The sequence below is a fragment of the Notolepis coatsorum genome (assembly GCF_963971535.1).
Source record: "Notolepis coatsorum genome assembly, chromosome: 11".
Classification (NCBI taxonomy): Eukaryota; Metazoa; Chordata; class Actinopteri; order Aulopiformes; family Paralepididae; genus Notolepis; species Notolepis coatsorum.
Genome location: NC_140175.1, coordinates 90,622,484 through 90,694,572, shown reverse-complemented (window position 1 = coordinate 90,694,572; position 72,089 = coordinate 90,622,484). Strand labels below are relative to the sequence as shown.

The window sequence follows — 72,089 nt, the reverse complement described above, 5'->3', positions numbered from 1 at the left end:
AACTGTACATTGGAGGAGGTTGGGTGGGTGGGGTGGGGTTGGGTGGGTGGGTGAGGGCTGTACATTGGAGGTGGGGGGGGGGGGGGGGGGTTTGGTAGGGGACACACACACATTTTACACTGTACATTGGAATACTGACAAAGCCTTACTTGGTCATTTACTGTACAACTAGGTTAGGACATTTGTAGGGGCCAGTTTCGAATTGCAGTCTCACGTAGGTGTTTTTTGAGAGTGTTTTTGAAAGTGGGTAGTGATTCACATTCCTTTACAGCTTTAGGTAGGGCGTTCCACATTGATGTGGCATAATTGCAAAACGTGTTTAGTCCCTTGTTTGAGCCGAATCTGGGTTTTACATGATTTGTGGAGCTCCCTCTGGTGTTGTGATCGTGGTATTCACTGACCTTTGGGAAGTATTTTGACATGTACATGGGTACCTTGGTCGCGTAGTGTATCTTGTAGACCAGGCCCATTGCAAGTTGCTGTACTCTGTCGTCTACTCTAAGCCATCCTAGGTTGTCAAAGTGGGCAGGGGTGAGGTGGGTTCTAGGAGTCAGGTCAAGCAGTAGTCTGACTAGTTTGTTTTGAGATGTTTGTAATTTGTTTTTTAGTGCCTTTGAGGTGCTTTGGTACCATGAGGTGCAAGCATAGTCGTAGTACCCTTGAATGAGTGCTCCTGCTAGAGTCTTCAGGGTATTCTTGTTTACCAGAGAGGAGATCCAGTACAAGAATCGCGTTCGTTGGTTGACTTTTTTTATTACATTGGATGCCATTTTGTCACATGGCACAGGGCAGACGGGGTCAAGCCCGGCCTCAACCCGAGAGTCGACTCTGCTACCAACACACCGGAGAACCAACCACCTCCCTATGTTTAGTTTAACAGGAGGTGGTTGTTCCCTTAACCCACCAAGAAAAACCTAGAAACAAAGTGTTTCAGTTTTCAAAGGGTTAACCCAGGCCAACAGGTCGACGGGAACGAGTCCGGACCTGGGCCTGGCGGACCGGGACCTACACAGGGATGCCTAGAGGGGTTGACAGCAACCACCTCGACAGCCCCCTCCCATCCCTGCCCAGCAGGGGGAGGGAGGAGTGAAACAATGGAGAAGGACCAGGCCCCCTAACACAGCGCAAGCTACAACACAGTATGGACCAAGCACGTCACTGTTATGGGCAAGCCGTAGTGCCATACACATGACACACATATCAATCCCCACGAAGCCCGGACCGACCCGGCATTTTCCCCCCGGAAAAGCACAAAGTCCTTCGGGGTACCAGTACAGCAGATCTGCGCCGCGGTGGACAACGGGTTAACTGACTTGGTCCGGCGTGACCAGAACCAGTCCTGTGTCCTAGTCACACCGCCATCCCCAGTCCTAAGAGGGGGGTAGGTACGCGTGTCGATCTAAAACATCACAGAGGGCGCCACCAAGATGGACAGAACGTAAATGCGCTGCTCCCGGCGGCCCACCTCATGGGCGTGAGACCCCTCCGCCAATGTAATGATCCACTCCGTCATCTCCCCCCGGAGATGCACGTGAGTCATCGAGTCTTGCACTGCCGCTTGGTAGAGATAAAAAATCTCCTTCCTAGTCGCCCGCATAAAAAACGCAGTTTCTATGAATTGGGCAACCAAGGCACGCCGGCCCAAAACGTGGTTCCCCATTGGAAGCACCCAGGGCCAGCGCCATATGCACGTCAAGAACCCGAAACACATCAATGGTGAATTCTAATAAGAAAACACCAGACGACGTTCCCTCCATGCTGTCTGGGACGAACAGCAGGAAGCCGGTCAATAAGACACAGGGCAACCCCGTCAATTCTGCTATTCACATAAGAGGGGAAGACAGAAGTTCCCCCAGAGAGACCTCCACGTGAGTACAATTGAAAAAGATACATGCAATAATAATTGGGGCCAAGTGACCAACGGCCCAATACACACTGTAATAGAGAGCAGAGCAGAAAACAAACAGTTTTCGAAGGCCAACTTTGACAAAGACATCGGTCTGCAGCACAGAGCCTGTAACCTCACGGATGTCTCCTGGCCAATAGGAAACGCACCCAGTGACGTATCCCATGGCTGCGGGGAAATCCTGTGACCCACCCATCCTAACAGGGAGTGGAACCAGGGAACCCCCCCCTTCCCCCTCCCTGTGACGCGCTGCCCCTCAGCCGACAGGGAAAACTGACAGGCAGGAGGTCCCACCTCCCGGCCAATCAGTAAAGGGGGGGGGGGGGGGATTTCATCAGCCCACCCCTCATGACCCCTCACCCCTGATACGATGCAACGACAAAGCAGAGCCATGACACCAGTCATAGCGTGCTACATGAATGCGTATTGTAGCGTGACGCCCCCCTCCTGCAGCCGGTCATGGCGCAGGCCCGACGACATCTTCTGCCAAAGATGACGTCGTAGTCAGAGTGCCAGGGCCTGCTATTCTCACGGCTACGCCAATGGTTGTAGCACAAGCTAAACAGCTAACTCTAAGCTAACTTATAGCATCAAGCTAACGTTCCCAGCCGAGCGCAGCCGGCAGCTAACGTCGTTGCTAAACAGCTAACTGGCTAACAGTTAGCTCATACCGGCTATCGCTAGCCACTAGCTCACGCAGAAGCAAGCTAAGCGGCTACTACTGAAAACTATACAACGTGAGAAAAGCAATACAGGCCAACACTTCAGCCAGCCGCTGTCTTTTCCTCTTCTTATCCAAAGAAAAAAGGGGAAAAGGCAACACACGTCCCTTTTCAGAACGGTGTTTACCAGACAGCGGTGTCAGCAACAAGCCCCTCGCGGGCTATAGCCGACCTGAGCATGGAGATATTCTCATAACGAACACCAAGCTCACCTCCCTCGCGCCGGGTGATTTTCATCTTGAAAAGCGGGGGCCAGCACGGCGACAGTGGGTATCCGTTTGTCCAGAGACTCTGGGAATTGAACCGCAGATTCGGAATCACGGTCCCAGGAAAACAAAGCTACGACTTCACTTGAGGAGGAGCTAATGTTATCGTGGGGCATCAAACTAGAACCCCCTCCACGCCGCTAAGGGGCAGCAAAAAGGATCCTAGCCTGGAGCCGACCTTCGTAGGCTGTGTAGTTGTTCCCCCCACAACCGACACACCTGGCGCCCACGTAAAGTGGGCCCACCCTTTTCATTTTCTTTGAGTGTGATAACGTGTATGTTCTTTAATATTACTTTCCCATCTACTTAACCATTTCTCTCTTGGAGGTAACCGACCTGTTGCTATATAAGTAAAGCCTTAGAGAGGTATTATCACTACTATATAAGTAAAGCCTGAGAGAGGTATTATCCCTGGTACTAACCCAGACGTGGGTGACGAGTCAAGCACATTGAAGTCTATTATATTTGGGTCGGCAATACATCGTTCTATACGGTGTGGGTGTATTATATAAGTGTTGCAAGATATTGAATTACGACTGAAGTAAACATAGAACCACCCATTGCTATTGACTATTTGTAGCTGAACAGTACAAATAACAGTAAAGAATGTAGATGGGAGTCTTGTGTGCGTGTCCATTCCTGAGCCTATTATTAACCCTTTTGGTGCGGGTAACGTTAACACATTTAACCCCTTCCTACCCAACTTCCCCCTTTCAACTATTAAGGTTTCTAATGTCACCGAGAGAGGGTACTGCTTCCGGGAGGAACTAAGTTATTTATTTACAATTCAGTCACTAGGTGTGGGAGGGTTAACGGAGGTATTGGGGGAAGTGAGAGCGAGTTGGGGAGTACTGCTGACCGCCCCGGAAAGGCGAGGAAGACCAGAGTACCAGACCAGGTTGGTAAATCCCGGGCCCCATCCACTCCCACTGCCGGCCCCCAGTTTGACGCTCCAGGCCCAAAGACGAAGGTGCAGTCAGACGGAGCTCTACTGTGTCTCGCTACCCAGTGGCTGTGCACACCCGTTCCCACGAAGCAGAGATAATCCACCCTGCTACATATGTATGTATGTATGTATGTATGTATGTATGTATGTATGGTGTCATACCGATGTCATAACGACATGTTCAATCATTCAATCACCGCGCAGGTGATTGATTGATTGAACATTTTATTAACAAATTGCAGAAGGGGTACAATACAGTACGGCTCAATACACACAATTGTTAAGTTCAAGTTCAAGTTCAAGTTTCTTTATTAGTTGTCATACAGAAATACAGGATACTTTTGTATGAAATGCTTCTTTCTGTTCCTGAGAGTGTTCTAGGTAAAAATTGATAATTATAAAAAGTATAATAAGTATAAAATAGAAAGTCAAGTACTTAAACAAGTGTAAACGAGACAAAATCTTTCAATATACATATGTACAATATACAATGCAGAGTAGTTACAGTACAATATAAATGGGATGAGGTAAATGGGATGAGGTAGCTTGTGGTGGTAAGGTAAGGTGCAAGGCTTGGCTATGTGCAATGAGTTGCCAATAAATATAAATATAAAGTGTGTTAGTGTCTAAAGTGTGTAAAGTGGGTGCTACAGTGAGTTGTCCATTTAAAGTGGGCGTGTACGTGTGGGTGTGTGTGCTGTGAGTGTGTTTGATAGTTTGTTACATAGTGTTAATTGTCATTGAGCATCCTGATGGCCTGGGGATAGAAGCTCTTTCTGAGTCTCTCTGTGCTTGCCATGATTGGGTGGCTAGAGTCTTTTAATATTCTCTTGGCCTTATTCTTACAACGCTTGTTGTAAATGTCTTGGAGAGTGGGAAGCCCACCTCCAATTGTGCGTTCGGCTGAACGGACCACTCTTTGCAGTCTGCTACAGTCTTGTGCGGTGCTATTCCCAAACCAGGAGGTGATATTGCCAGTCAGGATGCTCTCTATTGTTCTTAAGGATCTTCTGACTCACGTTGAACTTCCTTAGGCGCCTAAGGAAGTAGAGGCGTTGTCGTGCTTTCTTGACTACACTGTCAATGTGTGTGGTCCATGTCAAGTCCTCGGATATGTGGACTCCAATGTACTTAAAACTGTTCACTCTCTCGACCGGTGCCCCGTCGATGCTGAGGGCGCTGTAGTCCCTGACCCTCGCAAAATTTGATGATTGTGTTGTTGTTCCGCTGTGCCACACAGTCGTGTGTGTACAGCGAGTAGAGGAGGGGACTCAGAACACAGCCCTGTGGGGCCCCTATGTTGAGGGTGATGGATGAGGAGGTGCAGTTGCCTGCTCTCACCACCTGGGGTCTGCCCGTCAGGAAGTCCAAGACCCACTGGCAGAGGTCATAGTTCAAGCCCAGGTCCCTGAGCTTGGCTATGAGTTTGGAGGGGACTATGGTATTGAATGCTGAGCTGTAGTCGATTAATAGCATTCTCACATAGTTCCCCTACCTCTTGTCCAGCCTGGTGTGATGCTGCTGTGTGCAGCACATGGGCTATGGCGTCCTCCGTGGACCTGTTGGGGCGATATGCAAATTGCAGGGGGTCCAGGTTGATGGGGAGGGAGGAACAGATGTAGCCCTTCACTAGCTTCTCAAAGCACTTCATGGCTATGGAGGGGAGAGCTACAGGGCGGTAGTCGTTGAGGCAAGCAGGCTTGGATTTTTTGGGTACAGGGATAATGGTGGACTTCTTCAGACAGGTGGGGATGACAGCCTGTTCTAAGGACAGGTTAAATATGTCAGTGAATACCGGGGCCAGTTGGTCGGCACAGACTTTTAGGACACGGCCGGGGATACCGTCCGGTCCACTCCTGCTGCCTTCCTGATATTCACTTTCTTAAAGGTCCTCCTCACCTCATGTTCTGTTATCCTGAACACTGAGGGCTAGATCCACAAAGAATGGATTGCACGGAGCAAGTTGCACCCTTACTTACAATTCATTATGAATTGAAAATGGGGGACCCTGATGTAAACAGGACGAAAGTCTTTCTCTGATCTGCATCCCCTTAACAATTGTGTGTATTGAGCTGTACTGTATTGTACCCATTCTGCAATCTGTTAATAAAACTTTCATTCAATCAATCAATCTGCACGGTGATTGATTTAATGAAAATTGTATTGGCATGGCTAATATCTCCACAATGGAAAAGCACAATATTATTGACCAGAGGTCAGAGATACAAAAAAAAAAAAAAAAAAAAAAAAAAAATAATAATAATAATAATACTCAAACATCTTCAGACTTCAATTGTTTTCTAGGGTTCTCCTATCAGGTTGACGTGCAGAAGAACTAATGTCAACATATTTCAACAGAGACTTAATGGAGCGTTCAGATATTCACCTAGTGCTAGGCAGCGGCTATATATCTACAGACAATGAGACAAATAGCCTACCTTCGATGGGCCAATTGTTATATCTAAGTATTAATAGACTGGCATCTCATGTTGTTAGATCTGGCTTGTGACTTTTCAGTAGCTGCATTCTCTGTATGCTCCACTTCAGAACAGTTGAAAAAGCAGAAGTAAGTAGCATTATTTTGTTCTCTACCAGCTGTAATGTGAGAGGACAGCCACTAGATGGCGACAGTAGATACACTGTCAATACTGTACTACAGCGTATACTTTCTTATCTTGACATCCACTTTCACGGTCTGGGAAGGAGATTTTTAAGCGACGGTCACATTACCTCCACCATGCTTGACCAGCATCTTTTCACTTGTTCTGCGTCTCACGAATGTTCTTCTGTGTGATCCAAACGCCTCAAACTTCGATTCGTCTGGCCATAATACCTTTTTACAATCTTCCTCTGTCCAATGTCTGTGTTCTTTTGCCCATATTAATATTTTCCAGTCTCAGATATGGCTTTTTCTTTGCCACTCTGCCTAGAAGGCCAGCATCCCGGAGTCGCCTCTTCACTGTAGACGTTGACACTGGCGTTTTGCGTGGTACCATTTAATGAAGCTGCCAGTTCAGGACCTGTGAGGCGTCTATTTCTCAAAATAGAGACTCTAATGTACTTGTCTTCTTGCTCAGTTGTGCACCGGGGCCTCCCACTTCTCTTTCTATGTTTGTGATGTTCTCTGAAGGGAGTAGTACACACCGTTGTAGGAAATGTTCAGTTTCATGGCAATTTCTCGGAAATGGTACCTTAATTTCTAAGAACAAGAATGGACTGTCGAGTTTCATAATGAAAGTTAAATTCTTCTGGCCATTTTGAGAGTATAGTCGAACCCACAAATGTGATGCTCCAGATACTCAACTAGCTCAAAGGAAGGCCAGTTTTATAGCTTCTCTAACCAGCAAACGCGTTTTCAGCTGTGCTAACGTAATTGCACAAGGGTTTTAAAGGGTTTTCTAAACATCCATTCGCTTTCTAACGCGATTAGCAAACACAATGTACCATTAGAACACTGGGGTGATGGTTGCTGGAAATGGGCCTCTATACACCTATGTAGATATTCCATTAAAAACCAGACGTTTGCAGCTAGAATAGTCATTTGCCACATTAACAATGTATAGAGTGCATTTCTGATTAATTTAATGTTATCTTCATTGAAAAAAAACAGTGATTTTCTTAAAGAAATAAGGAAATTTCTAAGTGACCCCAAACTTTTGACCAGTAGTGTATATATTATTATTAATTATCTAATTATACAGAAGGTAAACACTGTATGTGTTATTAACAGTAGCCAATTAAATATATTGAGCTTTGAAAGCTAAGAATTTAAGTCTTAGAATGGCAAAATGTACGTCTGCAGCCATTTCTTTGCCGCCTTGTGAGCTCAGGCATCGACCGATTAGATGCAGATTATCTCAAAATGTCAACTATCTATCACTATTCTAAAACACTACACTAGGGTGTAACGATGTCCAACACTTTTTTTTAGGAAGGCCGTCAGCAAACCGAGGCCACCCAGACTACGTTCCATCTATCTTCCCAAAAAGAAACCGCACCGAAGGCTCCCAGATGCCCACGTGAGGCAAAACAGACCCCCCCGCGGCCCAGTCCGTGGCGGCATATCCCACGGAGACGGACCCCGCTGACCCAGGAGAAGAGGGCACGGCCTGCGCGGCCACCGCTCCGTCAGTGGAGCGCGTCGACCAACTCCAGGCGGACGACGAGGCGTCGAAAACAGAGGCGGCTTCGCCGGAGGAGACGACCGGGAGTCGAGAGAGACGGCGACGCGATCCGTTTGCAGAGTCGGATCCTGTGCGACGACAGACGTGTGCATTTCTACACCGGCCTCCCCTCCGCCTCTGTGTTCTTCACCCTCCACCACCGGCTGACCGGACCGCGGGGGGGTCTCCTCCTCGGCCACGTGGCTCCCCCTGCCCCAGCAGCTCCTCCTGGTCCTGATGAAGCTGCGGCTGGGCCTGACCCATCGAGACCTGGCCTGCCGCTTCCCGGGTGGGCGCCGGGACCGTGGAGACTCTGTGTCGCGAGTGGCTGGAAGTCATGGCTGTGGAGCTGTAGTTTCTCATCCAGTGGCAAACCAGGAGAGAGGTCAAGAGAAGCCTCCCCGATAACCTTCTGACCGCGGGGTTTGCACGCGTGAGATGCATCGTGGATTGCGTGGAGATTTTTGCCAGGAGGTCAACCGGCGGCTCTGACCCCCATGACAAGGCTCATAACACGGGCAAGTTCCTCGTTGGCGCTAGTCCATCAGGAGACATCACATTCCTGACGAGGGTTTGGGGCGGACACGTAAGCTGTGAAGTCCTAACTCGGAATTCTGGGTTAATAGACCTCCTCGAACGAGGTGACCACGTAATGGTGGCCGATCAGAGCCTAAGCCTCCCCGAATACTTTGCTCATAAAGATGTCCAACTGCAGGCACCGCCGTCCGCCAACAGAAAGGGACAACTCGCGAGGTCAGAGGTCGTCCATTCGAGGAAGATGTCGAGCGTGAGACCAAACGTGGATATGGCAGTTAGTCAAAGGAAATCCTTCAGGATTTTAAGCACACTAGAGCGACGTAAAGAAGCTCAGTTCTGTACCGTGGATGAACTAGTTATTGTTTGTGCTGCGTTGTCAAACTTGGGGAAACCATTTGGTGTCTAAATAAAAAGGTGTGTGAGTTTCTTATTTATTTATTTAGCATTGGTATCTGTTTATCTTTAAGGCCATTGCCAGGAAATGACCACCTTATATCACAATGTTGCTAGATTGGAACTATGGACACTATCTGACACGATCAAATGACTGGCTGAAGATGCTTAAGGTCCCCAGAGTGCAGACTGAGCTTGGAAAGTCAGCCTTTTGTTTTAATGCCCCGGCTTCTTGGGATGATCTTCAACTCAACGCTAAAAATTAATACCCCACTAACCTATGGACAGTTTAAAAACACAATGACAAATCTCCATGCTTCAGTCTCACTGTTTTTGATCATCTTTTGTTTTTGTGTTTTTGTCCTATTTATTCAATGTCAAATCTTCTAAGCTGATTTTTATTTTCCTGATTTTATTTTGTGTTTTTATTTTTATTTCTTTTTAAATCTGTTCTTAATAATGCCTGTAATCTCAACGGCGTTGTAAATTAGGGAAACCACAATTGCCTTCTTCGAGTAAAAATTAAGTTTTGAATGAATGAATGCATTTCTCATTTATATAAACGGAATGAGTTGTCGATACACGTATCTTCACTTCTGGGGATTTAATCAATACAATTAATTTAAATAACTTCTAATTCAAATAAAGTTTCAAATGCTTTTGTCTTTATCTTCTTTCTCTTATACTAGAACACAACAAGAGACGGAATGATCTTTCTAAATATATTAAAAGCCAACCATTGATCATTATTGAATGGCTTGGTAAAACCTGTACTTAAAGCAATTGTATAAAGTAATTAAGAAAAACAAAAAAGTTAAAGGGGCTTTCCCTGAACCAGGATCTTTGCCTGCACTCTGCATATTACTATTAGCACTTCCAGGCTGATGTGAGGGCCTAGAGGAGGGCAGCTCTCGGCTGTGGCTGAGTAGGGAGGATATAGATATTCAAACATGACGACAAACATTCTAAATGGGGCCAAAGCTTGTTTTCCTGTCCCAGTGTTTGTTAAATACAATAGCTGACACTAGGAAATACACTTGGGGCCAAGCTGTTCCCCTAGCTAGCCTATAGCAACGGAATTCTTCTGAAAAAGAAAATAAGGGCTGAAGGCTACCAGCAGGGGGCGACAGACACACGTCTGTGCCACGGCTCCATCACCAGCACGAGATGGATCTTGAGCATTGGCGGTTCCAGAGCAATAATGAATGACCCTTCACCCTATGTCCCTACAGCTGTCCCAAGGCCACTGTCGGCAGGCAGAAATGCCCAGCAGCCGGTAACCTGCCTTCATTATACGATTATTGTAGATTTAATCATTAACTATGTCATCATATTTGCAAGAATCTGCACTGGTTGATAGGAGTGCATTTAAGAACTTTTAAGAATTGTTTTACATCCTCTAACAAGGAAATTTAAGTACGAGTCGGTTCACATGTTGCTATGAACCCTGTTCCACAGACTGGTTTGCAGTGATGCCACAGCTTACTTGTAAAAAATAATCTGATTACTGATTACTCCTTTAAAAAGTAATCTAGTTACTTTACTGATTACTTGAACTTTGAAAGTAACTAGGTTACGAAGTCGTCGTCGTCCCCCCTGCTGCTGCCACAACATAAGAATGACAACAGTTTTTTTTTTAATAATGCTTTATTGAAAGTGCATAATGTCAAAAATCATGATTGGCTGCTCAGACAGGTCATCATGAGACGTCATCAGCCATCAGGCCATATAAGGTCACACCTGGCTCTCTTATCATCAGCATTATGACATAGTAACTAAATAGTAACGCACAGCCACTTGGAAAAGTAACTGTAATCAGATTACTGGCTTGTAAAAAGTAACAAGTTAGATTACTATTTACTGAAAAAAGTTATCAGATTAGAGTAACTAGTTACTTGCATCACTGCTGGTTTGACAATACAGTCCAAATCAGAAGAGTATGTGAAATGACTTGGTGATGTATCACCTGCAAACGTCTGCAATAGCCTATAGACTATTCTTCCTGGGGTCTGGATACAAACATATAAAAATCAAACAAGAATAATCAATAAAACAACATAAAATAAAACAAATATCAATAAAACACTAATAAAATATACAAACAAATATAGAACAATAAACAAATCAAAATCAGACATATACAAACAAATATAGAACAATAACAAATATACAAACAGAACAAATCAAATATCAATAAAACAACAAATATCAATAAAACAAACGGAAACATCTCAGAGAAAACTAAAACTTGTTAAAAAACAGCTTGACATTCCATATACTAATATACTTATACATAACTAGTAGGAGTAGGTAAGGGATATGTACAGATATAGGATTATAATATGCAGGTATGTACATATATATATATCATATACTTCTGAGTGATGTCACTAATCTACTGTTTATCTTAATCCAGTGACACATTTCTATCATAACATCAGCGGTGTGAGACAATGACAATGCCCTTCTCAACCAGGTCCAAGGGGCATCCCAGTGGTCAACAGCATAGTCATAATGCCAAGGCCCTTTCCATAACAAGGGCACACTAGTGTCAGTGAAACTCCTTGTCTTACACAAAGCGCATTGTCTGTAAACCACCACTAGGGACAGAATGGCTAACCGTCAGTGAGAGTGAGAGTGAGTGAGTGAGAGTGAGTGAGTGAGTGAGTGAGTGAGTGAGTGAGTGAGTGAGTGAGTGAGTGGGTGAGTGTTGGTCGTAGAGGGGCTTTGCGTCTAAAACAATCTACATAACATAAAAAAAGCCACCAAAACTGTGTTGTGTTTTAATTATTTTGACCACACCATGTTATCATCACCGTGGAAAGTCCCTTTTGAAAAAGCGATGTCATGTTTTAGATTAGAGTTAGATTAAAATGTATTGTCATCATTATACAGCACAAGTACAGTACAATGAAAATAAGTTTGGCATCCAACCAGAGTGCAAATGTAACAGTAAAGTGCAATAGTAATATACAATGTACAGGTGATTAAAGTACAATAGTAATATACAACGTACAGCTGATTAAACGGTATAAAATATATAAATGAGTACTACTGAGTAATAGTGCTAATCAGATGTATGTACAGAGTTTTAGTATTAGTATGTACAGTGATACAGGTATAAAGACACTATGGTAGTAAGTCATACTGGCCTGCAGCATAACTAGTAAGAGTAGGTAAGGGATATGTACAGATATAGGATTATAATATGCAGGTATCTACAGACAGATATATATATATATATATACACATTAGGCCTGTCCCTGACTAAGGATTTGTATAGTCGACTTTGATTGGCCAAAATTTGCCGATAGTCAACTGGTTAATGCAACAACAAAAAAACTGAAGACTTCTTGTCTTCTGCGAAAGCATGCAATTGGTCCACTGATGGATACATCTTGATATTTGTCTAGTGTGTTCATTAGACGGGTGAAATCCTCTTTCAGTGCCTCTGTGCCCGTTTTCTTAGGCAGTTAGCCTCGCTGGTATGTGCGCCATTAGCGTTAGCCACGCTTCTAGGCCTCTTTGCTTTTGGAAATAATGATACAAAAATGTATTATTATTATTTTGATTTTTCTTTGCATTCGACTAAGAGGTTGGCAGTCGACTACGGCTCCTTTCGATCGATGAGTCGACTATTCGACTAGCCGGGGTCAGCCCTAATATACATACATATATATGCGATACGAATATATATGTATATACAGCATTATTGTACATGCTATCATGCAGAGTTGTCACTGAAACTATGAAGGAGTAGTGTTAGACCAATGTCTGGAGGGGGTAGTGAGCTTCCATGGGACGAGGAGAGGAGAGTCCTTAGCATAGTGATGACATGGTTGTTTATTAGAGCTGAACCTTCACAATGCAGCAGCTTATGGTGAGACCACACCTGTGTGTGTGTGTGTGTGTGCGTGTGCGTGTGTGTGTGCGTGCGTGTGTGTGTGTGTGTGTTGGTAGCCAGTGTACACTGTAAGAAAAAATCTGCAAGAAAACGGTAAATGTCTGGCATCAATGGTTGCCAAATACTTACTGTCAAATTACAGTAAAATCAAATACATTTACAGATTACAACCTTTATTTAATGGTTAATATTTTGATCAAAGGTCATTTACTGTATTTTTATGGCATTTACACTTAAAGTGGAAAAACAAAAGTAATCTGTAAAATAATACAGTGAATTTCCCGTAAAAAAAACATTTATTTTTTACAGTGTAGAGGAACAGTCTGATGATGTGTGTCAGCATGTTGAGGCCTCTCTGTAGTCAGTAAGTCAGTCCAAGTAGTAGTTTATGTTTGGTCCATCTTTTTATGGTGAGCTGCCGCCACCAATGGGTCATTCCGGTTCACGGTTCAATATCACTCCTGTTTCCATCTGTCCCTCAATACTCATCAATGTGTGTCAAGGGGGGGGGGGGGCGTACAGGTAGGATAGGTACATAGGTAATACAACATAGAACACACAGTGCAAGTAATAATGACAATAGTCCGTGCAGTGTTTACTATTAAGGATCAGACAGTCCTAACAGTTTTCAAGTTCACCAGCCATTAGTTCTCCAGCAATTGGCAGCCGTCCATGCCCACGGTTGTGGAGCCTGATGGCTACATGCAGAAGCATGTGTGCTGCATGCACACACACGCACACACACATGAGGAAGCATGCACACACACACACACACACACACACACACACACACACACACACACACACACACACACACACACACACACACACACACACACACACACACACACACACACACACACACACACACACACACACACCTTCTCCTCCTCTCCTCTCAGTATATTCCTTATCAGTATTCCCCTGGTGACGCTTATCAAAGCCGTGGACTCCGTGCCGACAGCAGGACTGCCTCTCGTTCCGGGGTTTTCTGGGGTTGCTTCACAGAAAGACCCAGAGACCAGGCTCAATTAACAACCACTGGAATCTCTTCCCCATTATGACTGTGACCACCAGCCCCCTGTCACTCGTCTGTAACCCCATTCAAACCCCATGTCTGAGGTGAGGGCGGGGAGGGTTTGTACTGGTTCTAGGCCAGTTTCAAATCAGTCCCCAAATTCGCCCCAGATGTTGATTAATATTTGATAAAATGTGTGTTTTGAAGGGGACATATTATGTATCTTTTCGATCATTTTATACGACGTCCTTGTATCTGTGGAACATACTATTCTATATCTTATTTGAATTATTTATTTCAATGTAATTTAATCGTTGAAATCAAAATGGTTGTTACAAGCTGTAATGTGACAACAGTTAAGACTCGACCATTAAACTACGGGGCTTAATTTCTCGAAAATTTTACCCGTTTTGAATCTACACAGCTCTCATTCCAAACAATCAAATATCTTACTGAGCATATATTTTATGGTCGTAACCGACGAAATTCACCCCGTCTCTGATTTTCCTCAAAAGATCAGGATTTCTCTCATCTGAATCCTTGAGACTAGACACTTAAAGAGTGTTTACGTAAATGTGTGTCAAAAATCTATACACCCCTGTCGGGGTGCCACAAGATTACAGTGCTCTGCAGCAGTAAGTGTGGGATACAGTGAGCCGGGTGTGTGTTGTGGGGCGAGGAGGAGGCCTCTCATGATGTGGTCGACCAACATGTGAAACCAGAGTGAAACCAAAAGAACAACTTTAATACAACGACTATATATTTTATCATAATAATCACAACTACCTACCTCATGCTATAGTCTACCCATATAACTGTATAATAGCATGTACAATAGTGCTGTATATACCACATATATATATATATCCATTTATATTTACAGCATATTATATTCCTTCCTAGGGACCCACGTCACGAGGACCTCAAATGGACCACCAACTCTACTGCACTGGTAAAAAAAAAGGCCCAACAGCGGCTTTATTTTTTAAGGACACTTCAACCTGTCTGCTGAGCTGCTTAAGGCCTTCTACCACCGCTCTACTGAGAGCATCTTAACACACTCCATCACAGTTAAGGCCTTCTACAACTGCTCTACTGAGAGCATCTTAACACACTCCATCACAGTTAAGGCCTTCTACCACCGCTCTACTGAGAGCATCTTAACATACTCCATCACAGCACGGTACGCAAACTGCAGAGAAACTGAAAGGAAATCCCTCCAGAGAGTCATAAACACCTCCCAAAAAAATCTTCTGTCTCCCCGTGCCCACACTGGATGACATCTTCAGAACGCGCTGCCTCCGCAGAGCTAGCAGCATCCTGAAGGATGAAACCCCCCCCTCTCACCACCTCTTCTCCCTGCTGCCATCTGGGAGGCGATACAGGGCCTTCATCTGGGAGGAGATACAGAGCCTTCATCTGGGAGGAGATACAGAGCCTTCATCTGGGAGGAGATACAGGGCCTTCATCTGGGAGGAGATACAGGGCCTTCATCTGGGAGGAGATACAAGGCCTTCATCTGGGAGGCGATACAGGGCCTTCATCTGGGAGGCGACACAGGGCCTTCATCTGGGAGGAGATACAGGGCCTTCATCTGGGAGGCGATACAGGGCCTTCATCTGGGAGATATCCACACAGAAAGGCCCGGGAGATATAAAACCCAGGACCTTCTTGCTGTGAGTGTTAACACTTTGAATGCCGTTCACGTAGATCTACGGTTCTGTCATCCGATCGTTGAGTGCCGGAAACGTAGATCTACGTTTCTGTCACGGTATTTCTTTTATTATCTATATCCATTCATAATTCAGCGGGACACCTTGTGCATACTGTGTGTCTAAGCTGGTAGACGGTATTATACCGCCCTCTAACGCTTTCGGCCAGTAATGCACCCGGTTAGAAATGGGTTTGTTTATTTTCTATACCGAGCTGCGGCGTGGGGGCGGGTCCTAAACACTCCGGCAAAACACACGCTTATAGGGATGGCTTGGACAACTGACCCCGCCCGCCCGTTGAAGAGCAATGCCCAATAACGTCGGAGGGACGATCGGATAACTGGAATGGCAATGAGATTATTGGATTCTTTTTTTTGCATTACTTCAGAGACCAGGTACCAGGACACTATATATGAAAGCTTGCGTTGATCTGATATTTATTTCTACTGCGATTGAAGCTATAATATGTGTTTATGTGTCTGGCTGTTCTGCCGTTGGGATGCAGGGGGGGGGGGGGGGGGGCGCGCCTGTCTAAACCACATTGCATGCATGCACCACAAAGGATAATAGTGATGATCTAGCGTTGATTTCAGGAAGATCCGATAATCAGGCGAAAAATGACTGTTTATTGAATTACACAAAAACACTGTTTTCGTGTCTTTTCCCTGGAATTGCTCAGAAGCGGCCGGACTATGTTCATATTCAAAACGGTATCAAACGGAAATGTACGGATGAAAAAAGAATCTGTTTTTTGCACGTTGACCAGAAGTAGCTCAATGAGACTCGACAGCGTTATTAGACCCATAGCGATACTATACAATATAGGTTTAGTTCTACAAACTACAACTACGTTTACATGGGTTTAATGGGCGGCACGGAAGTGCGTGGCACTCAATGTGTTAAAGGGGACATGTCTTGCTATTCCTTTCACTATTTGGGCAACTTTACACAATTCCTGTGAGTCTATGGAACACATCTGTAAAGTTTTTTTCAAAAACATTAATTGTTTTGTATTTCTAATCAAGTACTCTAAAGCAGCATTTTCCACTTCAAGATTTCAAGCTGTTTTGGGCTGGGCTCCGCCCATAAGCGCTTTGAGTGACAGTCACCCACAGTCAGACAGAGGCAGACAGAGAGAGATTGAGGGGGATACTAATTAATTTCGCCACAGGGGGCATAATCCCACGGGACAATGCATTGGTAACTTGTTTCAGATGACAATATATACCCCTGTGAATATTATTGCACGGATCGGAATACGGGTGCGCGCGTGGGAGTCAAAGATATTTTGACAGTGATATGCGAGTGGAGAAGCCCCATCCCTGCGGTCGGGAGGTTGTGTGTGTGTGTTTCGAGAGAAGCTCCTGTCCCTCCCTCTCTATCTCTCTATCTCGCTCGTTCTCTGCCTCTCTCTGTCGGCACCCGCTTGAGGAAGTGTATTTCCACTCGCTCTGTTGTTGAGTGAATGTTTGCGCTACAACCATAGACGGGGCGTTACTGCAGATCAGTTCCTTGCTACATAGGACAGTGAGTCAAATCAGAATAGCTTAGTTCACTGGGGGAGGAGATTGTCTCAACTGAATTGGAGCAATCCGCCAAAATGAGAATTAGAGACACAGACCCCATTGATGCAAACCCCCATTGCTAGGAAACAATGCTAAACACTGGAAAAGGCAATTTATAGGACACGGGACCTTTTAAATAACCACTGCTCCACCGTGCCGCTGATAACTATATGGTCCTTTTCCAAGTAGCACCAGTCCCCATCTAAACAGGTTTATCACTTGAACTCAAGTTTAAACGGAATACTTTTACCTGCCGTTATGAATAGGACACCATGGTGAAAGTTGACTAGTGGCAAGAAGGCATTATTCGGTTGCATATTTCTCTACAACAGTTGAATTGGACTTTTTTTTTTTTTGTATGTTAAAATGAATTTCCTACCACAAGACATCCGTGCAATAGACAATCTCCCCACCTTTGTTTCCCGTCTCAAAACACATGTTTATTCTGGCATATTCACTTTAATTTTAAGTTTATAACTAATTTATAACTGCTCCTCTATGTGTAACTCTGTAATATTGTGTTTTTACTGTGTGTAATTGTATTTGTTTTAACCCTGTATGGCGACCTTGGGTGCTTTGAAAGGGGCCTTTAAATAAAATGCATTATTATTATTTAAATAGTTTTGTGTGCGCCCATGCAGGATTTTTGCGAGACTAGACTGAGACAGCATCTAGCTTGCTTTTGTTCCTGGAAATACACTAGCTTGCATGTTGGATTATCTCATGTTCACTATGAAGTAAAAACAAAACCATACATTAACTATATTCAAATAGTTCCCAGTGAGTATCAAAGAGCAATTCTGACTCATCCCCAGTATTCATAATGGTAATGGCACATCTATACTGTCATGAAAGGGCTACACGGAGATGCACCCCACTGTATGTACTCTGTATATATGTACTGTATGTCCTTCAGGTGTTTGGAGTATGAGCCCTATGAATTATTATCATAAGTTACTACATGCATCCATCATAATCGCCTCCTATGTTTGTTTGTATCTGCAGTTAACAGATCCAGCTCCAGTACCGGGTTCCCTCATATGCGACCAGATGGAACGCTGGAAAAAGATAAGGCAAAAGTATGTTTACTTAAAATATTGGTAATAAATCACGATATATATATTTTGTATATTATATTTTATTTTATATCGTGACTTAACTCATTCAGCGCCGGGGATTAGTCGGGGCCATGTGGTCGCATTGCCACACGTTAAAATATAGGACTGAGTCACCTTGTTTGTAGAGCTAAATCTATATTTTATATTATAGCTATGGATACAATACCATGGTCATTTGACAGTAACTATCTTCCATTCAAGATGCAAAAAAGAAATGTTTCCATCCATACGTTCCCGTTTTATACCGTGGTGAATATAAGTATGGTTTTAGAGCGGTCTAGGGTAATTCATGAAATGCTGAAACGTTGCCATTTCTTCCCTGTATACGCTATTATCCCGAAATCAAATCTAGATCATAGCTATTATGTTCCATCATGAATGTATGGAAGGGGGGGGGGGTCGTTTCTGATTATTTGATTGTCAGTAGCGGCATTCGCATTGAACACTAAAAACGGTTATCAGCCCGATCGGTATGAAAGCATTGTAGGATCAAGCTAAAATGTACGTCAAATCGCCCTTACCTGTGGCCGGGAGTAGGGATGTCCCGATCCGATCACGTGATCGGGATCGGGGGCCGATCACGTGATTTTCAGAAGATCGGGATCAAAGATAAATTCAACAAACATGACCATGTTCACGTCTTAAACTCATACGGAGGCCTTCGTTTTGGTTTTAAATTGCATATCATCATTCATTTATTTATTGTCACACAGAGCAGAAGAATTTTGCCAAAACAAACGCATTTCCTTTGATTTAATTATACATCAAATGATTTATGTCAAGGATGAGGGACATCCACTAGTTGCAGAACTTGCAGTCACCTGATTTTTACAGACGATGGCGCCATTGCTCTCATGAAGCAGCAGGTTGGAGGCAGAGTTTTTAGATTACTCCGGTTGCAATGCCTCGCTTGAATGAAGTTAACTTTTCACCTGGATAACGTCAACATTCAGGGTGAATGTAATGTGAGAAATTGGGATGGGAGAAAAAAATCGGATCGGGAAAGATCGGTATCGGTAAATACTCAAAATCACATGATCGGGAGCAAAAAAAATTGATCGGGACATCCCTAGCCGGGAGTATTCCAAAAATAATATTCCAATTGTTTGATCGCCATCTGGTATATCCAATGTCCATTTAGTCTACGGCATAATTCACCACAACATATGGATCGGATATATTTGATGCGCTTCGATGGGACCGGGAGAACCACTCCCCTTGCCCGACAAGGAAAAGTGAAACCGGAGAACTGGGGCCGTCCCACAGAGAAAGATACAAGGGTAGAAAGGGTGCCCGATACTGCCGTCTAGCGTGATGCGGCCGGTATTGCACTTTTACATTCTCATGAGGATTCCCCATGTTAAACCCGAGTCCATGCGCCTGTAATGAATAGAAATATCGAATAAAGGGGCGGCTAAGTGGTGCAGTGGGCAAGGCGCTCGCCACTAACGCAGGAGATGCTGGGTTCGAGCCCAGCTCTTGGCATTGCTTCCGGCTTGGCTGGTCGTTCATACTAATACAATTGGCAGTATTAGGAGGTGGGAAAGCCGGTGGGTGGGGATCGGACGTTGTGGACAGCGACTCCTACAGGTCGGTTGGTGCGCCTGTACAGCAGAATCAGGAAGCAACGGGGGCAGCGTGAGCCTCCCACGCGTTACTCCTCGCCGCTGAGAGATCGCGCTGTACAGGTGAAAAGATGCGACAGCTGCCTCCTCGTGTACCGGAGGGGACACGTGATGCAAGGCTTGGTCCACATTGCAGCCGACCAGTGGGAGGCATGGTCTAACAACGTTCGAGACAGGGGAGGGTAGAATTGGATAATACGAAATTGGGATGGGAGAAAAATAGAAAATGGGGAGAAAAAGTTAAAAAAAAATATATATATATCGAATAAAAGAAATAGCGATCAAATAACGAGTATACTCGTTGTTGTTGTTCAACGATTGGCGGCCAATAACGAGTATACTCGCTGTTGGCGGGGAATGTTAAGGGGCATTTTGAATATTTTGCACCTAATCTCACACAAAATCCCCCAAAATCTGTTTTGCACACATTGATTTAGTTCGACAGTTATTGAGAATAAATGTGTTTTTAAAAATATGGCTACCATATGAAACGTGAAGTTAGCTCATGCTACTGGAAAACGGACGCACGAGGCAATCTCGTCATTAAATGAACTGAGTTAAAAATGATGACGCCCTTTTTTTTACCACGGTTGTCGCGGTTGTCTGTTCTCCATCCGCGAGTGCCTTGACACACCGCAATGGTGATGCGGTTACCGCGACAGCCCTACTTTCAATCCTTGTGTTACAGGTCAATGATTTCTCCTTATGTAAAGTAGTCCTTGTGGATATTGTGATATTTATTTTCCCCATATATCCTACTTACGCATGCATGTTTAAAAGAGGATAATGTGCTACAAAAATGTTGACATAATCCTTATTTATTTGATCCAAAGCGATTATTTAAGTAGTTTTGGGGTAAAACATTCAGCCAAATGCCTAAATGTAATTTCTCTTGTTTCAGATGGAAGGAGTCCTCCAACAAGAACCAGTTACGATACAGTGAAAGCATCAAGATCCTTAAGGAGATGAAGGAAATGTATGACCGCTAGATGGGTACTTTTTCGGCATTTCACAACGGGGTGGAGTGGATATAACGGGAAAGAAGCCGCGGGGTAGCAGGCTACATTGGAACACACTTGCCATCTGCCGAACACATGCAGAGAGTGTGGGACACTTGATGTTTTGATATTGTAGGAAATGTGAAGTGTAAACTGCATTCTAGTCGTATATACATCCTCTGAATGCTCTGGGTGTCTAGTTTGTGGTCACAATATGTATTTATACAGTGAGGTCAAGTTAAAACATAAATAAATAGATGATCTCACAATGAGTCAAGAATCAGAACATTGTAACAGTGACTTAGCCAGCACCCTATATAAATGTATTTTTCAGTTGTGCAGGGGTAAATCCTAGTAAACTCTTTACTGAATATACAAGTAAATTTTGATAGGATGGATAAAAGTATGGAATTTCATTTGTGACTAGATAGGTTTGGAAAAGTAAGTACTGTAGATACACATGAATACTATATATTTGTTTCTCCATTTTCATAAACTTTTCTTTTGTAGTCACAAATAAATCACTTGGGTCAATCCATCTTACTTTACACATACAATCACTCCCTCTGTCCCAACAACATGCCAAACATTTTCTGGAATGGTGAGTGATTCTACGTGGTGTGGTAGGGGAATAAAGATTACTTTTTGAATATAATCTAGAAGATTAATGGCTATAGAATGTAGATGGGGGGGGGGGGGGGATAAAATAAACAATGAAAATGCGACTAAGCAGTTTTTTTTATTATTTAATTGTAGGTCATACATCTTGGACAGAATCATCAAAGGTAGGGCTTGAAATTAGCAAAATGAAACATTGGGAATTTACATTTCAGTTCTACTTCACTCCAAAACATAACGCATCATGAACAGTAACAATGCATTCAGATAAGATAAAATTATTGTCTGTTCATGTGAAAATGTGTCTTTCATCACATGCTCCCAAGAGTCATCAGAATAATATAATACAACATGAACAGAACATCTGTATGATCGCCCTCCAGCGATCATCAACATTACACAATGCAATATATAAGCTACATCTAAGCTGCAACTCACACTTACTAACATAAACTGAAATAAGACAACTCAGTCAGATTTCGCATCCAGCCCGTATTCAGAAACTCCACCTTTGGACCTCTGTTTTTATTTGCGTTTAAAGGAACACGCCAACATTTGGGGAAACGATGAATGTGCTTGGAAGAGTTTTACTCTAGTATTTACAAACATAAAAAATGTAGACGGCTCTTTTACTAATGGCCTCAAATGTTGTGTAAAACTCACATTTACACACCATTAGTCCTTTTGTCAAAGGCTCAAACAATGAATCTTCGAAGTGGGAAGGAAATGTCTTCAATCCGGGAACCACTATGCAAACAAAGCCAATGAGTCAACAGCGTGTCATTCGATGGATGGATTATGACTTTAACAAGCACAAATTATTACAGAACAAGTTACAGGTTGAAAAAACCCTCAGCTCTGAACTAGGCAGAATCTGCACCTGGCTTGCTGATAACAAACTATCATTACACCTGGGTAAAACAGAGTCTGTTACGAAGGGTCAGATTAAACCGAATATATATATTTATTACTTGAGATATATTGTATAGTATTTGTATATCGTCTGATATCCCTTGTATATTCTTTGTACATATACACGGAATATCCCTTTACCTAGTACAGACCATAATATTTCGTTCTCCTATTGGACAGCGATCCCCTAGGCGCCACGGCCATACCCCCAATGTCTAGTTCAAAGTCACCGCCAAAGACATGCCTGGACATGACCGGCTCTGCGCAAGAATACGAGACAGAAATAAGGCTGGTACTAGATTGTTCACCTAACGTATAAATACGGCGCAGGTGAATACAGCAGTATGTTAACCAATAAGTTGAAGCCTCACACCACGATACAACGTGCTGTGAAGTGGGCCCGTTTTGCCCCGAAATAGAGCCTTGAGACCGCGTGCGAATTGATAGCTGAAGTGTCAGAGTTTAACGCTGTATCGTCGAGTTCGACCTATTCTATTATTAAGTAATAGTCTATTATGTATAGTGTATCGTGCGGCTACCGTTCTACAGTGACCAGCATTACCAACGCTTCCTCGTACCGAGCTAGTGTGCTTATCCAGGCTGGGCGGCTTAACCTGGTGCCGTCATCCGAGGAGCCCTAGACGAGAACCGTGTGGATATGTACACTGGATAACCTACCCCGACGACTATAGAGCCCTTTTCGGCTGGATTATATTTGCTTTGGTCCTGTAGCTGATGGAGCGGAGAATCGTCTACACCCACAATTGTGTGGGATTTACCCTGTGAGGAGCAACGTCGAGCCCGCCTCTAGGACGCCTGAGGCTGGCTAGCTTTCCTCCATGCGGCACTGCATACCGGAGAATAGCTGTTGTTCGTCTGCGGATCAAGAGATTATTGCTCCTGTACCTGGAGTCTCCTTATTCCTCGTTGACCCAGACTTTCGCTACCGACAAATCCTCTCCCCTGCTGGCTTACAACCGGAGGGACCCTATTAGTATCTCCAGCTGCCCTACTAGTGTACCATATATATAATTCTTATGATACAGGTGGTATTAATTATCTCCTGCGTAATATGCTCATGGACTTACGCTCTTGACCTATTCATGCACATTCTTCGCCTTACAAGCGCAACTCTCAATCTTGATAAGTAAAGTAATGTAAGATAATCTTCGTGCTGCTAATAAATATTCTTCTAAACAAGTATTTGTTGTGAAGCCGTGTTTTTGTGGATGTGTTCATCTCATATACCTGTGTACTGTATGGCCAGTAGTAATGTACATAAGTCAGTAGTGGTTTAATGATACCATACTTATTCAATACAGTCAGGGAATTGTACCCCTCAGTTACAATTGGTCCTTCGAGCCGGATGGTAATTAGCGTAATATTAATATAATATTAATATTAACATGGCCAATGATGAACACTCCACAAACGGTTCTCCTAAGCTAGATCGCCCGGAGCGCAGACGGCAGCCACCTCGTTACCTAGAGGACTACGCTGCCAGTCTACTACCTAGCTTTATACAGACGTTAAACGCGGAAAAAGCGGATAGTAAAAGTATGTCAAACCCTACCGAACAGGCGACCCTGCCAGTAGAGACCCTAGTGGGTTCTAACGTAACTGACCAAGCTCACGGGGGGGACCAGGAGGGACCTGACATGACTTTACCCCCCGCCAACGTCGACGAGGCAGTCCCCAGAGAGCTCCAGGATAAAGAAAGCCCTCCAGAGACGGAGCCCGACCCACCACCAGAAGAGACGCGCACCCAGGAGATGGACCTCCTCGGAGCGCGACAGGAGAACGGATCTCCAACGAGCACTGCCAGAAGCTGATCACCTCCATCAGTGTCTTCCCCCAGCGAGGCGGACAAGATGCTGGCGCAGGCCTTTATCGCCACCCTGGCAGCCTCCACTGAACGCGATCGACTCCAAGCACAGACGCTTAGCAAGCGCGAACATTCTTCCATGGAACAAGAGCGCCTCCGCGCGCAACACCAAAGTGAGCGCGAACACTCTACCATGGAAAGAGACCGCCTGCAGGCTCAACAACTAAGTGAGCGCGAACAATCTGCAGACCAAAGAGAACGCTTCCACGCGCAACTCCAAGCGCAAGCCCTTAGTGAACGCGAACACTCTGCGATCGAGCGAGAGCGCTTCCAGGCGCAGCAAAGGAGTGACGACGACCGCATACGCCTAGAGACTAGATGCCTCCAGACGGAAGAGAATATGGAAAGAGACCGCGCCGAAGCCCAGCGCGCCGCCGCCGATGCACAGCGCGGAGCCGCCAATGCACAGCGCGACGCAGCCCAAGCCCAGCGCGAAGCAGAGCGTGACCTTGCTCACATCAAGCGCGAAGCCGAGCGCGACCGATTACAAGCGCAGATAATGGAGCAACTGATTGCCAGGGCAACCCCCCCTCCCTCCGCACGGAGCTCCAGGGCTTCGTCAAGACAAGGGTCTAGGGCACCCTCCCCTACCCGATCAAGCGACCCTGAGCCCGGCCAACCGAAAGAGCCTATACATCTCTCCGAACCCCCTCCCCGACCGGTCCATGCAAGACCCAGCAACAGGGAAGAACCGGCCTACGCCGCTGAGAGACTAAATAGACGATTACAGGATCTAGACGACCTGGCAGAGGAAGAAGAAGAGGGAGAGGAGGAAAGTCAAGCCCAACAGCAGCATCGTACTCCACAGGACCAGGAGGTCCAGTACAGCCCAGACTTTACCCCCGCGGCTCTGCGCTACAGACCCCCGACTCAATTCACGGGTGAGCTTGACGCACGACCAGCCCCGAGGAACAGCACCTGGGTACACGGGCCTTGGTACCCGACAGGTACCAGCCCACCACGACACGTAAGAGGAGACTCGCCTAGGAGGCCTCTCCCCCAACGCTCACCGATGTGCCAGCCATCCATGGCATCGTACCTTGGCACACCGACGTTCCCGGACTTCACACACGAGAACAGAGCACAGTACACAGAGCTACGAATGTGCTTAGAGACAATGATGTCCGATGTACCAGATGAACCGTACAAGTATGCTATCCTACTCAAGCACCTGAAGGTGCCCAGAGCGCACAATATAGCGCTGGCATATTCCAACTCTACTACCCCATACACCGCGGCTCTAGTAGCCCTCGACCAACGTTATGGACGCATATGGGACTACGTAATACAAGAGATAAGGAATATTGACCGTCTACCCCCAGCCACAGACAATCGCTCACTAGATGACCTCTCTATCAAGGTACAATCCCTGGTAGGGATGCTGGGGGCACAAAAGGAAAAGGGTATGCACGAACTGTACGCAAACTCTAATGTTGAGAGAATATTAGAGAAGCTTCCGCCCGCCCGACAAGAGCGCTTCAGGCGGCAAAGGGACCACCGTGATCCTAATGGTCCCGAGCCATCCCTCCTAGACCTAGCCGACTTCCTGGCGAGAGAAGTCAGCAGCCTACGATTGGATACGTTCGTGCGGAGCGCGCCAAGCTCCAGAGAGGGACCTAGGAGATCAAACGATGGCCGCAGGCTGGTGACCGTCATGCACCAAGCCGAGTCAGTACCGCGCAACAAGAACCACAGTACCCCCTCGATGAAAGAGAAGTGGAAGATTGTATGCCCGTACTGCGAAAAGGAACACTGGCTGTCACACTGTGACACGTTCAAGAAGATGACCGCCGACGAGGTGAGTCAATGGATAAAGTCCAACCGCCGCTGTTACCGATGTGCGCGCAGTCACATGGCAGCCGAGTGCCGCTTAAAGAAGAGGTGTAGTCGGTGTGACGGAGCCCACTTGGACATTTTACATGACAGTAACAGAAGAAAGCCTGCACCCTCAAGCAGCACAAAGGCAAGTGTTATGTACATTGACCCCGCCAGCAGCGGGGGCGCCCGGGTGCTCTTGAAGGTGGTCCGCGTAACACTGAGTTACGAGGACAAGGTCATGGACACCTACGCCGTCCTTGACGACGGGTCAGAGAAGACCCTTCTCCTCGCGTCCGCTGCGGCCCAGCTGGGGCTGCGGGGGAGCGAAGAAACGATGACGATTCGGACTATAAGAAGAGACCTGAAGACGATCAAGGGTGAGAACGTCTCCTTCACTATCGCAGCAAGCGGGCAGCCAGAGAGACGGTATAGGATCACTAACGCTTTCACCAGCCAAGACATAGGCCTGTCGCAGTACACCTACCCCATCGCCAAGCTGATGGATAAATACGTGCACCTGCGTCAACTACCTATACCGCTCATAGACGGTGCCACCCCGACCCTGCTGATAGGATCCGACCATGCACACCTCATCGTCCCGATGGACCGGGTCCACACTGGACCCAGAGGCTGTCCAGCAGCAGTCGAGACCCGCTTAGGATGGACACTACAAGGCCCCCTCTCCAGGTCTCCCAACCGAACAGCAGCCACTCGCTGCCTCCACTCCAGAGTGACAGAAGAAGACACCACCCTCCTACAGCACGTTGAGAGGCTATGGACACTAGAGACAATGCCCTTTAAGAACGAAAAGAAACACATTCGTTCCAAGGAAGACATTTATGCTATAGCCCTCCTCGAGCAGGGGACAAAGAGAGTCAAAGTCAACGGAGTGATGAGATACGCAACTCCACTCCTGAGGCGAGAGGGTATGCCTACCTTCCACGCCCCAAAAGAAGCGACGGAGCGGTATCTATCGAACACAGAGCGGCGCCTAGCCAGAGACCCCGCTCAAGCTACTGTGTACCGCGCTGAGATTGACAAGCTAATCACAGCGGGACACATAAAGAGAATTGACATTAAAGAGGCCGATCAGACGACCGAATCATGGTACGTGCCGCACCACAAAGTCCACCACAACGGCAAGGATCGTATTGTGTTTAACTGCAGCTACCAGATCGGATCACAAAATCTGAATAAAGAGCTCTTGCCCGGCCCAACACTCGGCCCCTCTCTACTAGGCGTGTTGCTACGTTTCCGCCAGAACAAGGTGGCCATCAGCGGCGACATCAAAGGGATGTTCCTGCAGGTGCGACTAGTGGAAGAGGACAAGCCCCTGCTGCGGTTCTTATGGAGAGAGAGGATCGGGGATGAGCAACCATCCATCTATCAATGGGAAGTCCTCCCTTTCGGAACCACATCCAGCCCATGCTGTGCTACGTTCGCACTGCAAAAACACGTCGCAGAAGACCCAGCAGCTGATGAAGAGGTCCGACAAAGTGTAGAAAATAGTTTCTACGTGGACAACTGTCTGCAAAGCGTCTCGACGCCAGAAGAAGCCGAGGCCCTCCTACTCAAGCTCCGTGCCTCCCTGATCAAAGGCGGCTTTGATCTCCGGCAGTGGGCCAGCAGCGACCCTCAAGTATTGCGCAGCCTCTCCCCAGAGGACAAGGCAGCAAGCAGCGAGACCTGGATGGCGACCATCCCAGGAGAAGCCCAAGAAATGACATTAGGACTAGTCTGGCGCTTCAAAACAGACTCGCTACATTATAAACACACACCCCTGACCAAGGAGCAGGGAAGGTCGACTTCACTACCGACCACAAGACGGAGTGTATACAGAACACTCGCCAGACAATATGACCCGTTGGGATGTATTCTACCTTACACCACCAGGGCAAAGATGATTGTGCGAGCGCTATGGGACAAGGACCAGGGCTGGGACGATCCCATACCCGAACACCTTGCCTCCACATGGAGAGAGTGGGAGACAGAACTCAGCTCGCTCCCAGGTGTCAACATACGCCGCAGCTACTTCCCACCCACAGTGAGGCCGGAGACGTGTCAGATGGACCTGCACGTCTTCAGCGACGCCTCCGACGTAGCCTACGGTTCGGTGGCCTACTTGCGGGCCCGAGAGGAGGGAGGAGAAATACATACTGCCTTCATCCTGGCTCGCTCAAGAATAGCCCCCCGCAAGCAACAATCTATCCCGCGTCTAGAGCTCTGCGCAGCCCTAGCAGGAGCGCAACTCGCCACGTTAATCCAACGTGAACTCACCATCCCGGTGCAAAGAACAATCCTGTGGTCAGACTCCATGACCGTACTCACATGGATCCAGTCCGATTCGTGCAGATACAAGGTCTTCGTGGGAGTCAGAATCACAGAGATACAAGATTTAACAGAAGCAGCATGCTGGAGGTACGTGGACACAAAACAGAACCCAGCCGACGTCATCACACGGGGAATGTCCCTGGATGACCTCACCCGTCACAACCTAGTTCCTCAAGCTCCCGGAAGAAGAGTGGCCTACACCCACCCCACGGGAGGCGAGTGAAGAGGAGGCAGAGAAGAAGAAATCTATGTTCTGTGGGTTGACACACACACTCGTCCCCACAGATCCCAACATAGACGACTGCCCCACCCTTGAGAGTGCGCAGTTAAAGACATTCCTGTGGCACCACCCAGAGGTTCCGTCCACTACTGACATTACTGCAGCTAACTACGAAGAAGCAGAACTCCTTCTGCTACAGCGAGCCCAAAGAGACTCGTTCCCCGACGAGCTAGACTGTCTGCAGGGATCAAAGCCAGTCCCGTCAGACAGCAGACTGCTCCACTTGGCCCCTGAGAGCGACGCCCATAATCTCATCAGAGTGGGTGGTCGTCTGAGGAGAGCCCCAGACTTAACGGATGACGTCAAGTACCCGATAGTCTTAAACAGCCGACACAAGGTCACAGAGCTCATCATAAAGAAATACGACGAGGACGTGCACCACGCCGGGGCAGAAAGAGTCTTCGCGGAGATAAGACGTCGCTATTGGATACTGCACGGAAGAGAAGCGGTACGACGCTTCCAGCGGACTTGTCTAGACTGTCGCAAATGGCGAGCACAGCCCAGTATACCCAGGATGGCTGACCTACCCCCCTGTCGCCTCCGACTCGGCGACAAGCCCTTTCACTCCACCGGTATGGACTGTTTCGGCCCGCTGTATGTAAAGAAAGGAAGAGGGACGGAGAAGCGGTGGGGTATTGTATTCAAATGCATGACCACCCGAGCGATACACATAGAACTCCTTCCAACCATGAGTACGGACTCATTCCTTATGGCCTTCCGGAGATTCACATAGCGGAAAGGAAAACCGTCTATATTATTGTCTGATCACGGGACAAACTTCAAAGGCGGAGAAAGAGAGCTGAGAGAGAGCTTCCAAGCTATGGGCCCAGAACTCAAGACCCACCTCGCTCCCTCTCAGATTGATTTCCAGTTTAACCCCCCGAATGCACCTCACTTCGGTGGAACTTGGGAATGAGAAGTACGTTCAATAAAGACAGCCCTGTACGCCGTGCTTGGGGCCCAGACCGTGGCGGAAGAAGATCGAGGGAGTATTGAACTCAACGCCCCTCGGTTACGTCTCAAGTGATGTAGCAGATGTCGACCCAGTCACCCCCAACACTCTCTTGATGGGGCGGCTGGACCCCGCGCTCCCACAGACAGTGTACAGACCTGAAGAAGCGAACGGCCGAAGAATGTGGAGGTACAGTCAAGTATTGGCTGACAAGTTTTGGAACAGTTTCCTCCTCCACTATCTACCGTCTCTACAGACCCGCCAGAAATGGGTAAAAGAAAGAGACAATTTGACGGAAGGCACAGTCGTCATGATTATCGACCAGTCACTACCCCGAGCTATGTGGCCGGCCGGCCGCGTAAGCAAAGTGATCACTGGTGCCGACGGAAAGGTCAGAGCGGCAGAAGTGCTCGTCCAAGGGCGGACATACACCCGACCCGTGGCGAGGCTGATAGAGTTGCCAAGGCTCCCCGACTCTCTTGATGACGACCATGACCCCCTGACTTTGTGAACTGCCCTACCCTCACAACGGACATTGAGTAGTGGACAGTGCGGTTAATCTGTCTCTGCTTATCTAATTAGGTGCGGACTAATTAGGAGGCGGCTGTTACGAAGGGTCAGATTAAACCGAATATATATATTTATTACTTGAGATATATTGTATAGTATTTGTATATCGTCTGATATCCCTTGTATATTCTTTGTACATATACACGGAATATCCCTTTACCTAGTACAGACCATAATATTTCGTTCTCCTATTGGACAGCGATCCCCTAGGCGCCATGGCCATACCCCCAATGTCTAGTTCAAAGTCACCGCCAAAGACATGCCTGGACATGACCGGCTCTGCGCAAGAATACGAGACAGAAATAAGGCTGGTACTAGATTGTTCACCTAACGTATAAATACGGCGCAGGTGAATACAGCAGTATGTTAACCAATAAGTTGAAGCCTCACACCACGATACAACGTGCTGTGAAGTGGGCCCGTTTTGCCCCGAAATAGAGCCTTGAGACCGCGTGCGAATTGATAGCTGAAGTGTCAGAGTTTAACGCTGTATCGTCGAGTTCGACCTATTCTATTATTAAGTAATAGTCTATTATGTATAGTGTATCGTGCGGCTACCGTTCTACAGTGACCAGCATTACCAACGCTTCCTCGTACCGAGCTAGTGTGCTTATCCAGGCTGGGCGGCTTAACCTGGTGCCGTCATCCGAGGAGCCCTAGACGAGAACCGTGTGGATATGTACACTGGATAACCTACCCCGACGACTACAGAGCCCTTTTCGGCTGGATTATATTTGCTTTGGTCCTGTAGCTGATGGAGCGGAGAATCGTCTACACCCACAATTGTGTGGGATTTACCCTGTGAGGAGCAACGTCGAGCCCACCTCTAGGACGCCTGAGGCTGGCTAGCTTTCCTCCATGCGGCACTGCATACCGGAGAATAGCTGTTGTTCGTCTGCGGATCAAGAGATTATTGCACTGTCTCCTGTACCTGGAGTCTCCTTATTCCTCGTTGACCCAGACTTTCGCTACCGACAAATCCTCTCCCCTGCTGGCTTACAACCGGAGGGACCCTATTAGTATCTCCAGCTGCCCTACTAGTGTACCATATATATAATTCTTATGATACAGGTGGTATTAATTATCTCCTGCGTAATATGCTCATGGACTTACGCTCTTGACCTATTCATGCACATTCTTCGCCTTACAAGCGCAACTCTCAATCTTGATAAGTAAAGTAATGTAAGATAATCTTCGTGCTGCTAATAAATATTATTCTAAACAAGTATTTGTTGTGAAGCCGTGTTTTTGTGGATGTGTTCATCTCATATACCTGTGTACTGTATGGCCAGTAGTAATGTACATAAGTCAGTAGTGGTTTAATGATACCATACTTATTCAATACAGTCAGGGAATTGTACCCCTCAGTTACAGAGTCCATTCTCTTCGGTTCAAATAACAAACTCGGCAAGACCGACGGCTTCTCAGTTACAGTGGGTGACAATATTGTCACAAGGAAAGATGAAATTACCGTACCTACCTGGGTTTCATCCTAGAGGCAAATCTTTCCTGTGACAAAATGGCATCCAATGTAATCAAAAAAGTCAACCAACAAACTAGATTCTTGTACCGGATCTCCTCACTGGTAAACAAGAATACCCTGAAGACTCTGGCAGGAGCACTCATTCAAGGGTACTACGACTATGCTTACACCTCATGGTACCAAAGCACCTCAAAGGCGCTAAAAACAAAATTACAAACATCACAAAACAAACTGGTCAGACTACTGCTTGACCTTACTCCTAGAACCCACCTCACCCCTGCCCACTTTGACAACCTAGGATGGCTTAGAGTAGACGACAGAGTACAGCAACTTGCAATGGGCCTGGTCTACAAGATACACTACACGACTAAGGTACCCATGTACATGTCAAAATACTTCCCAAAGGTCAGTGAATACCACGACCACAACACCAGAGGGAGCTCCACTAATCATGTTAAACCCAGATTCGGCTCAAACAAGGGACTAAACACGTTTAGCAATTATGCCACATCAATGTGGAACGCCCTACCCAAAGCTGTAAAGGAATGTGAATCACTACCCACTTTCAAAACCACTCTCAAAGAGCACCTACGGGAGACTGCAATTCGAAAATGGCCCCTGTAAATGTCCTAACCCAACCCCCTCCAATGTACAGTTACCCACCTACCCAACCTCCTCCAATGTACAGTTTTTCCCCCCTCAAATGTATATACTCTTTTTTTATACTCTTTTTGTATCACAAACAGTACTGTATTTGTAGATCTGGTATGTCATAAATATCTAGATGTAGCAGTACTGTATCTGTATGTCATATATGTTATGATTAATTGAAAGTGGGGGGACCCTGATGTAAACAAGACGAAAGTCTTTCTCTGGTCTGCATCCCCTTGAGCTGTACTCTGTGTATTGTACGCATTCTGCAATCTGTTAATAAGATTTTCAAACAATCACAGTGGCTGTTGGATCTAGTGGTCTTGTTTAGAGTACAGTGCCTTTTGCTCCTCCACAATATCCGTGCTCGTCGTTAAGGATGTGGCAGTGTTTTTCCTGCATTCGAGGAAGCCAGAGTTGGATTTCCGGGAAATCCTCTGAAGATGGGAAGCCATGGAGCGAGACGACGTAAACGACTGGCCGTCTTCCGCCAGGGCGCTCTCCAGGACGTGGCACACGGACTGCTTCAGCTTCTTCTGGAAGAGAGATGCTTCCACCTGCAGAACCACATCGTCCCGCAGGCTGAGCTCCCGCAGGCTGAGGTCCCGGACGCTTCCATTGGCTGATTTGGGTCACGTGACCGTCCCACCCAATGGCTGAATTGGAGTGTTGCACTGCGGGCATTGGCTTATTTGCAATGTAACAAACACTATGGTCCGTGAGGAACCATGATCTCCAACACATAGTTATTAGCTAACGTCAGCATAATAACGTTAATGTAAGGAGTAAGCCGGCCACTAAAAAGAAAACACACGCAGTGTTCTCAGACGAAAAGGATGAGCGGCACCACTCAACAAAAGAAAGTTTCGAGAGGAATGGAAGTTTGAAGATAGCAGTGTTTCAAGAGACTGGCTAGGCTTTTGATTGATTGATTGATTGAAAAGTGTATTAACAGATTGCAGAATGGGTACAGTACAGTACAGCTCAATACATACAATTGTTAAGGGGATGCAGACCAGAGAAAGACTTTCGTCTTGTTTACATCAGGGTCCCCCATTTTCAATTCATCATAACATATATGACATACATGACATACAGATAGACAGTACTGCTACATCTATACATTTATGACATATCAGATTTGCAAATACAGTACTGTTTGTGATACAAAAGTGTCCAGAAAAAGAGTGTATATACATTTGGCGTAGAAACTGTACATTGGAGGAGGTTGGGTGGGTGGGGTGTGGTTGGGTGGGTGGGTGAGGGCTGTACATTGGCGGTGGGGGGGGGGGGGGGGGGGGTTGGGTAGGGGACACACACATTTTACACTGTACATTGGAATACTGACAAAGCCTTACTTGGTAATTTACTGTACAACTAGGTTAGGACATTTGTAGGGGCCAGTTTCGAATTGCAGTCTCACGTAGGTGTTTTTTGAGAGTGTTTTTGAAAGTGGGTAGTGATTCACATTCCTTTACAGCTTTAGGTAGGGCGTTCCACATTGATGTGGCATAATTGCGAAACGTGTTTAGTCCTTTGTTTGAGCCGAATCTGGGTTTTACATGATTTGTGGAGCTCCCTCTGGTGTTGTGATCGTGGTATTCACTGACCTTTGGGAAGTATTTTGACATGTACATGGGTACCTTGGTCGCGTAGTGTATCTTGTAGACCAGGCCCATTGCAAGTTGCTGTACTCTGTCGTCTACTCTAAGCCATCCTAGGTTGACAAAGTGGGCAGGGGTGAGGTGGGTTCTAGGAGTCAGGTCAAGCAGTAGTCTGACTAGCTTGTTTTGAGATGTTTGTAATTTGTTTTTTAGTGCCTTTGAGGTGCTTTGGTACCATGAGGTGCAAGCATAGTCGTAGTACCCTTGAATGAGTGCTCCTGCTAGAGTCTTCAGGGTATTCTTGTTTACCAGAGAGGAGATCCGGTACAAGAATCGCGTTCGTTGGTTGACTTTTTTTATTACATTGGATGCCATTTTGTCACAGGAAAGATTAGCCTCTAGGATGGAACCCAGGTAGGTAATTTCATCTTTCCTTGTGATAATATTGTCACCCACTGTAACCGAGAAGCCGTCGGTCTTGCTGAGTTTGTTATTTGAACCGAAGAGAATGGACTCTGTTTTGCCCATGTGTAATGATAGTTTGTTGTCGGCGAGCCATATGCAGATTTTGCCTAGTTCCGAGCTGAGGGCTTTTTCAACCTGTAACTTGTTCTTGTCAGAGACCAGCAGGGCTGAGTCGTCCGCAAACAGGAACAAGTTGCTACAGTATGATGCGGGGGCTGTAGACTGTGGTGAGTTGTTAACTTGTTCCGTGTTCCGCAACTATGTCAAAAAGAAAAACAGAAACAACACATTTGTCATTGTCGTGTTACTTCACAGTACAAATATGTGAGTCCTCTGCTGTGGTTGTGAGCAGGGCCGCCTCAGGGGGTGTGCGAGCAGTGCGGTCGCACAGGGCCTCGCGGGAAGGGGGGCCTCGCAAAAAAAAAAAAAAAAAAAAAAAAAAAAAAAAAAATTATTAATTTTTTTTATTATTATTTTTTTTTATTATTATTTTTTATTATTTTTTTTTTTTTTTGCGAGGCCCCCCTTCCCGCGAGGCCCTTTTTCATCACAGACCTAAAATCTAGTTTTGCTTATATGCTTATATATTTCACATTAGACACGTTTGTAGAATGTGTCTGACTTGTTCCTGGGTCTGCAGTCCTGCAGCTGCAGACATACTCACTATTGGAGCTCAGCCTCTGGGGTTCTGCAGCAGCATTGGTTTCAACGAAGGGAGTGGTTTTACTTACATCATGTGTAGACAGTACGCCGGCAGCGTGAGTCGGCTGCGTTTGACATTTTTGCGCGTGCAGCTTTTGACTATGCTTAGTTATGCCCAATAGCCAAGACGAAGAAAGAGGTCGGTCATTATCAGTCGGTCGGTCACCAACCAAGGAACGTTGACGAAAGGCCTCTCGCTAGCGGGACAAATGGCCGGAGCCTTTCGGTATAGCCATGTCGGCTAGTAGCTAGCTTAGCTAAATGCTAACTAGCGTTAGCTAACCAGGCGAGGCGAGTGGATGTCTTTTCAAAAGAAGGAGAAGAGAACTTGTGAGCAGATAAATCTGTTAGGCAGCAATACGCCGAAATTACACCGTGGGGCCAAGAAAGTATCCTTCCACGTTGATACTGCGTTATGGTGAGTCAACTTATGATTATGTACCCGCCGTGGATCTGAGTCACCTGACCCTATCTCTCTTTCTCTCTTGGAGCCAAACTGGTCTAGCTAATACTACTAGTAGCTAACTGTGTGAGCTAACTGTTAGCCAGTTAGCTGTTTAGCGTCAGCTGGGAACGTTCGTTTGATGCTATCAGTTAGCCTTGAGAATAGCAGGCCCTTTGACAGAAGATGTAGTCGGGCCTGCACCATGACAAGGCTCTGGCCAGTGGCCATAGCTTCTTTTTGTCCCGCCAGCGAGAGGCCTTTCGTCAACGTGGAGACCTTGCGGCCTTTCGCCCAGCGTTCATCGTGCAGGTAACTTGGATTAATGAAAATGTCATGATGACATTACCCCACTCTTCCTTCCTTCCCCTCCCGAATGTTTTGTTAATAACGATGTTTTTTTCCAGGCAAAACATATGCTACTTCACAACATTTGGAGATACGACATGTGCTGTGTGTGAATGGTCGTTTGTGTAGCCACGTTGTGTGTGTCACGTGGCCTGGTGTCACAGTACCTGGCTAGCCTATTTAGCTGATGTCGGCCATTGGCTCCTTGCTGCTTTGGTTTCTCTGTTGACCCTCTTCTTGTTGGATTTAAGTGTTGATCTTTGTCCTTTTGAATCTCTCATACATGCTATAGTCTCTCTCTAACACACACACACACATGACAAACACACATGTTCTCTCTCTCTCTCTCTCTCTCTCTTTCTAACACACACAGTCTGCCTATGGCGGCCTTTCTCGATGGCTAGGCTGTGCTCAAGGATCTTCAGTCACAGTGCTCAGGTATTCTGCCACTGTGTACTCTCTGTTTAGGGCCAAATAGCATTTCAATTTCTTTCCAATGTGTCTCTCTCTCTCTCTCTCTCTGTACACTGTATATTGACTGTAGAACGGGAGCTCTCTCTCGCTCTCTCTTTTGCTATATGTTGACTGTATCATGCCCCGCCTCGGGCAGCGCTATTATTTAAGAATATGTTGACTGTATAAAAAAAAAAAAAAAAAAAAAAAAATATATATATATATATATATATATATATATATAATTTTTTTTTTTTTTTTTTTTTACCTTGGGGGGGGGGGGGGGGGGGGGGGCCTCGCGTTAAATCTCGCACAGGGCCTCGCATTTCTCCCAGGCGGCCCTGGTTGTGAGTATCCTTTATTAGCTTAACTTCGTAGCAACATCACACAGGTGTATCTGTAGACGGTCTCCTCCCCACTGTATATTCTCTCCCCACCGTATGTATCTTTTTTCTCCCACCCACCCTAATGTACAGTCTCCTCCCCATCATAATGTATATAATCTCTGTTAGGATCTATGGGTAACAGTACTGTATATTTGCATATCGTATATGTCACAAATGTAACATTACTATATACCTGTACGTATGTCATGTATGTCCCTATGCCATAAATGTTGTGTATGTCATAAATGTCACTATGAATTGAAAATGGGGGACCCTGATGTAAACAAGACAAACGTCTTTCTCTGGTCTGCATCCCCTTAACAATTGTGTGTATTGAGCCGTACTGTATTGTACCCATTCTGCAATCTGTTAAATATTGATTGATTGTTATAACAGATTGCAGAATGGGTACAATACAGTACAGCTCAATACACACAATTGTTAAGGGGTTGCAGACCAGAGAAAGACTTTCCTCTTGTTTACATCAGGGTCCCCCATTTTCAATTCATAACATATATGACATACATGACATACAGATAGATAATACTGCTACATCTATACATTTATGACACCAGATTTACAAATACAGTATTGTTTGTGATACAATAGAGTCTAAAAAAGAGTATATACATTTGACGAAGAAACTGTACATTGGAGGAGGTTGGGTAGGTTGGGTGGAGGGGGGGGGGACTGTACATTGGAGGTGGTTGGGCGGGGAAGGGTTGGGTAGGCGGGGTGGGGGGGTAACTGTACATTGGATTATCGACGAAACCGAAACAAGTAGGCTCCCTTAAAACGCCAACGCTATTCAAAATAAATACAGTGGAGGTTAAAATAAGAATATGACTTGGCCTGAAAAAAAGTTCAGTCAGGAGATTTTTTTTTGCTTTAATCCCTGCATATATGCTTACCACTTGTATCTATTGCTATGTCCGCCCACTACAATCACACGAGCTGTCTAACGCCTGTCCCGTCTCCCTGTCCCCCTGTGAGTTGCTGTCCTGGAGTGCTGACCGGAGTGTCGGACGTCCCATGATGAAGGCCGGGAAGATGCGACCCTCTCTGCGTGCCCTCCTGTCTCCGGAGGTCTCGTAGTGGTGACTGGAGTGCTGGACGTCCCGCGATGATGTCGGGGAGGTCGCGACCCTCTCTGCCTGTCTCCGACTGTCTCTGAGCAATGACCGGAGTGTTGAATGTCCCGTGATTAAGACGGGGAGGACGCGACCCTCTTTGCACCGCCCCTGTGCCTCAAATAGATTCGCTATCAGCTCTATCTTCAATCTTTCAAAATGTTCAGTTGCTATCGCTATCAGCTCTATCTTTAATCTTTCAAAATGTTCAGTTGCTATTGCATGCACTCATCTGTGTTCACTAACAGTTGGTAAGCATGCCCTCAAGTGTGTAGTCTGCAACACTACTATTACCGACATCTAAGAAGGGAGATCCCCCCCCTTGAATGGCCCTTCTAAGGTCTGCCTGTGGAGCATTTTTCCCTATTGTTAGGTTTTAGTGAGTTTTTCCTTACCTTCGCGTGGGGTATGTCTGGGAGTGCTTGCATTCTTTCATTTATTTGCATTTATTTTAAATTTGTTGGACCTTATGGTGTTCTTGTTCTGTTCTTGACTTATTATGTTTTCTTCTTGACTTGTTTAAAGAAGACATGTACATCCCTTCACGCCCTGGCACCTCAGTACCTCACTGACCTCCTCCACCCCTACACTCAGTCACGGTCCCTGCGATCCACGGACACTGGTCAGCTCTCCATCCCCCGAACCAGACTACGGACGTTCGGGGACAGAGCTTTCAGTGTGGCAGCTCCCACCCTCTGGAACTCCCTCCCCGCAGAACTCCGCACCGCCCCAACTCTGGACTCATTTCAAAATCTGCTCAAAACCCACCTCTTCAACCTGGCCTTCAACCCCTAACTTTCTCACTTTATATGTATATGTTGTGTCTGTCCACTATGTTTGTTAATTTGTTATCTCCCCCCCCCCACCCCCCCTTATGTAAAGCGACCTTGGGTCCTTTGAAAGGCGCTATATAAAACGTAAAAAGTATTATTATTATTATTATTATTATTATTATGTACGGCCCATGGGGACATTAACGTGTGTTGTCGGGCCTTATAAATAATTTGATTTGATTTGCTATTGCATGCACTCATCTGTGTTTCACTACACACATGAGTGCATGCTTACCAACTGTCCGTCTGCAACACTACTATCACTGACATCTAAGAAGGGAGATCCCCCCTTGAATGGCCCTTCTAAGGTTTCTCACCTCCACACTGCCTGTGGAGCATTTTCTTTCCTATTGCTAGGTTTTAGTGAGTTTTTCCTTACCTTCGCGTGGGGTATGTCTGGGAGTGTTGCATTCATTTATTTTGCAAATAATTTACTATTTCATCTTCTCATTTTATATTTAAAATTACTGCTACTACTTATTGTTATCATTCTTGTTTTCATTGTTGTGCACTGTTGAGTCTGAGCTCGAAATACAAAAATGTCATTACATGCGTTGTGTATTTGACAAGTAAAGAACTTGAACTCATTTTATGCCTGTCTTTTTATAAAACATTTTACTGCTGTTTTTATGTTTTTTTAAATGTTTTTATTAAGGATCTCCATTAGCTGGTGCCATGTGTTAGATGTTCCGATGATCCCAGTGAGTGATGGCTATACGATAGTGTCCTGCGTTGTGTACTTTTTTAATGATCCCTCTGGTGTGCTCCCGGAAACATCTGATAATCCCAGGCAGAATGAACACCTCACACGATTCAGTTGACAATCATCAAGGAGAACATTTATTCAACCAGACAGGGTAGTTTTACAGGAATAATGTGGTCTTCCTTGACATACGCAGCAGCTTGTGATAAGGTCCGGTGATTTAAAGTTCATTTGATAAAGTCCGTTAATAAAAGTCCAATTGATCAGCTCCTCATAATCCTCTCTCTCTCTCTCTCGTTCCGTTATTCCTCAACTGAAGATGAATCACCCCCCCCCCCACCTCCTCCTGCTCTCCATCCTTATCTTAGGAATGCTGTTGTGACTGCTAGGCACCGTCGCCTAGCGACCTGCTCCAGTCTTGCCCTACTTACACTATCTGAGGAGAGGGGTCACACCTCTTCTCTGCCATGCAGAGAGTGACTGTTTTGCCCATCAACATTAATTCATATTATAATCACAGACGAATCACCACAATTCTTCAGTCCCTCCTTTTGATTCGACAGAACATATGTTCACTTGATTATACAGGATTAATTATTCCCCTAAATTATACCAGGGTTAATCAATAGATTCCCCAGGAAAACCCTCATGTTAACTCCCTGTGGCTGACGTGTAGATTGATTGGTGGACCCCGGAACGACCTCACCTCTCTAAATGGAGAACCCTGTCCCGTCCCCCCGTTTTGTGGAAAGACCGGATAGCACTCTAGAGCCTAACTGCACTCTCACGGTCTGGACCTTGATTGTCACTAAAGGGTTTATCAATCAACACACACAACACTCCACATGGTCGTTGACTCTGGTTATCTTCCCGCTCGATCTCCGGATGATCCCTGGATTGTCTCTGGATCGTGCCCTCCTGTGCCCCACCCCTCCGGTCGCCGCCGTCTTCCACTTGGCCCAACCCGTCCACCGTCCGTAGGTCTCCGGACTCGTCTCCTCCAATGGTCTCGGCCCCCGCCCGTCCACGGTCCGTAGGTCTGCCTGGACTCGTCTTCTTCAATGGTCCTGTGGACACAGAATGGAGGAACAGGGAGTCTCTTTCCGATGGGGAAAACCGGGAATTCCCACTCCCCCCCCCCCCCCCCCCGTCTCTCTCCGAGACCGTCTGATTGTCACATTGATCTTATATAGGTTTCTTAACTAATCATCTCATTTTAAACTCAAAACATTTCATTTCATTTCATTTCATTTTTTTTTTTTTTTTTAATAATCACCCAAAGATTTTTTTTTTTTTTTTTTTTTTTGACAATAAAAATTGAAAATCACACCAAACAATAATCACACCAAACACACCATCATTCTACACTCCCCACTCTTTCCCCCTCCCCCTCCTTTTTCTCAACACCTTTACCTGTCCTACCTCGGGGTCACCCCCGTCCTTCCCGGCGTGACACGACTGCAGCTCCCGATACCCACTCCGCGCAACTCTATCTTCGTCCCACGGTTGACCCCCAGCGCGCGCCAGTTCTTTCTGGTGACCGTGTCTTCTCCTAACCACGCCCTCTATTGAGGTGTTGAAAAAAAAGGGGGGACCCAACCCCCTGACTCCACCCCTCCCATCTCCTAAAACTACATGTCGATGGTCGGTGTGTCAACTAGCTTACAATGACTCCCATGGATCCAATTGGGCCTCCCCGCCACCTTCACCGCACTCCCGGTGATCAACAGAAACTGATACGGCCCCTCCCATTTAGCCTCCAGCAACACGTCTCGATCCGCCAGGGGGAGGGACGTCAACCTCTGACAATCCTGTAAGTCCCGGAGGGTCAGCCCGGTCCCCAGAGGGAGGGACGTGGCCCCTGTGGCCGCTGCTGGCTGTGCCCTGGCTGCTGCGGGTTGTACTCGTGGTCTGGGGCGGCGGCCGTCTACGTCACACTCGCGTGCTATATGGCCCATCCTCCCACAGCTGTAGCACGACCCCCACTCCCAGTGGAACCCCTCTGGGCCCGCCCTCCCACCCCCCGGCCAATCATCAGGATAGGTTGCGGCGTCCGGCTTTCCGGTCAACACTCGAACCTTTGGCTCTGCGGCCTCCTTCATGATCTGCAGATCTCTGTCTAACCTACTCAGCGCATCCACTATGGCTCCATCGCCTGCCCGCCCCCAGGTGGGAGTGGACATAATTAAGCCGTTTCGCAGCCGAGGTGCCACGGCTGGCACAAACGTTTGAGTCGACCCTGGGCACTGTTTTTCCCTGATATTAGCTTCTGGAATATCATCCCTGACCGCATCCCAACCTGCGTCGAGGTCCTGCCCCTCCCCTCCCAGTGCAGTGGTGATAACCCTGGTCAGATCCTGTCTCTCTCTCGTGGAGAGACGATGACTGAGAATGGCCAGGGCATCCCATGGGTGAAGGGAATAAATCCCTTTTAATTTATTAAATTCATCCCATGTCCCCAAGCCAGCGGTGCGGGGATGACGCACCTTCTCACACCACCTCTCAATATATTCTGGTTTGGCCGGAACATAAGAGGTGTGCACTACTCGCTCTCCAGCTACCGTCTTGGGCCGATGTATCTTCAATGGCCGCAAACTTTTGGGTTGTGAAGAGGAAGGTCCCTCTCCTTCCTCTGATTCATCACTACTATCCTCAAAGATATTCAAATTGAGGGCCTCGAGAGGCTTAGAGTCCCCTGCTCCCTTTTGCTCCCCTTCCACGCCCCCAGAGGGAGCCAGATCTCTCCCCTGCCTCCCATCAGCCCCCTGCACCATCCCGCTTTCACCACTGGAGGGAGCCGGAGATCCACCCCGTGCCCCTCCTTCACCCGGCTCTACCGTCTGGGGAGGCACGCCTGTCCTCCCAGCCCCATTATTGTGGTGACGAATGGTTTCCGCCTGTCTCTCAAACTCCTGCTGTAATCTCAGCAGATTTCCAGCCTGCGTTTGCCTGATGTCGTCCAGGGCACGAACCTTCAAAAACCCCTCTGATTCAAGACGCGCAATCTCGACCATATGGCGTCGCACCTGGCCCAAAATCTCTCGCATAGTTCTCTTTTTTTGGTTCTGCATGACTTCAAAAGTGCGATCCAAGTCTATGTCTAGAGTGGGAAATAAAATTAAAAGAAGAATACTCTTATCCAAAAAAAGAAAACCACACTGCACCAGCAAAAACCGCAGTTGCCGATGACTTATTAGAAAAACTCTTACACACAACAGAGCTGTCCGTCGCCCTATACCCTACGGGGCTGTCTCCGTCGCCCTGGAGCTGTACGTTGCTCTATACCCTACGGGGCTGTCCGTCGCCCTGGAGCTGTCACGTCGCTCTATACCCTACGGGGCTGTCTACCGTCGCCCTGGAGCTGTCACCGTCGCTCTATACCCTACGGGGCTGTCTACCGTCGCCCTGGAGCTGTCCACGTCGCTCTATACTACACACGGGGCTGTCTACGTCGCCTCCCGTCTCGTTAAACTCAACCAAAAATAACAAGGAAAACCTCTGTCTTCACAAACTTCAACATTCATCAAGTCTTATGATCACAATGGGTTATTTATTTTACGTGTGCTTGTTCACAATGCTTATCTTTGTGTTGGCATGTGAGATTAAGCCCATAAATCAGCTTACGTTTAGAATTCTGGCTTCCTCCCACGCAGCAACATCCGGGTCACGGCACCAAGTTTGTTAGATGTTCCGATGATCCCAGTGAGTGATGGCTATACGATAGTGTCCTGCGTTGTGTACTTTTTTAATGATCCCTCTGGTGTGCTCCCGGAAACATCTGATAATCCCAGGCAGAATGAACACCTCACACGATTCAGTTGACAATCATCAAGGAGAACATTTATTCAACCAGACAGGGTAGTTTTACAGGAATAATGTGGTCTTCCTTGACATACGCAGCAGCTTGTGATAAGGTCCGGTGATTTAAAGTTCATTTGATAAAGTCCGTTAATAAAAGTCCAATTGATCAGCTCCTCATAATCCTCTCTCTCTCTCTCTCGTTCCGTTATTCCTCAACTGAAGATGAATCACCCCCCCCCCCCACCTCCTCCTGCTCTCCATCCTTATCTTAGGAATGCTGTTGTGACTGCTAGGCACCGTCGCCTAGCGACCTGCTCCAGTCTTGCCCTACTTACACTATCTGAGGAGAGGGGTCACACCTCTTCTCTGCCATGCAGAGAGTGACTGTTTTGCCCATCAACATTAATTCATATTATAATCACAGACGAATCACCACAATTCTTCACATGGCTCCCAGCTAGTCTTCCTGTGGTCCACACAACACAATACATAAAACAGTTAATGCATAGATCAATACAAAAGTTAAAAACAAGGATTTAGTAGCAAATAAGATACTTTCACAGATGCTATAGATAGAAATAAAAAACTAAACAATTAACAAAACATACAATAAATATCCATTTTTAAAGATACAAAATGAGAACTTGTAGGCTAGCAAAAACCCATACACAAATGCAATACACATTAAGGCAACAGCTGTAATTGAGTTTTTAGTTTTGTTTTTAAAAATCGATTTACTAAAAGTGTATAGATAACTAGGTAGGTTGTTCCAGAGTGTTATGCACCTATAAATAAAAGACCGCTTTAAAGCATTGGTTCTAGGACGAGGGAGTACAAACTGACCATTTCTGGCCCCTCTTGTATTATGGTCTTGTATAGAGCTTCTGTAAACAAGTTGCTCAAACACAAAATATGGAGTCTTGCTGTTAATGAATGATTTACACAATACAAATGAGTTAGACGATAACCTTTTTTCAACTGTGAGCCAGGAGAGACCAGCATGCATACGGTTGACATTGGACCTTAGTGAGCAACCCAAAGCCAACCGTGCTGCCCTGTTCTGTAGTCTCCTCACCTTTGGTGGCAGATGACCAGATCACAGAACAATAATCAACATGACACAGGACTAGACTCTGGATAATCTGACGTAGAAGAGGACGATCAACAAAAGAAGCACATTTTCTAACAATGCCTACAGCTCTTCCCATCTTTGAGACAATGTTAGTGATGTGGTTTGACCAAAATAGAGTACTATCCAGTGTCACTCCAAGGAGCTTAATGCTTTCAACTTGCTTAACTATGGAGTTGCATGAATTTCAAATAAGCTTTGGGTTACAAGACAACCCATGCCTCGATCCAAACACCATACTTTTTGTCTTAGAGATGTTCAGTACAAGCCTGTTAGCTACTATCCAATCATTCACATCATTAAGTTCTCTGCTCAGGACTTCATTAAGCATACCATTTGATGGACAAGCATAATACAAGGTGGAATCATCTGCATATTGGACCAATTTGGCATTCTTAGTAGCCCACGGTAGGTCATTGGTGAACACTGAGTAGAGCAGAGACCCTAGGGAGCTCCCCTGTGGAACACCACACTCCAAACTTCTACTACTAGATAGGCTGCCATTCACATAAACCTGCTGAGATCTGGAGGACAGATAACTGCATCCACATCAAAGCCAGGGGATTAAAACCATAGTTTATCAATCAAGAGAGAATGGTCAAGCACATCAAATGCAGCACTGAAATCTAAAAACACAGCTCCCACTATCATGGAGTTATCAATAGCTCTGAGCCAGTCGTCAGTCATCTGAACTAGAGCAGTCGATGTGGAGTGACCAGTTCTGTATGCATGTTGAGACTCTGTAGCCAGACTGTTAAACTGAAAATATTCTTGGATTTGTGCAAAAACACACTTTTCCATGATTTTGCTTAAAACTGGTAAAATGCTTATAGGTCTGGAGTTGCCCTCATTAAAAAATGATTTGGAGTCTTTGGGTAAAGGAGTAACCTTAGCCTCCTTCCATCTCTTTGGACATAGTCCCACTTGTATACATCTATTAATAATATGACACACTGGACTTAAAAGCTGTTCTTAAATCTTGAACTCTTGGCATGTATGGACCGGTATCTCCTCCCTGGGGGAAGGAGCTGAAAGAGGTGATGTGCTGGGTGAGACTGGTCCTTGATGATACACTTGGAGCAGTGGAGGCAGCGGGAGGTGAAGACGGAGGTGATGTTTGGTAGAGGAGTCCCGACGATCCTGCCTGCCGCCTTCACCACCCTCTGTAGAGCCTCTTGCTCTGCCTTTGTGCAGCTGGAGAACCACACAGACACACCGTAGGTCAGCACACTCTCTATAGTTACTGTCTGTACAATACTGCTGTAGGCCTATAATACTTATGTAAATAAGTAAGGCAATTGAAATATATCTGCAGTACAGCTCAATACACACAATTGTTAAGGGGATGCAGACCAGAGAAAGACTTCCGTCTTGTTTACATCAGGGTCCCCCATTTTCAATTCATCATAAATGTACAGTTCCCTCCCCCTTGTATATATTTACTGTATGTCACAAATGTAACAGTACTGCATGGTCTGCATCCCCTTAACAATTGTGTGTATTGAGCTGTACTGCATTCTGCAATCTGTTAATAAAGTTTTCAATCAATCAATCAATCAATCAATCAATCAATCAATCAATCAATCAATCAATCAATCAATCCGGGCCTGTGACGTCACTGTACCCATTCTGCAATCTGTTAATCAATCAATCAATCAATCCCGCAGTGCAACGTGACCCAAATCAGCCAATGCCTGCAGTGAAACACTCCAATTCAGCCATTGGGTGGGACGGTCACGTGACCCAAATCAGCCAATGGAAGCGTCCGGGACCTCAGCCTGCAGGAGCTCAGCCTGCGGGACCCCAGCCTGCTGGGCGATGTGGTTCTGCAGGTGGATACTATTGCTGGAAGACTGGAACTCGTCACACATGAAGACGTAGAGGACAGGGTTGATGCAGCTGTTGAAGAAGGCCAGGGCTGTGGACAGGGGAATACCCGCCATGCAGAGACCCCGAAGGGCCGGCTTGAACTGCATGAACTGAAACACGTGAAAGGGCATCCAGCAGACGAAGAAGGCGAGTATGAGGGAAATGATGATGCGGAGAGGCCTCTGGCTCTGCTTCTTGCCTTTCTGGAGGCGCCTGACGCGCACACCGATGGCAACATAAGAGGCTATTATTACTAAGAAGGGAATAGCAAAGCCTGCAACAAAGCGAAAGACTACGAGTATTGTCTTTAATTCTTGTGGATATGAGTCTGAAAATCCGCAATAGAACGTGCCGTTATGTGACGTAACTTCACGAGGAATGGCGTAAGGGAGATGCAAACGCACATGCAGTGGTGCAGTCCTAATATGGGAACTGGTAACACGCCACGCCACGCGCACGCGCGGGTACGTGCATGCGCACAGAACTGATTTATACACACACACACACGCAGGGGCGTAGCTGGGGGGGTAGCTTAGGATGATTCCAAGGGCCCAGCACTGGGGGGGGGGCCCAAAAAAAAAAAAAAAATCTTTTTTAATTTTTTTACTAGACATCACTCAGGTGTATTATTGATGCTCTCATTGATACTATGTTTGTTTCTTTGGCAATTTTTTTATTGATGAAAACGCATAATATGGTTTTGACCTATACATTCGGATCAGCAGTTCAGCACCTGCATTGTTGGTGGGTGAGCCTAGTAAAGGATGTCGCATTGCGTTCATCTTCAATGAATGGACCAATGCAATAGTCTACCAAAGCCCCCCCTCTCTCTCTATATATCTCACACACACACACACACACACACACACAGACACACACACACACACACACACACACACACACACACACACACACACACACACACACACACACACACACACACACTTCAGAAACAAACATAGTATCAATGAGAGCATCAATAATACACCTGAGTGATGTCTAGTAAAAAAAAAATACATCACTCAGGTGTATTATTGATGCTCTCATTGATACTATCTTTGTTTCTGAAGTGTGTGTGTGTGTGTGTGTGTGTGTGTGTGTGTGTGTGTGTGTGTGTGTGTGTGTGTGTGTGTGTGTGTGTGTGTGTGTGTGTGTGTGTGTGTGTGTGTGTGTGTGTGTGTGTGTGTGTGTGTGTGTGTGTGTGTGTGTGAGATATATAGAGAGAGAGGGGGGGCTTTGGTAGACTATTGCATTGGTCCATTCATTGAAGATGAACGCAATGCGACATCCTTTACTAGGCTCACCCACCAACAGTGCAGGTGCTGAACTGCTGATCCGAATGTATAGGTCAAAACCATATTATGCGTTTTCAATAAAAAAATGGCAAAAAAAAATTCCGCTTGCGCGCGCTCGCATTCACTGTGGGCCTACAAATACATTCTTTCATGGGGCCCAGAATCTGGAGCTACACCCCTGCACACACGCACGCACACACACACACAAGCGCATATGCAAGTGCAATCTTTCTATCATACAAGCTCTTCTTGCTCTCTATTTGTGTGAATGTGCGTGTGGAAAGCTGGCGCGCAGCACAGACGCTTGATTCAATATCATAAGCAGGTAGATGAATTGAAAATGGGGGACCCTGATGGAAACAAGACGAAAGTCTTTCTCAGGTCTGCATCCTCTTAACAATTGTATGTATTGAGCTGTACTGTACTGTACCCATTCTGCAATCTGTTAATAAACTTTTCAATCAATCAATCAATCAACCCCCATCACGAATTCCGAGCCACATTAGTATTCACCTCCACTGCCTGTGTCACACAGAATGAAGGGGGAGATGCATTCAGATAGCCAACACCCAGACACTTAGTCTACCTGTGCTTTTTGTTATGTAAAATGGTGGCCGCAGGGGCGGACCTAGCCCATTTGGCGCCCTAGACGAGATTCACCACTGCGCATAATGTAAAAATAATGGTTGCAGATATAGAGGTGGGCGCCAAAACTGCACAGAAAAAAAAAAAAAAAAAAAAAAAAAAAAAAAAAATTTAATATTTTTTTTTTTGGCGCCCCCCTCTGGGGGGCGCTCTAGGCGACCGCCTATATCGCCTGTAGGAAGGTCCGCCCCACCGTGGCCGGGTACTAGTCACAACGAATGGATACAGCGCATTTTTGTGCGCGCGTACACACGAGTACACATCCGTGCGCGATCGCGCGTACTTCTGCCTCAGTGATCTGGTAACACGGCGTGTAACCGGGTGTGACCGCGACTGCACCACTGCGCACATGCACTCGACTTCGCGAGGGGTTCGCTTGTTCTGTGCCACTGCCCACACCACCACCCATGTGGTCAGGAGGAATTTGCTGGCGAACATGTTAATCACAAGGATTAACCTCAAGTCTCCGAAAAGCCACTTGTAACCCTGGGACACGGAAACAATAGTGAAAATCAAGAAGGCTGTGAAGATGAAGTCAGCCAGGGCCAAGTTGAGAAACCAAATCGAGTTGACCGTTTTCTTCATCCGGCACCCCGTCACGTAGATGACAAGGCCATTGCCTAAATTGCCGGCCAACAATACCACACAGTAGATGACCAAACTGACGACATGCGCGGCGGGGAGAGAGGACGATCTGTTACTGCTGCCGTTGACGTCACCGGGATCGTTATATGAATCTACAAAAGAAAACAACATTCTTTTAGTTTAACAGTGTGAAGGTGGTATGCAAACCTGCTCTGCAGGGGTGTAAAAAGTACCCAGAAATTATACTTAAGTGAAAGTATGGGTACCGTCTCAAAATCGTACTCAAGTAAAAGTCAGAGTATCTGGCTCACACAGTAAAAACTTGTTTTTATTGCAAGGGATAGACCCGGGGTCTCAAACTCATTCCATCATGGGCCAAGTTTTTATTTTAAACTACACATTGCACCAGGTGAGTTAGTTGAAGAGGTGAGCCAATTAGTGAAATCATCAGCTGGTGTTTAGGCAAGGCTGTAATGAAACCAAGCATCACTTGGCCCACAATGGAATGTGTTCTGCAATAGACAATGCTGAAATTAAAGAACGGAGGACACTTTTTTTTACATTAAAATGATTTAATGCACTTCTCCATCTAATTTGGAATTCCTGCGTCCTCTTCATCACTTCATCACTCGTTTGTAGCTCGATTTGGTTTCTAAACACGTTTCGCAATTATGCCACATCAATGTGGAACGCCCTACCCACAGCCGTACATTTTTTTTAATCCCTACCCACCTTCAAAACCGCTCTCAAAGCACCTACGGGAGGCTGCAATTCTAAACTGGCCCCCGTAAATGTCCAAAAACCCACCCACCCACCCCTAATGTACAGTTTCCTCCCCCTCGTATGTATATATTTTCTGTTATAAGATCTCTGTTTAACAGTACTGTATATTTGCATATCTTGTATGTCACAAATGTAACAGTACTGTATACCTGTATGTCATGTATGTCATGATATATATCTGTATGTCATTATGAATTGAAAATAGGGGACCCTGATGTAAACAAGACGAAAGTCTTTCTCTGGTCTGCATCCCCTTAACAATTGTGTGTATTGAGCCGTACTGTATTGTACCCATTCTGCAAGCTTAAAGTTTTCAATCACTCAATCAATTGTCACTCTGACTGTCTATTCTTCTGATAGCAGGTGTTTAATCAAAGATCCCCACTTTCTAGTCTTGCACAAGGACCAATCAGCATGGGTATGGGTGGGTTAATTTCCCAATGATGGGGATTGAGTAAAAGTACAAGTATACAAACCTAATACTACTTGAGTAAAGTACAAATCCCCCAAAACAATACTTAAGTATTGTAACGAAGTACAATTACTCAAGTACTACCCCTGCTGCTAGTGGTTCATGATAATTTGTTGTTTGTTGACAACTGTAATGTAACGGTTTGGATTTGAGATTTTACCTCTCAAAGCAGTGAGCTATCTGAATTGCTGACAAATCCCTTTTTCCCTTGTCGGAGCTACTCTTTTTTTTTTTTTTAAGCATGTCGATTTGTCTATAATATCTTTTACATGGCAGTATAAACAGTTAAATGGTAGTAATCTCCAAATCCGATATTTATAATTACAATGCATACAGTCTGCAATTAAATGTTTTAAGAAGACTAAAAGCAGCAAGTAACAAAATGTAACAGTACTGTATACCTGTATGTCATGTCTAGGATAAGTCCTATTCTTTCAACTAAGCACTTTTATCAGAGTTAAATCATTCATTTTCAGATCAATTCTCCACAAATGAATTACACATTATTGTCATTTAGGCTGCAGTGACATATTTTAGATAACCACATCATATTCTCTTAATGTAAAGTTAGACAGGGGAAAAAAAATATAACTTTATCTCACCGTTCCCCATCTCTTTGTTTGTGTTGCAACACTCCTAAATGAGTTCAGTTGACCCGGTTATTATGATGAGCGCGGTGAATGCAAATGGCTAGGCAGGGTTGATGGAACTGATTGTAACCGCATCTCTTGCAATGATGACACAACTCGTCTTTGATGTTTACTGATTGGCTTTATTTCCGTTCGAAGAGAACATCTTTATTCCGAACCGTAAAACTGTGAAAACATACATGAAATACAATCAATCACGGATCAAACCATAACACCATACATACAATTTATCGGTCGTTGTAAGGGTGGTTGTTAACCCAATGAACTTAACTACAAGCGCATTACGGCCCCAAACGTACCTTGTTGACTGCATGCAATATGAGAGGACAGTTAAGAGCTCTGGTGTCGATGTGGCTTGTCTGAAGATGGTGGAGAAGTGAAGGAACAAACCTTATAGGGTCTCCCTATTTATACACTATGGCCGGGTCTACTATGACATCACAATGTTCCAGAGCGTTCTAGCCTGTTCTAACCGGTTCTATTATGAATATGTTTATTTTGCAGTAAGTAGTCTCGTGACGTCGTTGCCACCGTCGTAGTGTTATGGATTTCCCCATTCAAAACTACCACAGTGATCCGTCTCATATAGTAGACTCCTATAGTCTCTGGATGCTGGCAGTTATCTGTACATGTAATGGAGGAGTGCACTGTACAGTTGCAATTCAAGTGAATTCACATTAAAGATGCTCTAAGTGGTATTTATTTTTGTTAGATTAAGTGTTAAATTGCACTATATTCCAACAGCCATCACTGATATAGTGTGTTTGGCCAGTCCCTCCACTCTGCAGTAAACAGAAAATACATTTTCTGGTATCCTTTCCCACTTTATTCAAACAGGAGAGAGAACCCTATATATTTGTACTTATTTCAGGAAATCTTGCCAAGCTAAATTTGCATACTGCACTGGTAGATTATTTTACTTAATAATTTTGCTTAAAAGCAAGGGAGGGACTGAGAGACCCATACAAGATTATTATTTTATTATATAAGAAAGTTACTGACCAAACACTATATCAGTGATGGAATGTAGAGCTATTATTTTAACATATAGACCAGTTATTTTAACAAACAAAGATACCACTTACAGCACCTTTTAAATGGGGATATTTGAACTAAAACATGCCTAGTATTGCATTATTATATGTATCAGGCAAGTTCACTATTATAAACGTTATTTATTGAAATTAGCAAAAGATTCCCCAGATTCCCATGGAAGATTTCCATAAATTTACCGGAACTTTTCCGACCCTTTGCAACCATAGTCCCTACTCTATGAATGAACTGAAATGTACTTAAAAACTATAAGATTTTTTTTTTTCTTTTTTTTACTATTTTCCAAATATTGCACATTTGTGTACATTTGAGTGGTGGCGTGCACAGATAGGGCAGAAGCGGGGCTTGAGCCCCTGCCCTTTTGCCCCAAGTGCCCCTCCAAAAAAAAAATAAGACGGAAATATACTATATACCGGTACTACTATCTATACTACTATCCACGAAAACATATACCTTATCAACTCAGGAATAGAAATTCATATATGATCAACACGATATATAAAAAATTATATTTCCTAATCAAGCTCATAAATGTACATTTGCCAAAACCTCACTTTCATGTTTTCAAGAAAGAAATGGAGCCAGTGGTGTGCACAGATAGGGCCGAAGGGGGGCCCAAATCCCCCCCCAAATATGAAAATGTAAATGTATACTACTACTATCCAAGAAAACATAGTACTGTACCTTATCAACTTAGAAAGTACCCCCCCCCCCCCCCCCCTTGAGCCCCTGCCCCCCAAATTGTCTGTGCACGCCCCTGCATTTGAGATCATTCAAATGAAAAATCCTCAGCTACACACGGAAACACAACACCGGTGGTTTTGACACTTTTACTTTGAATTATTTGTTACAATTGGACCACCCATAACAGCGCCATAACAGTTCACCTTCAGAAGTCCATTGAACAACAGCAGGAGTGTGTGTGTGTGTGTGCACATGCACACGGCACACAGGGACAGGTATGGATATTACAGGTTATGTGTGTTGATGACACTTCAGTTGTTGGCAACGGTCTGGTCGATCCAGCCGCGCAGGTAGGACACGCGGGCGTACACCGCCGGGGTCCGCACGTTGCAATTGCTAGTGCCCCAGGACACGATTCCTACCTGGGACCACACTCCTCCGTTCTCACACACCAGAGGGCCACCGGAGTCGCCCTAGAAGAGACGAAATACAATGGGATAATTAGAACATACTGCTAAGTGTAAATATACTGTAAATACCGTCTTCTCCAGAGAGAGACAAGAAGACAGATACCAGTTTCCTCTCTGTGCGTTCAGTAGAAAGCTATCTGGCTGCACGTTAGCCTAGCTTAGCACAATGAATGGAAGCGGACATGGCCGGTTAGCCTAGGCATTGTCCAACTAACACCTCTCCCGAAGGCTAACCGGTCATGTCCGCTTCCATTCATTGTGCTAAGCTAGGCTAACATGCAGCCTTTCTACTGAACGCACAGAGAGGAAACTGGTATCTATCTTCTAGTCTAGTCTCTCTCTGGAGAAGACAGTAAGCTAATTTCCCAAAATGTTGGCGTGTTCCTTTAACTACCCTACAACAGTGCTGTATATACCACATGTTTATATTTGCTGCATATATATATATACATATTTGCCTGAATATACCTGCATATAATCCTTCTATATATACTTACCCACCTGCATATAACCCACAACTCTGTTACAATAATGCTGTATATTTATTCTCACCGTATATATCTGTCCACACCTGTCTGTACTTACCTGCACATAATCCTTTTACATATCTGTAGATACTATATAATAATAATAGGGCTGTCCCCGAGATGGATGTTGAGGTATATCTGTGCATATCCCTTACCTACTCTTACTAGTTACACTGCTGGCCAGTATGACTATTACCATACAGTATTTATACCTCTATCACTGTACATTTTATATTACAACTCTGTACATACACCTGATTAGCACTACACTCGGTAGTACTAATTTATATATTTTATACCCAGTTTAGTCACCTGTACATGTATGTGTAACTAGGAGGGATATGAGGACTGTGTGTAACTAGGAGGGATATGAGGACTGTGTGTAACTAGGAGGGATATGAGGACTGTGTGTAACTAGGAGGGATATGAGGACTGTGTGTAACTAGGAGGGATATGAGGACTGTGTGTAACTAGGAGGGATATGAGGACTGTGTGTAACTAGGAGGGATATGAGGACTGTGTGTATATAACCAGGAAGGATATGAGGACTGTGTGTAACTAGGAGGGATATGAGGACTGTGTGTAACTAGGAGGGATATGAGGACTGTGTGTAACTAGGAGGGATATGAGGACTGTGTGTAACCAGGAGGGATATGAGGACTGTGTGTATGTAACCAGGAAGGATATGAGGACTGTGTGTATCTAGGAGGGATATGAGGACTGTGTGTAACTAGGAGGGATATGAGGACTGTGTGTAACTAGGAGGGATATGAGGACTGTGTGTAACCAGGAGGGATATGAGGACTGTGTGTAACTAGGAGGGATATGAGGACTGTGTGTAACTAGGAGGGATATGAGGACTGTGTGTAACCAGGAGGGATATGAGGACTGTGTGTAACTAGGAGGGATATGAGGACTGTGTGTAACTAGGAGGGATATGAGGACTGTGTGTAACTAGGAGGGATATGAGGACTGTGTGTAACTAGGAGGGATACGCGAAATTTTAATTACCTTGTGTACATTGACAATAAAGTAATATTCTAAGAATCAAATCCTATTGTTTTGTGTAAGAATTGCGTTACCTGGCAGGAGGACACTCCAGATGCCCCAGCACAGATCATGGCATCGGTGATCTTCTGACCCCAGTATTGCTTGCACTGAGCGGGGCTCAGCAGGGGCAGGGCGACCTGCTGGAGGTAGCGAGGGCTCGCTGAGAACACAAGGAGAGAGAGGGTAACTATACACAAACACGTCCTGTAGATATGTCCCATATAGGACATTCTTGTTTTCCTTGGTGAAAAAAGAATCTGATGCGACTATACTTGCATGTGCACCACCATGCATATGTCTGTGACTTTGTGTGTGTGTGTGTGTGTGTGTGTGTGTGTGTGTGTGTGTGTGTGTGTGTGTGTGTGTGTGTGTGTGTGTGTGTGTGTGCACGTATCCCAGTGAGCACGACCCGATTTCAATGATGATGAGGTTATAGCCCCCATGTAGCCCAGAATATGTCAGGCTTAAAGGGACATGGCAACACTTTGGGACATTGGCTTACCGTCTTCTCCAGAGAAAGACAAGAAGATAGATACCAGTTTCCTCTCTGTGCGCTCAGTAGAAATCTATCTGGCTGGATGTTAGCCTAGCTTAGCACAATGAATGGAATCAGACATGGCCGGTTAGCCTAGGCATTGTCCAACTAACACCTCTCCCGAATAATGCCTAGGCTAACCGGCCATGTACTAAGCTAGGCTAACATGCAACCAGATAGCTTTCTACTGAACGCACAGAGAGGAAACTGGTATCTATCTTCTTGTCTCTCTCTGGAGAAGACGGTAAGCTAATTTCCCAAAATGTTGGCGTGTTCCTTTTAATATAGACCACCTTTAGGCCAAGCTGTTTAATTCATTATTAGTACATATTTATAATATCACACAGATGACTGTAAATGTGTAAGATGCACAACTGAAGTCCATATATTGTGCTAAAATAATTTGAATTGCAATTTCTCAATGTCCAGCTATGTCAAGGCTAGATATAGCCCACTTCTAGCCCAAACATTATTACATATTTAGTATATTTAGGTGTCACCTAGACGTCTACTAAACTTTCACTTTTAAACCTAATTTAACCAGATTCTAGCCTAAGACAGCTATGTACCATATAGATGTCTTTTTGTCTTCTTTTAAATGAACCTATATGGAAAAGATATATACAAAAGAGTTTTATAGGGTCTACCAAAAACTGGACAACCAGTAATCCATCATATAATAGCATAAAAAACATGAAATGAGTAAGGTAATGATATCTGAGGGCAGAAACGATATTTTCCCTATAAAACTTTTTACGAAGGCATATTTTTCTTATAATCCATTTCCGGATTGGATCAAACCAAAGCGGTCGTCCTCTTACAGCTCTGGCCGGTCTTGCCCCAGCCGGTGGTCACACAGCTGGCTCCCGAGGGGATGCTGGTGCTGGACGAGGCCAGGCACACGGAGGACACGCGGGATGTCATCTGTGCGGGGGAGGACAGCTTCAGCAGGGTGACGTCATTGTTGAAGTTTTGCCTGTTGTAGTAGGGGTGGGTGATGGCCTGTGCAGAGAGCAAGGGGATGAGACACAGGTTACACGAGTTGACGGAACTAACCCAGCAAACCATGTTAGCCATATTATTGGCTGTCGGGCCAGGATATCCAAACATAGGCCCAAAAAGGGGGTCAAAATGAATTGAAATGTTGAACTTGAAATGTTTCACGTTCAAGTTTTGTTTCGAGTGTGCTTCATACAGTAAAAAAAAAAAAGTAAAAGGATAAAGATCAAACACTATACAAAATATACAATATATAAAGCTAGAAATGTACAAAATGCAAAAAATGAAATGCAAAATGGGGTAGAAGAGGTAGTGCAATTATATAATGTGTAAATTTGCACTACTTGTTTTTCTAATGTCTTTAGACGTGGCTTCTACGTTGTTTGAATTTCAGTATTGAGATTAGATGTGGATTTAAAATGCTGGCTAAGAATACAACTGCTTCACAAATCAGTATTGATTGACAGTCCTGCAGTGTCTTCAGGGTTTCTATAGGAAAGTCTTCCTTAGCCCCTTTTGTGACTGTGACGCACGCCAACAAGGTTTGGCTGAGTGAATCCACAGTCCCTTGCTCCTCAATAGGAAACCACCCTATTTTAACTCTGAAGAACTGGTCCGACGCGAAACGTTCGTTATACAAGTATCGCAAAGATATTTCAATGGTACACTACTCACAGTTGCACGAGGGTCTTGGACAGAGAACGGCAATGGTTTGAAAGCTCGGCGTTGCTAATAAACATTTTAAATAATTTTTATAAACTGGTCAACACAGCTTTATTTCCGGCATCCGGTGATCACAGCGCAGGCGCATCAGGCAGCTAAAGCCATTTTGAGCGGTGTTGACCAGTTTATAAAAATTATTTTAAATGTTTATTAGCAACGCCGAGCTTTCAAACCATTGCCGTTCTCTGTCCAAGACCCTTGTGCAACTGTGAGTACCTTTGAAATGTCTCTGTGATACTTGTATAACGAACGGTTCGCGTCGGACCAGTTCTTCAGAGTTAAAATAGGGTGGTTTCCTATTGAGGAGCAAGGGACTGTGGATTCACTCAGCCAAACCTTGTTGGCGTGCGTCACAGTCACAAAAGGGGCTAAGTCTTCCCTATGTCAGAATTTACATTTGGGTTGAATAGAAATTCATGTATAGCTGTACCGCAATCGCAATGTCACTTGGCCTGGAAATTTCCTGAGAAGAAATCATCATAATTAATGATTTGCATTTATTGAATTGCATTGCCTAATGAATGGTATTATCTAATACTTTGAATGCTTATTATTATAATATTATTAATAATAATAATAATAATAATAATAATAATAATAATAATAATAATAATAATAATAATAATTAATAATAATAATAATAATAATAATAATAATAATAATAATAATAATAATAATAATAATAATAATAATAATAATAATAATAATAATAATAATAATAATAATAATAATAATAATAATAATAATAATAATAATAATAATAATAATAATAATAATAATAATAATAATAATAATAATAATAATACTAATACTAATAATAATAATAATAATAATAATAATAATAATAATAATAATAATAATAATAATAATAATAATAATAATAATAATAATAATATAATAATAATAATAATAATAATAATAATAATAATAATAATAATAATAATAATAATAATAATAATAATAATAATAATAATAATAATAATAATAATAATAATAATAATAATAATATTATAATAATAATATTATAATAATAATAATAATAATAATAATAATAATAATAATAATAATAATAATAATAATAATAATAATAATAATAATAATAATAATAATAATAATAATAATAATAATAATAATAATAATAATAATAATAATAATAATAATAATAATAATAATAATAATAATAATAATAATAATAATAATAATAATAATAATAATAATAATAATAATAATAATAATAATAATAATAATAATAATAATAATAATAATAATAATAATAATAATAATAATCAAATGTATTTATATTAAATTTGGCATCTCTACAGTGTGCTACTGGTTAAAAACATTTAATACAACAGATCTTTTAAAGGCATCCACAGTCTGTGGTGTCCTCAGATGGGAGAGCACCCCACAGACTGGAGCAGCCGAGCAGAAGGCCCCAATCACGGAGCTTTGGTCCTGGGAGGTTTCAAAGAATTGGCTATTCTCTTACCCTGGAGATGGATTTGACCTGAAGCTGTTCACCGTTGGACTGGCGATCATGCTCTCCCAGGATGACACGATGGCGGCCAGGACTGGGGGGGTGGAACAGAAGAGGGGTGGGGGAAAAGCCACAGAGATTGTTAGTAGTCGGGGATCCATAAGACTCCTCCTATCTGAATACAATATTATAGTGGAGGTCAGGTAGAGGGATTACTCACGTCACGCGGCAGTGAGCAGCTGTGACGACCCAGTACTGGTTGATCAGAGATCCTCCGCAGAAGTGGAACCCACTGCCGTCCTGTGGGGAGAGGGTCGGGGGCAAAGGAATCATGCTCATTTATTAGCTTAGACTTCTACGACTTAGGCTTCAGACTTCTTAATTTACTGTAGCCGAGCGTTAACCTCTGTGTGTGTGTGTGTGTGTGTGTGTGTGTGTGTGTGTGTGTGTGTGTGTGTGTGTGTGTGTGTGTGTGTGTGTGTGTGTGTGTGTGTGTGTGTGGGGGTGTGGGGGTGTGGAGATATGTAGAAGTGGGAGTCGGGACCAAATTAGGATACTGGGTAGCACTTTATAATAACACCCTGTTATAATACATTTATAAGGTATTTGTAGATAATGAACTAATCATGAACAAACCATTTATATACATTCATAAATGATTATTAAATAATTTATAACTATATTTGTATAACATTTACAAAGTATTTATAACGCATTAGTGGATAATGGACTAATCATGAACAAACTATTTATAAACATTCATAAATGAGTATTAAATCATTTATAACTATATTTGTATAACATTTACAGATTAGTTCTACATTATTTATAACTCATTATCAACATTGTTTGTACTTGATTTGTTCATCATTAAATAATGTTGTTTAATGTGTAGTAACACATTTGTAGATGCTTTGAAAAATGGATATGAAAAAACGACTATACTGTATCTCCATTTATTTTTCATGTTCAACAAAAGATTTGTTAAGACATTCATAAAGCATCTATAAATCATTTGCATATGCTATTTACAAATGTGTTACTACACATTAAACAACATTATTTAATGATGAACAAATCAAGTACAAACAATGTTGATAAATAATGTAGAACTAATTTGTAAATGTAAAGTGCTACCCTTATTGGTAAAATCACACTGATCAGTGGAAAATACTATTCTGAGAATGTTCTGCGTGCTTGCGTGCGTGCGTGCGTGCGTGTGTGTGTGTTGGGTAGTTTACCTGGAGGGACACCTGCCAGGGCCAGGACCCAGAGACGGCGTTCTCACCGCTCACAATCTTGTTGTAGCCGCTCACTTGGGGCCTAATGGCTGGCACTCCGCACCCTGAGACCAAGCCATGAGACACTTCATAGGTTAGATTATCTTTGGCCCAACTGCACAGTTAAAACGGTAAATGGTGCATTTATATAGAGCTTTTATCCAAAGCGCTTTACAATTTTCTTCCTCACATTTTTACCCATTCACTCACACACCGACGGCCTAGGCAACCATGCAAGGTGCTGACCTGCTCATCGGGTTTGAAAGCTCGGCGTTGCTAATAAACATTTAAAATCATTTTTATAAACAAGTAAAAAAAAATCACTGAGCTAGCCTTGGCTAAAATGGCTGCTTCCGCATTTTGACGCAGGAGTGCTGTGATTGCTGGCTGCTTTGTCACATGCCTGGTGCGCCCAGCAATCACAACGCTCCTGCGTCAAAATGCGGAAGCAGCCATTTTAGCCAAGGCTAGCTCAGTGATTTTTTAACTCATTTATAAAAATGATTTAAAATGTTTATTAGCAACGCCGAGCTTTCAAACCCCCCCCCCCCCCCCCCCCCGCTGTTGTGTGTGAAACCCTAATGCAACGGTGAGTACCTTTGAAATTTATATCTGATATATTTTGGACCAACCGCTCGTTTTTAACCAGTGCTTGATGGTGCACATTAACCTGGCTACTACCGTCAAATCAGTGACTGCGTATTCAAGCAAGGCTTGCATCACAGTCACGAAAGGGGCTAGTGTCTACGGATGAATGTGAACGTTAGCTAGTCTTTCTTTTGCCTTAAGGTACAGTTTAGCTATAGCGGGTACCTGAATGTTCCTTTATGTAAATAAAGACATTTCCACCATAAATTGTTGCAGGAAAGGCACAAATTGGTGCAGAAAAGTACACCAGAATGCAGGTATCGAAGCAAAACATTTCTTGGGGGAGGACCCCCCCCTCCCCCGCTTAAAGTGCCCCCCCTTCCCCCCATGTTGAAACCAAACATACCATGCAGCGTGCCACTCACTTACCCAGCACTGAGGCCACCAGAGCAAGACAACTGACTATCCAGAGCATGATGTAGACTGTGCTTCACCTTCTTGTGTCCCAGCCTCTCCGGGCACCCAGCTATTATACCTGTGCGCCACACGTGACCCTGAGCTACATCTGTCCTTCACCTTTGAGTCGCCACCCAGGTCTGATATGGGCTGGGAATCGAGTGGTCAAATGTCCGCTGTCGAGCAGCTGAGACCTTTCTCCAGTGCCCAGACATATCTACGAAGCAACTCTCACTCAGGGCTAATTGCAAACAAGTCAACACAACTCGGTTTCTGAGTCAACAAGATGCAATGACCCCAGATATCTGCTCCATCTGTTCTGTAGACATGGCCTTCATCATAGTACGTATTATGTTCATGTACACCACATCTGCAATTTTTTTTTATTTTTGATCAACATAGAGAGTGAAAAAGACATGGGACGATACCTGCCATAGTTTACATGCCAATAACTAAAGTTCATATTGTATATAATTTTTTTGGAAAAAAATGCTTAGTTTTTTTCAGATATTAAAGAAACACTCCACCAAAAAATAAAGCTAATTTATTAGGAAGATTTATTCCAGGAAATATACAATACAGCTCAGTGAAATACTGCCTGTTGATATTATTTCATGACACTAACAGAGGGTCAACTCAGGCTTTACATAACCGTTCTGACCACAGGAAGAAAACCTTTTTCAGTTTTTCAGCCTACTAATTTAGTATGTTTAGGCAGGGGAATGATTCATCATCATCTTTGTTTTTACAAACAGAATTATAATTTTAACTTTTAGTGGTCACTGACCACTCGTGATAAACACAGTTCATGAGCAGAAACCAGCAACATCACTTTAAATGTGATTTTTCTGACATGATTGTTATTTTCCTGTAGTTTTGAGCTTTTTTCAATTTTCATATCTCCAAGCAAACATCACAATTTCAAATAGCAATGTTCTCTCATAAAGCACTCAGATACTGATCACCATTGCCACTCAATAGCAGTAGCCCACTAATATTGGTTTCAAGTGGAGATGTACCTGAACCCACAATTCATTCACCATAAATGGCAATCAATATTCTATTTCATTATTATCTGTATAAATTTCAGTTGTCAGTGGGATAATATTCTATACCAAGGGGTTTTAGTTGATTATGAATTTCCTTTGGCCTTTAGTCCATACCTCATACCTCTCTGTTTTTCACGTGCGAGCAGGGCCTAGTAGGGGAAGCTGCGGCTGCCACAAAACTACCGTCACTTTTTGCACGTGATGGATTTGACAGCGGAACATCCTGTGTTAACCTCATCCACAAAACAGTAACAAATGACTAATCTTCACACTTCGTCAGACCCAGGTTCTCACAACAGGAAAGGGTTTAGGAGATAAAGATGGTTTTAATGCTCTGCCTGAAAGGGGTGAAACAAAATTATAGTGCAAAGCAACAAGGGGGGGGGGGGGGGGGGGGGATGCAATAGAGAAATCAAGAATCCCATTAGTGTTTTTATTGATTCAATGCTGAGAGAAGAAGAAAGATGCACTGTTAATCATGAAGAAACGAGTGGGATCTCAACACTAAAGAGAGGCCTTGTACTTGTCTGATGTGGTTGCACATTGGGGTTGTGTGTGTGTGGTGTGTGTGTGACAGGTTTTCAACATTTCACAGTCCATACGCCAATGGTTTAAAGCCTAGATTGTTGCTGATGGTTACGGTTGGGATCTGAGACGATGATGTCAGCGGAGCGCTTAGTCGACCTCCTCGATGGTTGGACCAGAGGAGGAGCCACCTCCCGCTCCACCGGGCATGCCTCCTGGCATTCCTCCCGGCATGCCTCCTGGCATTCCTCCCGGCATGCCTCCTGGCATGCCCTCACCCCCCTGGTACAGCTTGGTGATGATGGGGTTGCACACCTTCTCCAGCTCCTTTTGCTGGTGCTCGTACTCTTCCTTCTCCGCCGTCTACGTGGATGGAGATAAGAGGAAGTGTGTAAAGGAAGAGTTGTAATTGGTACGTGTGGAAGACAGAAAGGGGAAGTAGAGGACCTTGTTTTCACAATATTAAAAATTGGAATTGGCCGTCTCTAGTTTCTTTCACCTGGTTCTTGTCCAGCCAGCCGATGACCTCATTGCACTTCTCGACGATGGTCTTCTTGTCCTCAGGGCTGATCTTGTCCTGGAGCTTCTCGTCGTCCACGGTGCTCTTCATGTTGAAGGCCAGGGATTCCAGCGCGTTCTTGGCCGTGACCTTCTCTCTCTGGGCCTCGTCCTCCACCTTGTACTGGTCCGCCTCCTGCACCATGCGCTCAATGTCCTCCTTGGACAGGCGTCCTGTAAGAGGTCGACATTACTTTCACTCATGTGTGCAGTTTTGTATAATTTTAAGCCTTTCTATTTAACTAATGGCAACTAATAACACTACAAAAACATTATCATTTTAACTTTAATCAAATGATAATCATTCAAATCAAATGAGCAATCATTTAATGGTGTACTGTGCCTACCATTTTAATGGGTTTCACCTCTGTGCTTGTAAAATCTCCATTAAGAAAATCCACAGAACAAGAGGCATAAACAACCAAATCTTAAAAACCTTCAGATTGAAAATGCACAACACTACGTAGCCTACCTTTGTCATTGGTGATGGTGATCTTGTTCTCCTTGCCAGTGCTCTTGTCCACTGCAGAAACATTGAGGATGCCATTGGCATCAATGTCAAAGGTCACCTCAATCTGAGGGACGCCCCTGGGGGAAGGTGGAATACCAACCAGCTCAAACTTGCCCAGGAGGTTATTGTCTTTGGTCATGGCTCTCTCACCCTCATACACCTGAGAAAAATACACAAAACACAGATCAAAACATCTGTGAGAAGACCAAAACAGTGCAAGCTACCATCATGTGTACATAGCTTTGGATGTACGAGCACTAAGTGTCATATGCATTCATTCATATATATGTTGGGAATGAAAGATACTATTTCTCAGTTTTGCCTGGCTTATTGCCCTATATACCTGAATGAGCACACCAGGCTGGTTGTCTGAATAGGTGGTGAAGGTCTGCGTCTGCTTGGTAGGAATGGTGGTGTTCCTCTTGATGAGGGTAGTCATAACTCCTCCAGCCGTCTCGATACCCAGGGACAGGGGGGGTGACGTCCAGCAGCAGCAAGTCCTGCACGTTCTCGGACTTATCACCAGCCAAAATGGCTGCCTGCACAGCTGTAGAAGATAGTTGATCATTTAAAAACCTTGATATAAAACTTGTAAATGGTAAATGGTGCATTTATATAGCGCTTTTATCCAAATTTCTTCCTCCCATTTTACCCAGTCACTCACACATTCACACACCGAAGGCGGAGGCAACCATGCAAGGTGCCAACCTGCTCATCGGGAGCAATTAGGGATTAAGCGTCTTGCCCAAGGACACTTCGACACGCTGCCCGGGAGGAGTGGGAATCGAAACGGGAAACTCTGGGTTACCAGATGACTGCTCTACCTCCTGAGCCACTGTCGCCCCGGTAAAGATTTAACTTGTGTTTTAATCATTCTGATTGAGAAATCGTCAGAAGATGGGAAATACCCACCAGCACCATAAGCCACAGCTTCATCAGGGTTGATGCTCTTGTTGAGGTCACGGCCGTTGAAGAAGTCTTGCAGCAACTTCTGAATCTTGGGGATACGTGTGGAGCCGCCCACCAGGACGATGTCATGGACCTGAGCCTTATCCATCTTAGCATCTCTCAGGGATTTCTCCACAGGCTCCAAGGTTCCACGGAACAGTTCCGCATTGAGTTCCTCAAAGCGGGCTCTGGTGATGGAAGTGTAGAAGTCGGTACCCTCGTAGAGAGAGTCGATCTCGATGCTGGCCTGGGTGCTGCTGGAGAGGGTGCGCTTGGCGCGCTCGCAGGCTGTGCGCAGGCGACGCACGGCACGCTTGTTGCTGATGATGTCCTTCTTGAACTTGCGCTTGAACTCGGCAATGAAGTGGCTGACCATGCGGTTGTCAAAGTCCTCGCCGCCCAGGTGAGTGTCACCAGCTGTGGACTTGACCTCGAATATGCCGTCCTCAATGGTCAGAATAGACACATCAAAGGTACCGCCGCCAAGGTCAAATATAAGGACATTGCGCTCACCACCAACCTGGATAAATTAAGCAGACCATTATTAACAGGTGAAGAAAATAGAATACAATAAGTTGGACTCTGTATTGCAAAGGTTGGTCTCATACCTTCTTGTCCAAGCCATATGCAATGGCTGCAGCTGTGGGCTCATTGATGATACGCAACACATTAAGTCCAGAAATGATTCCGGCGTCTTTGGTGGCTTGGCGCTGGGAGTCGTTGAAGTAAGCAGGAACTGTGACGACTGCATTTGACACTGTCTGGAGAGATCACAAGACCCTTTGGATTAAACTAGTGGTATCAACTAAAACAAAGGAATGTGAAGAAACATAGGGATAGGAATATGCTCTTTCCGTTGGCGGTGGGACCCTACCTTGCCGAGATAGGCTTCAGAGATCTCCTTCATCTTGGTAAGGACCATGGAGGACACCTCCTCGGGGAAGAAGCTCTTAAGCTCAACCTTGTACTCCACCTCCATCTTGGGTTTGCCTCCGTCACTTATAACCGTGAAGGGCCAGTGCTTCATGTCCGACTGCACCACAGCATCATCAAACTTACGACCAATCAGACGCTTAGCATCTGGAGTATAGCGTTAAGGAAAAGAAAAGAGAAGAAATAAGAGTGTAAAGTTAATAGTTTTGCCTGGAAGAGATGCAAAGTGATTTGAAGTTGGTAACAGACCCCGCTCCGCCTTAATCACATTAATGCAAAAGTGCACTTTTCATGTTTTTCATGTTTTCATGTTTTTTAATATATTTTAATAACAGAAATCTATTGAAGAAAATCGAGAGCTTTTAATGTCAATTATCTGCTAATGTTATGCCTGTCTATAATTATGCCAATTTTATGCTCATTTTGTTTTATATTACTGCTGTTAAGCACTTCTTGTATGAAAGGTGCTATACAAATCAAGTTTATCATTATCATTATTATTATTATTATTATTATTATTATTATTATTATTATTATTATTATTATTATTATTATTATTATTATTATTATTATTATTATTATTATTATTATTATTATTATTATTATTATTATTATTATTATTATTATTATTATTATTATTATTATTATTATTATTATTATTATTATTATTATTATTATTATTATTATTATTAATAATAATAAAACTGCATTCACTGAAATGGTGCCTCAAATCCTCTCACAGGTCTACTACTATTGATTGCGGTAGACAGTATGCTGCCAGGGCTTACCGAACACAGTGTTGGTGGGGTTCATTGCCACTTGGTTCTTGGCAGCATCTCCAATCAGCCTCTCGGTGTCGGTGAAGGCCACATAGCTGGGAGTGGTCCTATAGCCCTGGTCATTGGCAATGATCTCCACTTTGCCATGCTGGAAAATGCCAACACAGGAATATGTGGTGCCCAGGTCTATGCCTACTGCTGGTTCTTTCGACATGCTACATGAACAAAAGGAACAAATCAATACTTGAAATCCAGATCAGTGCATCCAACAGATATATATAATTTATTGCTCATAGTAACCATATTTATTGTAATGTATAATATAACTGATAGGGCATACAGACCCTCATATGCACCTTTGATCACACTGCCTACTCGCTCTGATGCGTATATTCAGAGTTAATTATATTGTTTACACTGCCTGTTTTTACTTTTCTACTGTACTATAATTGTATTGCCTGTATTTATGTCTTCTACTATTACCTGTACCCCTCCTCCCCCATGCTACTATGATGCCTGAATTTCCCCAAGGGGATCAATGAAGGAATATATTATATTATCTTATTTATGTTTCTTAGAGTTGTTGTTCCAACATTGTTGAAATGATGGAATTCTAGAACATATGTGACCGGTACTAGTTGCTGCGTCGATGCTAGATAGGGCGCTGTTGTCATGAGATTAGTCTCATTCAGCAAGTCCCAACAGGGACGCTAGGGGAGCTATCTGTAAAACGCTCATGTCATTTGAAGAAATGTTCAGAGCGCCCGGTCTTGAAAAATTATTCTACCCAGGAATACACAGCTGCAGCGTGCATTTGGAAACGCCAATGTAAGTAGTGTTTTTAATAAATTATAGGCAGTTGTTCAGTTTCCGATTTATTTGTAAACATTTTTGATCCACTTATTTTTCTATTTTTCTCCCATCCCAATTTCGTATAGCTAATTCTGATTGATTGATTGAATTGATTGAAAAGTTTATTAACAGATTGCAGAATGGGTACAGTACAGTACAGCTCAATACATACAATTGTTAAGGGGATGCAGACCAGAGAAAGACTTTCGTCTTGTTTACATCAGGGTCCCCCATTTTCAATTCATCATAACATATATGACATACATGACATACAGATAGACAGTACTGCTACATCTATACATTTATGACATATCAGATTTGCAAATACAGTACTGTTTGTGATACAAAAGTGTCCAGAAAAAGAGTGTATATACATTTGGCGTAGAAACTGTACATTGGAGGAGGTTGGGTGGGTGGGGTGGGGTTGGGTGGGTTGGGTGAGGGCTGTACATTGGAGGTGGGGGGGGGGGGGGGTTGGGTAGGGGACACACACACATTTTACACTGTACATTGGAATACTGACAAAGCCTTACTTGGTCATTTACTGTACAACTAGATTAGGACATTTGTAGGGGCCAGTTTCGAATTGCAGTCTCACGTAGGTGTTTTTTGAGAGTGTTTTTGAAAGTGGGTAGTGATTCACATTCCTTTACAGCTTTGGGTAGGGCGTTCCACATTGATGTGGCATAATTGCGAAACGTGTTTAGTCCCTTGTTTGAGCCGAATCTGGGTTTTACATGATTTGTGGAGCTCCCTCTGGTGTTGTGATCGTGGTATTCACTGACCTTTGGGAAGTATTTTGACATGTACATGGGTACCTTGGTCGCGTAGTGTATCTTGTAGACCAGGCCCATTGCAAGTTGCTGTACTCTGTCGTCTACTCTAAGCCACCCTAGGTTGTCAAAGTGGGCAGGGGTGAGGTGGGTTCTAGGAGTCAGGTCAAGCAGTAGTCTGACTAGCTTGTTTTGAGATGTTTGTAATTTGTTTTTTAGTGCCTTTGAGGTGCTTTGGTACCATGAGGTGCAAGCATAGTCGTAGTACCCTTGAATGAGTGCTCCTGCTAGAGTCTTCAGGGTATTCTTGTTTACCAGAGAGGAGATCCGGTACAAGAATCGCGTTCGTTGGTTGACTTTTTTTATTACATTGGATGCCATTTTGTCACAGGAAAGATTCTCCCCTCCCCTGTCTTGAACGTTGCTAGACTATGCCTCCCACTGGTCGGCTGTAGTGAAGATAGAAGCCTTGCATCACGTGGGAGGCTCACGCTGCCCCCGATACTTCCTGTCTCTGCTGTACAGGCGTCACCCAACCGACCTGTAGGAGTCGCTGTCCACAACGTCCAATCCCCACCCATCGACTTTCCACCCGCTACCTCTGTCAATTGAGATAGTATGACGACTGGCCCAAGCCGCAGGCAATGCCGACTCGGGGAGTCGAGACCGGAGTCTCTTGCATTGGTGACGAGCGCAATCTCCGCTACGCCACCCAGCCACAGTTTCTGGTAGTTTATAGTGTTTGTGAGATGTTTTTGCTGAGATTTTGGTAATATTTTTCGCTCCAAAAGCATGTTTCTAAAGCAGCGAGGCAAGTGGAAAAATAGCCAGGAAAAAAGGCTCATCTATGTCGTGTGGGCTAGTCCCCTGCTCGCCAACGCTCGTGCCCGAGGGATCATTGCCGTATTTTATTTAGCGTATGCAATGTTTTCAAATAGCCACATTGCTGTTATTAGTTTATTCATTACTGGGTCATATTATATTCTATATATAATACATTTCATTTCATTTCATCAGCCCAGACCGGACGATGAGTGGGACCGGGTCGGTGCGGCCCACATGCCCAGAGATTAAGCTTTCAGCCGGCAAGCATTCATTAGCCCAGCTAGCTCAGAGGCTAGCTGCGGCCTCCTCGTAGCTGGCTCGTAGCTAACGTTGAGCTAGCCCATGAACCATAGCCCCCTCCCACCCTTGTTTACCCAGAGAAGAGGCTTGTAGAGAGGCAGAGAGGCATGGTGGAAGAAAAGGCTCGAGGAAGAGAACGGGGTCATTTTGAATAAAATTTTTAACACACACATAAAATTATTACATAAATAATATGTAACCGTAAAAAAAGAATTAAAAATAAATCTGGGTCTAAAGAATTATCAATTATTTGTGTGATATTTAGTTTCATTCATTCATAACTTTTGAACAATAGATGCTATTTCTAATCTGTCAGCTGTTCTATATTTCCCCCAAGAGTGTCTACATTCCATCCACTATAATTCTTCTAATCCAATGTGAGTAAAGGGGTTGAAAATTCATTTTTATCTTCAAGTTCAAGTTCAACTACATATGAATAATAATGCAATAATAATGATGATAATCATACACATAATTTATATCATTGAAAAGCCATAGTTGTTAGCTTCAAGATGGTACCAAATATGAAGTACTTTGAAATACCCAGTAACTAATAATCTATCACAAACCGATGAAGTTCAAGTTCAAGAATTTACTTGAAGGAGGGTAACATTAACTTTAGACACTTTAAAAACGTTTTAACATTATACCATATTTTATCTATTTATTACTAAAAGATGTTGAACTTGAACTCAACATCCCCCAAGTTTGCTCAGAACTTGTCAAAGCTGCATTTTCATTTATGTTGATGTTTATTAGGATCTCCATTAGTCATCATCAACATGTTGACTATTCTTCCTGGGGTCCTCACAGATATACACATACAAATATGAAACATTCAGTGTAAATCAGTCATATATCACATACATAATCAATAGAAAATAAAACAAAATGTCCATCCATTTCACCATACCATAAAAAAAAAGGGTAAACAGAAGACGTTTGGATAACACTCATGCATGACATATATTGATTTCCTTCCAGATTATGGCTCCTTTAAGTTTCTTTTTGAAACTGTCCTTGTTTTCCGTCCGTATGATATGTAATGGGATCCTATTCCAATATGTTATGGTTCTATTGCAGTTTTCTTTAGAGCATTCTAGGCAGAGGTAGGGTAAAGCGACTACTTGAAGCATGTCCTAACCCAATAATACACGAGACCCTCTTCTTGGGACCAAGTAAGGTTTCGTCAATATTCCAATGTACATGGTGCTCTGACACTGTAGCAGGGCAGAGAGCAATTTTATTTAAATTAAAAAGTAAATGAATACAGTCTGTTATTTCTCTCTTTAGCAGGTCATAGACGTGTAGATAATGTTGTTCACATGCTCTCTATTTTAGGCTGTGTGATAAGTGGTAGGCAGACTGTAGATAACTATTTACACATGGATCAGAGAAGGCACATACCAGCCAGATATGCATAACCAATTACGTTAAATAGTTAACCTTTCTGTTCCATAGTGATACGTTAAATAGTTAACCGTTCTGTTCCATAGTGATACGTTAAATAGTTAACCGTTCTATATATATATATATAAAACTAAAAGTAGAATACCTTCAAAAGAAAGAAGGGACCGCACACTCCTCAGGACTGGTTTTATTTATTATTTATTGCACAAGGCGTTTCGCTTCTGCTTCCTCAGAAAGGCCAAATAATGAACTCAATATAACACTTGCCTGGGATGAAAAGAGAATGCCAGCTAGTTAATGTGTATGTCGCAGAGCAACTGTGCAGTGCAGGCAGCCAGGAGGGTTGCCTGCATTTTATTTGGACTAATACAAACTAGTGTGTCTTACTTTCATATTGCTATAGCCTACTTGGTAACCATTTTATAAATGCAATAGCTCACTTCAGGCCGTGGCATATGATTATCATATCATAGTGTCTAAGGGGCTGTCAGCCCTCCGCTTTGCATCTACCGAAATACGCCCCTTAGCTGTGATAGAATAACCATACACCATGGCCTGTCATGAGCTATATTGCTTATAATTGCTTAGTATAATAGAGGCCATCATCTTTAAAAGTGTGTTAAATTTAGTTTAATGTATTTCATTGTACTGAGTGTGTGTGTGTGTGTGTGTGTGTGTGTGTGTGTGTGTGTGTGTGTGTGTGTGTGTGTGTGTGTGTGTGTGTGTGTGTGTGTGTGTGTGTGTGTGTGTGTGTGTGTGTGTGTGTGTGTGTGTGTGCGTGTGTGCGTGCGTGCGTGCGTGTGTGTGTGTGTGTGATGGGTGTGTGCGTGCGCGTGCATGCCTGTGTGTGTCATGCACGGGTATATTCCACATAAACAAAGCCATGGGTAATAATTATACCCATATAATTGTTACCCTTATTGTTAGCAGCACTGAACCTGAGATAATATACCCCTTTGACTTGTGCAGTGAAGACCCCTGTGTGTCGGTTGTAAGCCTGGTCAATGTTGGTGTGGACACTTGAGTTGAATGTGGTGTCATAATTAGTGCTGTCAGGCGATTAAAAAAATGAATCAAATTAATTACAGGATTTGTAATGAATTAATCTAATTAATCGCATTTTAATCACATAACCATTTTAGGCCTGATATTCTATATTCTATAATCATATTTCAAATGGCATGTGTCCGGATGGCAGAATTCAGTACTGTATCTACAAAACCTTCTGTTTAATCATCTTCCATTTATTAATTTGCTTAGATTTTCCAGGTCTGGTCAATTTTAGCATGGTGTTATTCACAGTCAAAGATAATGTAATTTATATTCTCATTTGGTTCATTACAATTTACTCAAGCCTAGTAACAGACACAGTTTTTCTGACACTGGGAATACATTCCCTGAGATCCATAGATGTCCCTAGAATCAGATACCTTAAAAAAAAAATCTGTAAATGTGTATTCTACGTTCTTATGGAATGAATGAGATTAAAAAATATTTAAATTTAAAAGAATACTTTTTTTTATTTATTTTTTATTAATTTTGGGTTAATTTTCATAATTTGCTGTGTAATTAATTAATCTAATTAACGCGATAAACTGACAGCCCTAGTCATAATGGTAGGGTCCTACATACCCATCATCCATCAGACAAACAGAGAAGGCTACGTTTCCATTATCCATTATCCAAAAAATCTAACCCTAACTAACCTTATAATCATGAACTTGTCCTAATACTAACCTACACTGTAGCACTCAACACTTTGATGAACATTGTTACTCAGCTGATAGAGTTGTGCCCTTCCTGATGACTTATCGTACAGAACTTGTAAGTCGCTTTGGATAAAAGCGTCAGCTAAATGACTAAATGTAAATGTTTCCTTTCTGGCCTTTCTGTGTGGAGTTTGCATGTTCTCCCCGTGCTCGCAAGGGTTTCCCCCTTAAAAAAAAAAGATGAAAAAACATGCAGAACTAGGGGTGTAACAATGCATCGATGCATCGATCCTAAGGTGACGATTCAACTGCATCGATTTGAAAATGTTAGAATCTATTATAATTTCTTTTAAAATTGTATTATTATTATTATATTATTTATTTATAATTGTTTACCTATAGTCCAA

The 72,089-nt window shown here is 44.1% G+C and overlaps 2 protein-coding genes and 1 pseudogene across 3 annotated transcripts; all 3 read right to left on the bottom strand.

Moving 5' to 3' along the window:
• Nucleotides 1-32,687: 32,687 nt before the first annotated feature.
• Nucleotides 32,688-50,630, bottom strand: LOC311237185 (C3a anaphylatoxin chemotactic receptor-like; the record flags this gene model as incomplete). The annotated part of the gene is made up of 4 exons (XM_084324994.1): nucleotides 32,688-32,909; nucleotides 46,223-46,566; nucleotides 48,664-48,915; nucleotides 50,621-50,630. The coding sequence occupies 4 exons, from the start codon at nucleotides 50,628-50,630 to the stop codon at nucleotides 32,688-32,690; spliced, it is 828 nt and encodes a 275-aa protein (XP_084181120.1).
• Nucleotides 50,631-52,716: 2,086 nt separating this feature from the next.
• On the bottom strand, nucleotides 52,717-60,529 carry LOC311236971 (chymotrypsin-like protease CTRL-1; the record flags this gene model as incomplete). The annotated part of the gene is made up of 7 exons (XM_084324774.1): nucleotides 52,717-52,878; nucleotides 54,485-54,612; nucleotides 55,809-55,989; nucleotides 58,199-58,280; nucleotides 58,407-58,486; nucleotides 59,428-59,531; nucleotides 60,484-60,529. The coding sequence occupies 7 exons, from the start codon at nucleotides 60,527-60,529 to the stop codon at nucleotides 52,717-52,719; spliced, it is 783 nt and encodes a 260-aa protein (XP_084180900.1).
• Nucleotides 60,530-62,153: 1,624 nt separating this feature from the next.
• LOC311236969 (heat shock cognate 70 kDa protein-like) lies at nucleotides 62,154-65,053 on the bottom strand (annotated as a pseudogene). Its single transcript has 7 exons — nucleotides 64,976-65,053; nucleotides 64,710-64,862; nucleotides 64,066-64,621; nucleotides 63,497-63,700; nucleotides 63,115-63,313; nucleotides 62,584-62,816; nucleotides 62,154-62,447 (listed from the first exon to the last, which is right to left on the bottom strand). The product of its transcript is annotated as a heat shock cognate 70 kDa protein-like (transcript).
• Between the last annotated feature and the right edge of the window lie 7,036 nt (nucleotides 65,054-72,089).